General features: G+C 47.8%; 1 protein-coding gene across 1 annotated transcript; it reads right to left on the bottom strand.

Annotated features, from left to right (window-relative positions):
• Positions 1–11751: 11751 nt before the first annotated feature.
• Positions 11752–56898, bottom strand: CLIC6 (chloride intracellular channel 6). Its single transcript, XM_004594193.3, has 6 exons — positions 55441–56898; positions 19162–19271; positions 18500–18625; positions 17808–17914; positions 17138–17319; positions 11752–13668 (listed from the first exon to the last, which is right to left on the bottom strand). Exons 1-6 carry the CDS (start codon positions 56548–56550, stop codon positions 13507–13509), a joined length of 1797 nt encoding a protein of 598 aa, XP_004594250.2. The 5' UTR covers positions 56551–56898; the 3' UTR covers positions 11752–13506.
• Positions 56899–72089: the final 15191 nt, after the last annotated feature.

A 72089-nucleotide genomic window follows, 5' to 3' on the forward strand; every position in this document is an offset into this window, starting at 1 on the left:
TGCCATTTCCAATTTTACCTGTGAGTGTCTTTGTATCTCATAAATGTCTCATCTCAAAATAGAAACGGATTTTCTCAAAAATTCCAATAGAACCTCTTTCACAGAACAGTATCACTAACATCCCTCTGGTGGGTCATCAAACCAGTTCTCTGGCTGCCGGACAGGGACACCCTTTCCCAAGATCTCTGAAATGAGAGGTCAGCCTCTGTATTTGCATCCACTTCAGTGCCAAGTGAAGGGCCTTACCAAGCCAAGTCAAATTCCTGCAGCCTTCACAGAGCACATGGCCCTTGGCATAGGATGGAAATGTGCTCCTCTCTGAAGACACATGAGCAGAGCTCTTGAAGAACATTCCTAGCAGTACATAAAGAATCATTTCATCAGAGAAGGAACATTGTGGTTGAAACTGTGTATTCATTTTTCACCAAGGAAACTGCTACAGGAGACAGCGCCTGAGAACCAAATCAATAAGCCGTGATGATATTTATCTTTCTATAACTAAAAACATGTCCTTTTGTTCCCAGAATAAGAGAAAACATTCTGTAATTACACACACACACACATATATATGTATATATATATACATATATATATAAAGCCAAGTGGCACATCAATATCTCTTACCAGGACATGAGCTCCTACAGAAAACAAGCAAACCAATCCAAACTTGATTCTCACTCAGCTCTTTCCAATAAACAATATCCATGACTTCTTGAAAATGGCTTCTTAGCAAAAATTGTAGACTCATGGCATAGCTCTTCAGGAGATCTGTGTGCTGGGTATTACCTAGACCACAGTCCTCCCTCACCACTAAGAATTCAGAGACCCAGAGTCTAGGTTTCTGTCCATGTAACACATGTTACAGGGACCACCCCCCATTGCATAGCAATGCACCCCTTGGCTCCTGTGACCACACAAGCCTGCAGTTACACGTTCCTGTCTTGCCAGAGGCATCAGTTTCCCATGGCTTCATATCCATGGGCCCATGTTCCATAATCTATCATCCCCAACTTAAGACATGAAAAAACCATGTTTATGAATGGGTATTCCAGGAGCTCCCCCAGCTAAACACCCACAATAGAAGCTTCAGAGAGACGCCAAACTGTCCAATAGGACTGACAAATCATACAGGCTGAATCTTAGAGAGAATAGAGGAAGCACTGGTGTTTTGTGTTGTTTCAAAACTCCATGTCAAGTCTCTCAGACTATTGGTTTCTTTCTAAAGATAATCTTTTCCACCACCGTCGGAGAAACCATTGAACTTATACATTTCTATTATCATTCTGATGATTATTATTCAGAATTTGCTCAGCTGGCTTTGTGGGTACGTACTAGGAAGACCAGAGAGGATAAATCTGTGTACCTTGTACACTTGGCCACCTGTACCACACAGAGGCAATCCTAACAATACCCTGCATTGACCAGCCGCCCAGGAATCCCTCTTGAGCTCCACCCTCTCTCCGCACCCTTTGGCAAAAGCCTGAGTAAATAGGTACATTTCGTGCCAGGACTTGAAGGTCAACAAACTCAGGCTTTGTCAGAGGAACTGGGAAACAAGTCAGTGGACTTCACGGAAACACCGTCTCTTCCCTGCTGCCTGAGCACTGAGAGTAAAAGTGTCCCCAGGAGAATCTTGCCAGGGAGATGTGCTGTGGTGTCACTTGGGGCCACTGAGAAGATTGGCAATGCCACCTGTATTGACTGTAAGACAGGACTGGCATGTTGATGAGGTGGAATTCCCCTGGAATGGCCATCAAGGATCTCCTGGGTCATCTACAGCAGAAATCCAGCACAGCCCTAATGTTCCTAAGCCCTGTGTAACCAAGCCAGGATGTGACCTATGGGTAGGTTGAGTGTAAGTCCTCCTAGGTGGGCTTGGTGTAGTCCAACAAATCCTTTAAAATGTCTAGAGCTCAGAGACAGAAGAAGACAGAGCAGTAGCAGAGACATCCTCCTGTTGCTCTTGGAAAAGTCAATCACTCAATCGTGGAAAGATGATGTGACAAAGTAGCTCTTGGGGGTGTAGACCGCAGTCCTACAATTGTAAGATATCAAATGCTGCCAATAGCCAGCGCCCTAGGAAGAGAACCTTGAACCTCGTCTGGGAGCCACAGCCACGGCCTACACCCTGATTTCAGCCCATATGACCCTCAGCAAAGACCCCAGCTCTGGAACCCCCGGATCTCCAGCCCACAGAACATGGAAGGTGAGAAGCAGAGGTTATGCTAAGCTGCTAAGATTGAACAAAAATATAGAAAAACTAACATGGAGGCACTTTATGGAAAAATGAAATTCAGAAGTAAGTTTATCTGGGTGTCAAAGGCATGTGAAATCCATACAGCCTGTTTTGTCTATGAGCGTTTTGAAGTGTCTATATTTTCTCCATTGTTCTCCTTGCTCCTGTTTCCTGGACCCATTGTCCCCTCTCTGTGTGGATGTTCAGTATCAGGGCTTGTTTTGGCTTAAGAAAATAGTCAATGACATAGGTGAATAGCGGTTAGTGGAGGGTGCTGGGCAGGGATCCTCTGAGCCCTTGGGTCACCAAAAGCCTGCTGGATCCTGTGCAACATGTGTTGACAGAAAGAGCATATTAGATCTAATGTGGTGATCCAGCTTGCCTACATAGAAAATCTTCAGGTGATCTCCCTCGGGGATAGCTAACTTGGCTGCAGACTGAATGGGTGTATGAAATTCAGGGGTACGGCTCTATTAGAAAGCAAATTAGCCACACTGAAAGACTCACTGAAGTAGGTGGCAAAAGATATCTAAACTCAGAATCAGGCCTTGGGACAGGAACTGCAAGGGGTGTGATGCGGTTTTAGTACCCAGGGGACCAGTGCCAAGCATTATCAATAATGTTAACCTGTCTCCCTGGCTCAGCATGACTTTAAGAGGTGCAAACTACACAGCCAGTTGTGCTGTGCCCTTGGTAGAAGAGGAAAGCAAAGTCCAGAGAGGTTTGCTGTTATTCCTGCGGCTACCCAGCCAGCAGTGTTAGAGCCAAGGCCAACCTCAAGTCTGTCAACTCTTTCTCATCTGGTAACCTTTCCCCCAGCATGAAATATTGGCCATTGGTCAAATGGCCAGTACAGGCCATGTCCCTGCCTTCCTCCCAGCCCTCTTTTGCTCTGTCTGGGTGCACAACACATACTCCCCTGAGCCTAATCCTCCTCTCACCTCACCTGTGCAATCAGCTCTAGCGTTTCTTCCTGCTGAGTAATAGTGAAGTGACTCAACCGTTCCGAGACCCAGACAGCACTGGGTGTCTCAGTGTCCTGGGGCTGTGGTAATAAAACACCATCAACCAGTTGGCTTCAAACAACAGACGTTTGTTCAATCTCTCACTGTCCCGGAGGCTGGAAGTCTCAAAAATCAAGTCATCACTAAAATGATGCTCCCCCGAAGGCTCAGAAAAGTTCCTTTCATAGTGTCTCCCAGTTGCTGGCGGCAGCGAGCCAGCCCAGCCCCCACTGTTTCCTGGGCTTGTGCCTGTACACTCCAATCTCCTGCTGTCTTCATGGGGCTGTCTTTACCTCATCTTTCCTTTTATGAAAAGATGAGAGAGAGAGATATCTTCCATCTGCTGATTTACTTCCAACATATCTGCGTCAGCCAGATCTGGGCAGGCTGAAGCCTGGAGCCAAAAATTCCGTTTAAGTCTCCCCACATAGGTGATAGGGACCTGATATTTCCACCATCATCGGCTGTGCCCCATCCCAGGTGCATTTACAGGAAGTTGAATCAGAAGCAGAGTAGCAGGGGTTTGAATCAGCATTCAGATATTGGAGGCCAGTATTGCAAGTGGTGAATCAACCCCCTCATTGCGACACCCACACCTCTCCTCTTCTTAGAAGGGAAGCAATCATAGGATTTGGGGTCCACCTTAATCCCAGTTTTGGTCCCAGTGTTTGCTTGTGGCAAGTGAACCAATGCATGGGAGCTTTCTGTCCTTGTCTGCGTTTCTCAAACCAATTAACTGAATGAAAAATGTGCTTTCCCTTTCAAAACAAACACAAAACACACTAACAACTGATCCCATACTCAAGTATTGATGTCAGGCATGGCTTGAGCCAGAGAAACCCAATGCCTGGTCAAGGCTGAGAGTCCACTGAGCCCAGTTCCTCCACAGTCATAGGCAAGACCTGAGGCATGGTCCTGCCCTCCATTTATTGCCATCTCCAAGCCTTTGAAATGATGCCAATTCTCTTATCCGCTGGCATGTCCTGCTCCCTGGAACTGGAGCAAGCCCCACCCCCAACCCCAGGTTGACAAAATAAAGTCCCAGGGTTGGCCCACACCCTGCATTCATGAGAGAGAAACAAAAAAGATGCCGCTATGAACACACGAAAGACACAGCCACCTCACAGCTGTCACAACATTCTTGTCAGTTTCTGATCCTCACCAGTGACCTCGGGAAAAATGCACTTGGGTAGCTTTGTAAACCGTGAAATGCCACGCAAATGCATATGACCACTTACCATTTCCATTGACTCAGGGAACCCTAACTGACTTCATGAACATCCCATCTGGGAGCAGGCTCCACCCACTCACCCAATGAGTTTCCATCATCCATGTCCTTGGAGGAGGGATCTCTCTGGCCTTGGTTCTATTTTCTGATTGTGACTGCTCATATTTTAAAGCAGGAAGCACTTCTGTTTGCTGCTTAATCATATTCCTGCCTTCCAGTATCATCCTCAATAGAACATTTTCTCTCTTGCCTGAACTGGCAAAGGATGTCAAGTACGCAGCAGAGGGGCCAGCCCAACACCTGTGACAGCACCACCACCACCACCAAATGACTCAGAGATTTTCTTTCGAACAATACTCTCTTTGGGGATCTGTGATTCATCCGTGGGCTGCAAAATACAACTAACCACTGGAAGAGTCTAATGGAAGCAAAGCACACCCCAATGGTTGGGATACCCTTGAGTTTTAAACACACCTGCCTAACCCATTTTCTTTTTCCCCTTGGTTTCAAATGTGAGATAACCCAAACTGCCAGAGAAGGGAAAACATGTGACCTGTACAGGCTTCTACAGATGTCATCAACTTACCCAATTAGCTTTTCTTTCTGCTATTATTTTAGTTCAACCCCCACTTTTTGGAAGATGTGTTCCAATGAGAAGAGGACTGCTACATACATGTTAAATGTGCAATAAAAAGAAAGAAAGAAAAGACAAGCAAGGGCCCCAGCCGGCATGCAAAGGCAGATCTGGAACTTCTGGCCTCTCCCACTCACAACTTCAAACAGCTAAACAGCAGCTTCCCCACCCCACTCTAATGCCTGATGGCTACCGGAGCTGGGGTGCTAACCTTTGCTGTATATCTCCTCTCCCCTTTCAAGACTAAGCATGCATGGTAACTACACAGTTACAAGGAGGTCACAATGCTCACATCACTTTTTCTTGTTAATCAGTGCAATCGCTGAGTCTTGGATCATAGATAGAGCAGCCCAGGGATTGTGACCAGATTATTCACAAAATCAGATGACCAGACCATACACAGGTGCACAGCTGCTCTTTTCTCTTCTTGCAGATTTATTTATGTATTTGAAAATCAGAATAGTAGAGAGGGAGAGGCACACATAACACATACACACACGTGTGCATGCGCACACACACACACACACACACACATTCAAAAGAGAGACAGAGGTATTTGATCCTCTGGTTCACTCCTTAAATGGCAGCAACAGCCATATATGGGCCAGGCCAAACCAAGAACCAGAAACTCCATCTGGGTCTCCCACATAGGTGGGAGGTGCCCAAGCACTTGGGCCATATTCTGTTGCATTCCCAGGTGCATTAGCTGGAAGTTGCATAGCAAGTACAACAGCCAGGACTCTACCTGGCAATCCAATATGGATATTGGAGTCCCAAACAGTAGTTTAACCCTCTGAAATCATAGTGCTGAACCCTCTGCAGCTGCTTTTAATATAGTGTGTAATGGAACCCAATGGATAGATGTACGAATTGTTTTGTAATTGATTCAAGAACAATAGACAGATTAGTTGTAGGGACCTCAGCCCAGACTTGCAGGTATCCAGAGGTGCTCCTGGATTCTTTGGGATAGCAGGAACCTAATTCTTCCACCTGCTGGCCTCGTGGTGTGCAGCTCCTCCACCCCTTGGGCTAGGCAAGGTGTCAAGGAAGACGTCAGAAGGACTCAGCCCTGGGGTGGAGGCAGGAGACTGCCTCTTCTCACTGACTCACTGTGTACTAGTACTCTCAGGCCTTCCTCTGGGTCAGGGGGCCTGCAGGACAAGTTGACCCCGGCAGGTGCTATGACCCTTGAGCCATGACTGATGAGAAGAAGAAACAGTGGTCTTAGGATCCAAAATTTGGTTCTTCCATAAAATCTCTCCCATCTCCAAGTTCATTGGTGCATTCGGCTCCTGGGAGCATTGTGCTCAGTGGCCTGGGGGAGAGAAAGTCATGGAATAGCCCAAGGTTCTTTTCAAATTCTTGGATCTGCAAGATTCAGCCTGTCTATTCCCTTTCCTCTGTTTCTGTTTGTACTGACAAAATGGGTAAAAGCAGATCAACAGCAGTTGTGTTACAGTTGGGTGGGATAAGATTCTACGGTGTCAAGGCAGAAAAACCATAAGACACAAAGAAGTCGCCCTCCCAGTATGACCTGGCTGATTGGGTGTGGCCTTTGTGGAAACAGGGTTGAGACTGGCACAGCTGACCCTGAAGTCACCCTTTGATACATGGGCCATCTGGCTCACACTAAGAGTCCAGGCTGGGATTGGAAGAAGACTCGAAACTGCATCAAGTCAGAGGAGCCAACACAATTGGCATCCATCTCTCAAGTTCATAGCCAGAGCTGGAGGAAGGCCCACCTGGCTCAGCAAGTGGGTGCAAGTGCCACCTGGTAGTGAAAAGGAGAGACTGCCTGGGGAGGGAGTTTTTAGGCTCTGACTTTAGAGAAGCCACTTACAGAGATTGCTCTGCTTTTCCAAATCTCAAGGCCTCAAGAAAATATTGTACAACTGAAAACAGTGTCTCTCAAACGAATGAGAGGTTCCTGGGAGAGCTGTGTATTCACCATGGGCCTGACAGACATCTGCCCCAAGGCTAGACAGCCCACTAGCCTGACGGGGGAGGTCAGCCGAGCCCTGGAGACCCCAACCCCACATGGGCAGGGAGGAGAATGGGATGCTAGCTGTCGGGGAACCAGGAATGTTGGGTTAGCAGAAGTGTCATCAACCTATGAACTTGGGAAGTGTCGGTTGCAGCCACTCATTGGTAGACTTGATTATTTTAACTCCCTTTTTCAGTTACTCCACAAGAGGAGCAAACACCATAAAAACCACTTGCCTGTAGCCAGGGGCAGGGCAGCTTTGTCAGAGACTAGGAGAGCAAGTTCCTGTGTTCCCACTGGGACAAGTGGGGCTGAGACAGTAACTGATACACATGGCAGAGGTATGGGGTGGTGGCAGGCTGAGGCCCCTATATCTTGTCAAGGATTTTGCTACTTGTGGTTGAAAACATCTGTAGGGCCTCTAAAATTCTTCGTGGGAAGGGGCCAGCAATGTGTCCAACTTATTAGTGCCTAATGTCCCAAAGGGAGAGAGAAGGCAAACAAATACCTCAAGCCATCTGTATGCACCCAGGAATCTCCGTGAGGAGTTGGAGATATTACCCTGGGAGAAGTCAAAAGACACAGAGGTCACTTAATGCAATGGTTTCAGGTTATTCGCCACCGGGAGTCCGTGTGCTGAACCCTTAATTCCTGGTCATGGGCACAAAACCCTCTGGAATAGACTGAAACCTTTTTTGCAGGAACAGGTGAGCGCTCTCGGAGTTGGGCCCCCTTCCACTAGGTCACATGTGCCGACGTGGCCTCCTGCTTTCCACTTTGAGCTGGAGCAGCACGAGACCCTCACCAGAAGCAGAGCAGATACCAGCACTCCAGGTACTCCTCAACCTCCAGAAACAGGAGTTAAAACCAATCTCTGCTTTATAGCTCATCCCAGCTCCAGGATTCTGTTGCAGGAAGATTAAGTACCTAAGAGGGCAATATATGCAGAAGGCCAGAGCACAAGGAGCTGACCCCAGGAAAGACAGCTTTGCTGCGAACACAGCCCAGCAAATCAGCTTAGCTGGGGTACTCCTAAGCCAGCCATGACTGGCCAGGGCCCTTGGCACTCACTGTAGGGGGACAGAGCGAGAGATAAGGGAAGCAACATCATCAGGGAAAGCGGCTTGTCCTTAGGAAGGCAGCTAGAACATACCGAACCAATCAAGGGTCTCACTAGAACAGATTGAACAAATTAGGAGTCCCAGGAACCAGAACATTGGGGTGGGATCGATTGCAGATGGTTAACACTAAAACAGACAAAATGAACAGCTCAGTGGGTCTGATGCCCTCGGTGGTCCAACCCTGAGTCCAACCCTAAGTCCTGGCACCTGTGTTCCTCCACACCTCTGGCCACAATCTTTCCTGGACCAAGAATTCCAGTTGTCCTGTTAGGTTTGACAGACAGAAGGAGGCAGCTGTGGTGTCTCCCTAGAAGTCCTACTTCAAGCCAAGGATTGTCACACACTCAGCTAGAATTTTCCACAGTGGAAATAATGACTTCACCAAACCCATGGCTACAATGGCAGGTGTCACTCCTGCCAGGTCACCCAACAGAACCATGGCAGCAGGAGGGGCTCCCTGAAGACACTGTGGCTGTGGAGGCTCAAGTGAAGCAAGTTGTTCATCCTTTGGTGATCAGACGCCACACATGGCCATGATACTCTAGGTAATAAGTTAAACTGAAATTCAAACAGAACATGTAGAACATGTCAGAACTAAACCACCAGGCATGCTAGGTTAGACTCTTGCCTACAATGCTAGCAGGCTATAATGGATGTTGGTTCAAGTCTTGGCGGTTCCCCTTACGATCCAGCTCCCTGCTGATGCTTAGGAAAGCATCAGAGGATGGCCCAAGTGATGGAGCCCTTGCATCCAAGTGGAAGACAAGGAGGAACACCCTGGCTCCTGGCTTCAACCTGGCCCCACCCTGACCACTGTAGCCATCTGGGGAATGAACCAGTGGATGTAAGATCTCTCTCTGTGTGTGTGTGTGTGTGTGTAAGTCTGTCTTTCTAGTAAATAATATAACTCTTAAGAGAACGCAACAACCACGTGGAAATGAAAGGCATTTTGTAATGTAAGTGTCCTCTCCTTTATCCGTTTTATATGATGCATCGCTTGACTCTCCGACTTGTAAAATAAAAGAAGGCTTGACGTTTTCTTGGTTTTGCTTTTTTAAGACACAGTCATTTATTTTTAAAGGTGAAGTTACAGAGAGAGGAAAGAGAGCTAGAGAAACCTTTCATCTGTTGGTTTACTCCCCAGACAGCTGCACTAGTCAGGGCTGGGAAGATGGGGAGCTTAGGCGTGGGAGGGAATCTCTATGCTTCTAAATGTGTATCATGAAAAACGTGATATCTACTCATATTCTATAAATTTTAAAAATAGTAATTTAAAAACTTTTTTCTCATGTGTTGTCTCCTCTGGGACATGGCAGTACAGATAACTCTCTGTTTGCTGATTTCATTTCTTTTGAGTTTATTCCTATAAATGAGATGACTGGATCATATGATGAATCTACTTTCAGATTTCCGAGGAATCTCTCCTTACAGCCTGTTTACATTCTCAACAATAGCTTATTCTAACTTTTCCTCCACATCTTCATCCACATTTTTTAATAATTTTAAATGACAGCCATTCTAACCTGGGCGAGGTGAAAACCTCGGTGTGTTTTTTATTTGCATTTGCCTGATAGCTAGTGATCTTGAACATTTTTACGTGTCTGTTGGCCATTTGTGTTTCATCTCTTGAAAAATGCCTGCTCATGTCCTTTGCCCATGTATTTATTTGAAGGACAAAGTTAGAGAAAGAGCTCTTCCATCCACTGATTACTCTCAAAACGGCTGTAACAACTAGAGCTGCATCAGGTCAAAGCCAGGAGCTTCCTCCAGGTCTCCTGTGGGTCCAAGGACTTGGGTTTTCCCAGGCACATCTGCACAAAGCTGGATCTGAAATGAAGCAGCTGTGGATGTGCATAGGACCCAGAAGGGATGTTAGTGTGCCGAGCAACAGCTTCGCTCACTGTGGCACAGCAGCGGCTTCACTGTCGATTTCTTAACTGAATTGTTTTCTGTTACTGAGTTTCTGGAGCATCTGAAGATCCTGGATATTCATCCTCTAACTGGTGCATCGTGTGCAAACACTTCCTCTCTTCCTGTAGTTGCCTCTTCACTGTTCAGTGTTTCCTTTGTGAAGCAAAAGTTTCTTAGGTTGAAGCAACCCCTTGTGTTTGTTTTTTTAAGCTGTTTGTCTGAAACATTTTCAAACTCAAATCATGAACCACTGAAAGCAGGGAGCAAAGGGTGAGCGGAATTTTTGCTGAGAGTGAGTATGAAGAAACAAAATCCTGAGCCCTACCTGCAGTGGTGCATGTGTGTTTGTGTGTGTGACTGCATGAATGTGTACAAACGTGGGTGCTCGAGACACTGTTATGCGTGGATGTGCACAGGATTTTTTTACTGCTACATCAAGCTTTATGGAAAACAAGAGTTACTTAAATCTTTTGAAGAATTCTTTTTTGGAAAGTTTATGTCAATATTTGTGGCAGTGTTATGAATACATATACATATATATGTGCACATTTATGTGTGAATGTGTGTAAATGTGCTGTTTGTGGCAGTTTGCGTGTGAATGTGTATTAGTGGAAGTGTGTGCATGGCAGTGCTATATGCACTGTAAGCATGTGTCTGAATGTGTATTGGTGGAAGCATGCATGTAGTAGTGTTGTAAGTGCATATGTGTGCATGCGTTGCCATGTGAATGTGCTGCTTGTGGCAGTGCTGTGTCTGTGTGCATGTGTGTATTTGTGTGTGTATCTCAGGGCTTCAGTGAGCCTTCAACTCCCAGAAATAAACCCAAAGACTGGAAGCTGATGAACCCCCTCCCTGAGCCAACCCCATGCTCACACCCCTGCTGGCTGGGCAGAACCCAGAAAAGACAAGTTGGTCATCCTCTCGTGTCCCCTTGTGGCTTGGCGTCTTTCATTTTTCTAATTGTCAAGCTGTCTATTAAACAAACTCTCACACACTCAGCCACTGAAGTCACTCATCATTTGCCCATTTGTGTTCCATATGACATGTCTGAAAGAACAGCTTAGTTATAAAAACCACCACTTTCCCACAAACAGAAAGGTTTTTAGGGGCTACTAAAGAGAATGTGGGGCGAAGTTGGAAGCAGAGCAGGGTGTGGCTAGGACTGGGGACAGGAGCTGAATGAAGGGGCAGGGCTGAAGTTGTGGATTGGGGGCAGGGCTAGGAGCTGGCTAGGCTGAGGCAGGGTTGGGGTGGGTGGGGCCAAAGACGGGTCAATACTGGGGAAGATGAGGAGGCTCTCCAAGTGACCAGGCCTGCACTGCTATTATTTTAGTCACATGACCAAGGACAAGTCACCTGTATCCCCTGGGCCCCACTTCCTTTTCAGGCCTCTCTTAAAGCTCCCTGGAAATGTCTTTGTGGTTTATAATTAAAATACAGTGTAGACTGTCTTCTAATTTAAATACTGACCATCTTTTGATCAAACATGCTGTCACCATAAAGGAGGCATGATCATTCATTTTATTTCTTAAGTGGGGATCGTGGAGTAAAGCCACATACACAGAAAGGACATTGGCTCCACCGAAGTATTTTGCAATCTGTTTAATTTTCAAGGCACACAGAGTTTAGGTAGATCATTTTAATATCTAAGACAAAGTTATTAGCACTAGGAACCTCTGCTAGCCAACTCATTTACCAAATATAAACTAACATTATGAAGCTAGATTTAAAAAATAACAGACATGAAATGATGCAGACGCTGTGCCCATGCTAGACAAGGATTCAAAAAAAAAAGTGACTGACAACGAAAGCAGCCAGTTAGGGCAAAACTGACAGGTGGGAAACAGGGGAAAAAGTTATTCCCGATCTTTCTTCCTTTACTGCCCATTTCCCACTAAATCCCACTGTCTTTCAAGTGACTCACCTGTATCCTGCAGATGTGTACTGGAAAAATAAACATTTTAGTGTCAACCACCAGCCACAGCCCATGCCACAGGCTGTCTGCCAGACACGTGTGAATGTGGAAAAAACACAGGCTGAGGGTCCTCAAGGGTCTGATGGAGGCCCTGGGGTTGGCCTCCATGCTGGGGGAGGGGGACACACCAGTACCACAGGCCCCTGGCAAAGCTGTGAATGAGGGTGGCAAGCTTGGGGGTAAGCCACAAAAAAAAAAGCAGAAATTGTTCTGAGTCAAGCCTTTCCACTTCCTCCCTAACTGTACTGTTTACCAGAACTGCCCATGAGGTTAATCTCCCTGGATTTTCCCTGCCCAACACCAACTGACGCCACCCAGGGCAGAGCAGCCACACCCCTGGGCTTGGCCCCTCATAGCTCCAGCCCTCCTGCAAAACAACATGGCATCCTAACAGGGTATGTGAGGTGTACTCTCCTTGCAGGGCAGGGAGCGTCTCCAGGATACACTAATGTTCAAAGTCCTCCTATAAGCAAAGTCTTCAGCGAGGGAGTGGTACGAGGCGCCCGAGATGGGGCTGAGAAAGATGCTGGGACCAAACACACAGACAAGCATCCTCCTCCACTCCTGGAGTTGAAGGCAGCAGCGTGCTCATGTCCTAGAGGCTGTCTCAGCACAGCATGGGGACCCCGTGCAGTGTTGGGCTCCTTCTGGTCTCTGTGCCCATGAACCCGCTTCTCAGAAAGCAGATGACAGCATTCCCCCCCCTCTCAGGACCCGATCTTCCATGTTCAGTTCCTTGGGGTTGACGATCAAAGCAAAATCCAGAGTTTCCTTAAGTACACACTATACCACACGTCAATGAGATTACACGTGGTGTGGTTGTGTGTGCCTGTGTGTGACTGACATGGAAGATTTGGAAGATGTTTACCATCAATAAGTTATCAAGTGAATTAAATTGCGGGATGACTGTTTTTTTTAACTTATTTATACACCAATGCTATTTTAATATAGGTATGGAGTGTCTTTAAATTCTAAAAAGCAGTATTTCTTTTTGAAAGAAATTAAAGTTGAAATTTAGAAAAGAAGGCTATATATGACAATGAATACTACCAGAGACAGACCCATTTTGTTTCAACATTGGAGGACGTCAAACCCAAACATAATTTGCTTTGACAGAATGGAAAACACGGGTCCTAAATGTAAAGTCAGTGAATGTCACAGATAAAACTCAACATCAACTAGGCGCTCGGTGTGTTTAACAACAGATACCGGTATGTGAAACAATAGATATTGGTATGTGTGTTGACAAATGACCAGACCATGGGTCATGTGGCACTGAATGGAACATAGCATGGGTTGTCAGCTGCAAAAAAATAAGAAATGGTTTGGCGGGGCAGGGCGGATATTAGTGAATACATTCTTTTTGGTGTCAAGCCCACTCAACTTAGAAGTTAGACAGAGAATGCCCCAACTTCACTTCATCCTTTTCGCCACATCTGAATACGCGTGTTCAATTTCCTGGTCGGCTGGACATGTGTTTATGAACTCATCCCTGGCGTAAGCATTGTTCAAGTATCTCCAGAGCCCAGTCATTTCAGAAGGAAATTCGAAATCTCTGTATTTCTTGGTCACAATCTGAAAGTGAAGAGGAAATGATCAGTAAAGGGAAAACCCACCACACAGTTCATCAGATCAGATCATCTGTCCTTTTGAGTCATGCACCATACTCTCTCTGTCAGTGTCTGGGGTCTTACAGTCATTTGGCCATCCCCAGTGGCATGCTGACTTTGCATAGGGACATCCTGGGTATGGGAAACAGATAAAGATCCTAGACTCCATATCCTGCCCATGAGTTATCACAGATGGTACCTGAGATCGCCTTGGCATGAATTTCCTCCATTCTCCACCAGGATCCTCCTCCTATATTTCATGTAATTTCCTTATCCCGCGGCTGCTACCATACCATTCAGTGCATACATTCAGGATACACCTGTTGAGCTCCTCCCCTGGACCTCCCTCCCCCTACCACTGGCAGAGATTCCATTTCTGATCACTTAGAAGGGTTATAATGTGTTTCAACTCTCTCTTATAAACCTTTAAATCACAAGACATCTCTAGTAAGTACTTGACTTATTAACTTCACATGCTCCTGTCCCGATAACAACTGAGAAAACGTGCATTTCCACATGTTTCCATTTCTTCTCTCTCTTGCCCCTTTCAGAGTTGCAACCCAGTCAGGCTTCCTATATTCTGGCTATGTTCTTTCCCTGCAAATCCCACCGATGCTTGGTCTTAAGATAGTCTTGGATTGAAATAAATCCTCTGTTTACAACATGTCTTTGCACATCTCAAAGTTTCTCAGTTCCTGGATTTTCATTGTGATGATCATGTTATTATTGCATCTCAAAGCAATTTTATTTAAGTCTCTGGAGTATTTATTTTACTGAAACCAGAAAGGCGACTATGTAAATATAACTAAAGATTTAAAATCAGACCCAAAAATCCATCACACATCTTTCCCTTCATTCTCTATAACTGTCAGACTACTTCTTTTGGAATGGAGGCAAGCCAGTTGGCTATGGACACCCAAGCACCTGCAGCTATACTCTGCACTACATTAGGGTTAGGGTAAGGACTAAGCTTAGAGTTGAGGCATCCACTGTGATGTCACTATGGTTAAAAATGAAGCTCATCTTTCATAATGATTCCCTTAGATTGCTTCTCATTTCCTTTCAGATGTACTCCAGCCTGGAAGATCATGAAGCTATTTGACAATCTGAGTGCTAAATGACTTTTCAGAGTCTGATGGTAGGCCTTTTATTGGGGCCATGGACTGTTGTATTCAACTCTGAATCTCACCCTTTCTAATCACTTAAAATCTTTTTAGTAAGGTTTATTTGAAAGGCAGAGTTACAGAGAGGGCAGAAAATACAGAGAGAAATCTACTATCCACAGCTTCACTCCGCAAGTAGCTATGATGACCAGGGCTCGGACACACTGAAGCCCTGGATTTCTGGATCCAGGAGCTTCTTTCAGCTTTCCCATGTGCTTACCAGTGTTGTGAGACAGCAGGTAGAGCCATTGCCTGCAGAGCTGGTATACCTTCCAGTCTTGGCTGTTCCACTTCCCATTCAGAGCCCTGTTAATGTGCCAGGGAAAGCAGCAGAGGATGGCCCAAGTACTTGGGCCTCTGCACCACATGGGAGACCCAGATGAATCTCCTGGCTCCTGGCTTTGGTATGGCCCAGTACTGGCCATTGGGACAATTTGGGCAGTGAACCAGTTGATACAAGAGCTCTGTTTCTGGGGGCCTCGCGGCGTGGCCTAGCTGCTAAGGTCCTCGCCTTGAACGCACTGGGATCCCATATGGGCACAGGTTCTAATCCCGGCGGCTCCACTTCCCATCCAGCTCCCTGCTTGTGGCCTGGGAAAGCAGTCCAGGACAGCCCAATTCTTTGGGACCCTGTACCCACATGGGAGACCTGGAAGAGGTTCCAGGTTCCTGGCTTCTGATTGGCACAGCAGCGGCCGTTGCGCTCACTTGGGGAGTGAATCACCGGATTGAAGATCTTCCTCTCTGTCTCTCCTCCTCTCTGTATATCTGACTTTGTAATAAAAATAAATAAATCTTTTTTTAAAAAAAGAGCTCTGTTTCTGGTATGTGGCTATATCCCTAATGCCTTTCAAACAAAATCAGTCTTAAAAAGAAAGGATGATAAGAAACTCTTCTGTCCTTTTCAGAAAGGATTGTGTTTGTCCCTACAATCACTAGCATTTGACTGAGCTCACATTTGAAAGTCACAGTTCCCACACATCATCACCAAAACTCAAGCGTTAGATACCAGGGGAATTTATGAATTTTCTCAAGCTGGCTTCACACCAAAGATCAGTCTGTGAAGGGAAGCAGTGAGGGCAGAAGAATGGTGTAATTCAAATTCATCACTCCATGAATTTAAAACTTGGGAGTTGTCTGCTGCTTTGGCTTAGCTGTGGCTTGAATGGGCCCCTGAAGCTTCAGGTGCTGGATGCTTGGTCCCCATGCAAGTTTGGGAGGTGGTGGAACATCTAAGAAAAGGGGCATGGTGTGAGTTACTGAAGTTTTTAGTGTGCTACCTGGGGAAGGGATGGGCGAGGTTCTCATAGGGTACCAGTTAGCTCCTAAAAGAACACATTGGGGGGATGGGAGTGCTGTGGCTTATCCTGATAAACATCCATCTGCAGAGCCAGCATCCCATATGGGTGCTGGTTCAAGTCCTACCTGTTCCACTTCTGATCCAGCTCCTTGCTAATAAACCCAGGAAAGCAATAGAAGACAGCCCAAATGCTGGACCCCTGCTGTCCATGTAGAACACTTGCAGGAAAAGAAGAGGAGAAGGAGGGGCCAGTACAACGGTCTAGCAAGTATCAGCATCCCATAAAGGCACAAGGTTGTGTCCTGGCTGTACCACTTTTGATCCAGCTCCCTCCTTGTCGCTTATAAATCAAGTCCTTGGGTCCCTGCATCCAAATGAGAGACCTAGAGGAGGTTCCTGGTTCCTGGCTTCAGATCAGCTCTGCTCTGGTCATTGTAGAGTGAACCAATAGATGAAATCTCTCTCTCTGTCTCTCTCTCTCTCTGCCTTTCAAATAAAAATAAATGAAACTTTTTAAAAGAAGTTGAATAGGCTTGAAACCACATCTAGCCCCAAATCCTTCTGTCATCCTTTCTCATCATGTGGGCTCTCTCACATTCCCAAGAATCCTTCTGGCTTCCTGTCTTGCCAAGTGATGTCTTCTGCATGCAACCCTGTCACGGTGACTGCACCTGCTATGCCACCTGACCATGAGGCACTTACCAAAGCAGAACAGATGCCTGATCCTGGACTTTCATTCTCCACAACCATGAGCTCAACAGGCTGTTATGATTTACATATTTCCCAGCCTCTAGTATTTTGTTACAGCAATAGCAAGAGCACAAGAGAAGTGTCTTAAAAAGAAATGAGCTAGAATGTTTCATTCAAGAGCCCTAATTTTTAGATGCTTCGGTGTCTGGCCCATACACAAGTCAAACTAAAACTCAGTTTCATTCCCCTGTTGAGTGCTTGCCCGAGAAGAAAAGACAAACCTTAATGATGTGCAGCTTGGGTAAGAGGTTGCAATCGGCCAACGTGAGCTCATCTCCATCCAGGAACTTCCTTCCAGAAACAGCAGTGTCCTCAGGGCTGTTGGCATCTACTTCATCTGGCAGAGGGCTGTTTAGGTATGTATCCAGCTTCTTCAGGGCCTTTAACAGGTTCTTTTCATAAACTAAAACATGAAGACAAGCAGGCACTAAGATGGACTGTGCAGGTGAAAGTCTCCTTCTCTCCCTCCTTAGCCTCTGTCAACCCACACGGGAGGATGTGGAGTAAGAATAGCCAAAGAACAGATTCACTCCTCCCTGGAAAATTACTGCACTGTCTATGCAACAGTGCTCCTTCTAGAACTCATCCACTGACTCAACAATAATGTTTATGGAAAGCCAACGATGAGGTAGGCACTGGCAGGAGCATCCTTTTACAACACTTCCATGGTCCAGCTAGGAACACCTGGGTGATGAATGTTTTTCCTTAAAAATACCATTTTCTGGGTTATTAGCCAGAATATTCCATCTTTGGAAACCCAGGTACAGAGTCAAGATTGGAGGCACCCTCTGTGACATGAGTCAGAATGGCCCACCTCCAACAAGCGGCCACACCAGCGGCCACGTGGAAGAGCATGCTGCAACAGAAAAGGGGGACATGAGAAGTACTCACTCTCGTTGGCATCCTTCTTGGTGTTCTTGATAAAGGCTGAGAACTTGGCAAAGACATCGTTTCCAGCTGAGTTAGATTCAGGGTGCTGGGGCCCCAGCTTAGGGTACCTTTAAAAAGTTCAAGTTTAGATGTCACTGAGATATGGTATTTTTCAGTTAGGCTATCCAATTAGGAGGCCAGGAGAGGAGTGGACTGTGAAAAATTAAGGCTACCTTATGTTTTTCTACTCTTTCTTCTACTTTAAATTTGGGAAGCAACAGTGAACAAAGGGCTCTGGGCCAAGAATTTCTGTCCCAACAACGACCAATCCTGGGACACAACATCTACCTGACCACCCTGGCCAAATGAAAGCATGGGACGAGAAGGTTCCCTTCCAGTCTCGTGCTCCAAGATGTTTTGTCCTAATCAGCACCCCATTGCTTCCAGAAATCGATGATTGCACAGCATCATCCCAGCTCCTTCTGCACCTCACACTCACCCTGATGCTCAAACTGCAGGAACACAGAGGGGTGCAGCCCGCCCTGATTCCAGCTTTCCCATCTGGCCCTGCATGTCCTGTGTCACCCAATGGGAAAGACCAAGAAAGGAAGCACCAGGACTGCAGAAAACCAAAGACACGCAGCCAAGAGCTTCAGAAGCATTTGGTAAAGGGTCAACCATGACAACCGATAGCATTCATTCACGAGGCCTACCTCGGTGGAGCCAGTTTCTCCTCTAAAAACTCCTCGATCTTGTTCACGTCCGTCTTGACGTCACCATCAAACGTCATAAAGGGAGGGTTGGTGCCAGGAGCTAGGTTCTGCAGGTCTGCGGGTTTCCTGGGAGAAGAGTAATGGCAGCACTGGGAGGCACCCCTGCATATTTGCATTCATTCCCAAAGCTTAGCAATGTCCTCCCCAGCTTAGGAACAACAACCCTTGAGAATCTCCAGGGAGGTGTGGGTTTATGAGCGGTCTTAGTGCAATGGACATCGAAGGGAAGCACTAACAAATGATGGACCAAATTCTCCCTCTGTGGCGCTGGACCTGGACACAGAGGTGGGAAAGCTAACTTTCAGCCTGTTACCAACCTGGTCAGGTACTCAAACAGGTTTCAGGCAAGTGTACCCTTAACCAGAAGCTGGGAGTGTAGGTTTGTTAAGGTTCCAACTATTCCCCTCCTTCTGATTACATCCCAGGCAGTCCTCCTCCAATTACTCTGCTTGGCCCTCACTAGACCCCTGCCTGGGGCGGGATATGTGCCCAGGATGTCCTCAGATCTTCGTGTGTGTGTGTGTGTACCTACATGCACGTGTATGGATGGAGGGGGCAATTAATATTTATTTCAATAATGGAAAAAAAAAACCTTGTCTTACCTCTTCAGGTCCACTGTTGTCACATTAAATATAACACCCTTTAGCCAGAGAATCATAAAGAGACGTTGAGAAAATGGGCAATTTCCAATACTCTCTCCATCATAGCCAGCCTACGAGCAGAAAAAGAGATCTTTAGCTGAGTCAGATTCATAATTATAACTGCCAGAGTTCACACAACACACACATACACACACAAACACACAATCATTATACATTTTTGTGAATGATTAGATAGCTCTAAGTATCCTTCTGAGACCATTTAGTCAATGTCTGCCAAACTGCAGGAGGCTATGACAGGAGAGGAGACATACACATACTTACACACTCCCACATATGTATACACACTCCCACACACGTAAACACATATGCACTCACACAGATGCTTACACTCCCATACATGTATACACACATACACTCACACACTCCCACAGATGGATACACACTCCCACACACATATATACACTTGCACTCACACACATGTTTACACACTCCCACACACATATACACACATGCACTCACACACGTTTACACACTCCCACACACGTATACACACATGCACTCACACACTCCCGCAGATGTATATACACTCCCACATATACACACATGCACTCACACATATGCTCACACACTCCCATACATGTATACACAAATGCACTCACACACATTTACACACTCCCACACATGTATACACACATACACTCTCACAATATACTTACACACTCCCACACACATATACACACATGCACTCACACATATGCTCACACACTCCCACCCACATATACACCATGCACTCACACTCTCACATATGTATACACACTCCCACACATGTATACACATATACACTCTCAGATATGTATACACACTCCCACACATATACACACGTGCACTCACACACATGCTTACACACTCCCACACACATATACACACATGCACTCATACACACTCACACATACTTATATTCACATACACAAACTCACACACACTTACAATCCTACAGGTATACACTCCACTCACACATACTCCTACACACATACATTCACATGCACACTCACACACATACACTCTTGTACATGTTTACTCACACCATTACGCACATGCATACACTCACATTTACACATGCATTCAGACACATACACACTCCCCCACACTTACACATGTACATATAGGCACTCACACACATATATGTACACACATACATACATGACGTACACAGTGTTTTTTCTCTTCTTTCCCCATGAACTCACCACTTCCCGCCATAAGGTGTCTGAGTGGCAATTTGAGAGGAAAAAAATGGCAAAAAAGGAACCCCCTTCATTACCAAAGGCAAAAATAAGACACACTCGCCATCCCACTCCATCTCCACCATCTCTCCCAGTCTCTGCTATGCTTACTTAGAAGACAAATTCAGACTTTTTAAAACTGAACACTCTAAAATTTGGAATTCCCCTTTTTTGATTCATGCAGGTACTAGAGAGAAGAGATGGGGAGCCCTTTACCAAGTTAGTAGATTTCACACAGCTGGCATGAAGGTGGAAGGAGATGAGACAATTCCTTCCCAATGCCCGAAGCAGATCACATTCTCTCTGTCTCTCTGTGTCTCTGTCTCTCTGTGTGTGTCTCTGTCTCTGTCTTTGTCTCTCTTTCTCTCTCATACACACAGAAACCAACTGAATATTTGTCCTCTTTGCCATGGGCTCCAGGCAGAAAGAAAAGGCAAAGAGGTAGGGCAAATGAGGGAGACCCTTGGGCAGGGGGTTGCAGTACATGGAATGATGAAGAGAAGCTGACAAAGTTCTAAAGTCTTCTACCTTTGCTCATCTCTTCCCTACTCTGGACATCTTTGACAAGTTTGCCGAATTCGTCAATCCTGCCCCAAGGCCATGCTTCTGGCATCTCTAGATTTTAAGCTCATACTCGGTCAGCCTTCACTGACAAGCCATAGCCCCATTTCTTCATGTGGCTCATTTTTGCTGCAACTAGTTTGAAAGAAATTTGTTACAGAGGGGAGCAGAAGGACATTAGGCAGAATGTAAGCTGCTTGTGCGGGAATCAGAGTAAGGATGGCTCAAGAAAACCCAACAACTTAATGCATACCCCGGAGTGACTCTCTGACATGAGTGTCACCTACTTGAGTCATCTAGATGGGTTATTAACAATAAGCTCATGGATTAAAGACCATTAACAGACACTCCTATAAATGGCAAGGATAAAAGACTTGATCAACTTCATCACAAAAGAAGCCAATAAGCTCAGAAAAGATTTCTTGCATCATGAGCCACTGAGGCAATGCAAATGCAAACCATGAGATGTCACAATGCAGCAACCCAAATGCCTGGAAGTTAAAAGTCTGGACAACACCAAGTGTGGGCAGGAACACAGAACAATCCATGTCTTCATTCATCACTGGCCAAAGGATAAACTAGTACAGCGACTTGGGAAAATGGTTAGTCCTTTCCCACAGCGAAGCAAAAATTTACCCTGTGACTTGGCAATACCCCACCCAACAGAAATGAGAACTAATGAGCACTCAAAGGCATCCATGCAAACATTTCTAGTGGCTTTATTGCGCCACCAAAAGTCTTGAGACCAACCAGAGACCATCCAATACAGAATGAACTGATGGGTTGTCATATCTTCGTATGACAGGCCATGACATCACAATGAAAGAGTATGAGCTATTATAAAAGCAACTATGTAGATATCTCTCTTAGGCATGATATTAAGAGAAGGAGGCCAGAACGTCAGTGGCAGTGAACTTTGCTCTGGGGATGGACAGTAGATCTGCAGGTGCCTGTGGGAGATGAGCAGGTCTGGAAAGGAAAGAAGGGAGCTTCCTGGCTAGGAAAATTGATCCAGTAAGTTGAACTAACAATGTCTAAAGATTCTGGTACTCTAATGCATATGAGCTTAGCCTCAATACAAAAGAAAAGCAAGCAAGAACAGGAATTTGGAAAAACATAGTCTGATTCAATAGGTCCTGCATGCAGACCAATCTGGATCTAAGTTTGGACATCCCCAAAAATCCACATGTTAGGATCTTGATCCCCAAAGTCTTATGCTCATAGTTACTGGATAAGGGGTGAAGAGGAATCTGTGATAGCTGGAGGCTGGGACTTCGGCAAGTGATAAATTGGACCAAGTTGGCACAGCCCTGTGATTGAATCATGATGACAGTGACTAATGGCGTTTCCTGTCTCTTGGGTATCTTTCTTTCACATTCATTACGCTGTCACCCCCATCAGATGTTAATGGGCTGGACTGTAAACTCCCAAACCATAAGCCACAAGGAGCCATATTCCTTTATAAGTAGCTTCTCTCAAGCATCTCAGAGCAAAGAACTTCTGATGAACATGCCGCTCTGCCCAAGTGATACAGTGCCTGCAAAGACCTCATTATCAGAAGCACAACCTTGGGCAACAGACAAGTTTGGTGATCATCAACAGAGGATGGAACAGACTCAGTGAACTTGGGTGATCCACCTGTAAGAAGGCCTGACTTTCAGGCTAATAACAAATGTGAAGATAATGGCTGGACTTTGTACGAGGTCTTCATGTTCATGAGAATGTGTAATATGAAAGGAAAAAAACTAAGCCTGGATTTCAAAAGTTTTACATCAAAATAAATTCATTGTTCATTCTATTTTTTCCTGAACTTTTTGAAGTTCCTTCGTACAAAGAAAATGTATCAAGAGATCCAAATCACAGAATCCATAAAGTCTTCTGACTTTGGGTTCCACACTCTTTCACCCTTCTGAGCCCTCCTTCTTCAAACACCCACTTGTCTCTGCTCAGTAGAGGGAAGAGCCTGGGAACTTGGCCCAGTGGGGTATGAAGCTGTCAGGAGCCCGAGGTTGGGCAGCAAGCAGTTACAAGCCAGGAATTCAACCAAGCCTCTGTGGATGGGCCCTAACACAGGGCCCTTCACTCACCTAAGACCCTTTCCCCGCTCAGGGTAGCACCTGGCCACGATGAAGACTGCTCCCCCAACCCCCTGCTCCTTGCTGTCTGCTCTGGGACAAGGGTCAGCATGGCACTCAGGGACACAACCCTCAGCCCTGGCTGCATAAGAGGTTTGGGCACAGTCAGGGCAAGAAAGGTGACAAAGAGGTGCAGGGAAGGGCAGGGACACAAAGCCACCAAGCTACTGGGCCCATCCTGATTCCCTCGACATTTTCTATACCAGTAATTTTTCTGGCATCTTCCATAAAGCTCAGTAAAGCTTAAACTATGAAGTGGGACAGTTGTTTTCTGTCTCCTCTTTCCTTGTCTCATGAGCTTTGGGAATCCTATTGGAATGCATCCCTGGAGGCAGCAAGATCTCTTGCTGAGCTCAACTGGATCCCACTCCAGGGCAGGTGTCCTGTCAGCGATAACTCTGACAACAATCTGGCTGTCTGAGAGTGGCCCCACCTTGCAGCCGTGACATGGAAACAGTAAGATCCCAGCTCTTCCAGCCTGCTTCCTGCATTCCTCTTCATGCTGTCCACCTCAAGGCCTTGTTCCCAATATTCCCTGAATCCTGGCAGCTACTGGAATACAGCAAGAGCAACAACTTAAAAACACAGAACAAGGAACAAATGCTGTCTCTGACATCTACCTTCACACACAAGCTTCTGAAAGGACCCACCCTGGGGTCTACAACTAAGATACAGCACCTCAGGCTGGAGGAGGGTCCACGGGCTACAGACCCAGTGCCTACAGCCAAGAAGCCGGTGGCAAAGCCACAGTGGTACATTTCCCTGCCACATGCCTTGCAACTGAGCTGTCCCAGCCCAGCATGGTGCCTGCTGAATTAGAAAGGCTGTTAGGCATTTGGGGAGAATTAGCTGCTGTGACTGCCAATAAAACAAGATTTACAAATCCATGGTTGCTTCATCTTCAATTACTCTAGAATTTTTTTTCTGTCTCAGTCTGTTGTAAATGAGGGGGTTCTGGGAACACAGTGGGAGTGACGAGGACGCCTTGCTGCCCAATGTTATGACATTAATGAGCTTCAGTGCTAGGATGTGCCAGGAAAAGTAAAAGCCATGAAATACCATCTCCACGGTCCATTATTGAGCAAGAACAGGTGAGGAGGATCCCAGCCGTGTTCGCAAACCCAACACAACGCTAGGAGAAAGAACTCATGCTGCTGTCACAGACGCTCAGACGCTTGCTCCAATGAGTGTTAGTGTCCAATGCTGCCAGTTCCCTCCAGCTGATGGATGCCCTGGGCTAATACTCCTCAGCAGGATTGTCCGCCATCAGGGGCCATTTTTGGATGCAGATGTTGCTGATAAGATCCAAGGAAGCAGTTGCAGGGATCAGATGGGCTTTTGTTTCCAGCCAAGACGTACCTGGGCACTCAGAGGAGCCACAATTGTGTGTCTGTCACAGGTCACAGTGACAGGAATTCTCCAACACATTCCAAGACAGCCCCTTTTGCAACTAGTACCGATTCTAGCTTCCAGAACGCCATGATTCTGTGCCATCCCAGCCTGTGCCCACTCCCCTCTTAGGGACTTCAAGGTACAAAGTGTAAGAGATCCAGCGGTGCTGGAAAATGGATTGCTCCTTTATCCACAGCTCCTCTTTCAATCAGCTCCAGGGCTACTCCCTTCCTCCTCCATCTGGAATTTGCAGGGAAGATGTTGTGCTCTCTTCTGGCAACCATTCTCTGATCAAATACATGGCCTCTCCCATGGTCTGGAACTCCACTGAGGGGCACACACATCGGACCCTATCACTGAAGGGACCCCAGCTCCCCCATGGTTACTTACAAAATACCAGGTGATCCCAACATCGCCCTGTGCAGAACTGACGAGCAAAGACACCCCACCCCCACACACACAAACACATAGCTATGCTTGGCAACTCCTTGGCACCGTTCTCCTTCCCCCAGGGCCACATGCCCACCACCTTGATTCCACCTTTTTCTAGAAAATTCTTTGTGAGCCTAAATGGTAAACAGAGTCTACACAGTAAGCACCTTCCTCTTTGCCCAGCGTGCAGATGGTGGAGGGAAGCTAAAGGAGAAGGCAGCACCAGTGATGTTCTAGATGATGCCCTCTGGCAGCAGGTTCTTCCTATCCAGGAAGTACAGTGCACATCCCAGGTATGCGGAGGTGTTCCACTCTCTGCAGAGGAGACCTGGGGGCTACTGCAAGGATTCAGGGTCAACAGCTCCTCGGGCTTCATTGCACACATATGGAGGCTGCTGCTCTGCACCTGGCATTCCAGGGAACTGAGGCTGAAGGAAAACTGGACTCAGAGGAAGCTTCAGGACCCTCTTGGTGCTGCCATGGACAGAACACCACAAACCGCTTAATTCAGAAAGGAAGGATTCTGTCCCAGGGCAGGCAGAGAAAGCAAGTCCAACACCAGGGGGCAGCTTGCTATCTCAGCCATGGCTAGAAAAGGCAGAGCAGAGCTGGATTTTCTAGCAAAGGCACTCTGGGAATAGTTCTCCCATTCCCAGGAAAACCACATTAAACCATTCTGACCTAATACCCCACCGCCCAGCACCGCCTGACGGCAATCCCTACAGTAGCAGCCGACCCAAGGGCAGGCTAAGAGCAGAACAGGCAGAGAGTTCAAGCAGGGCAGATGGAAGGTGACCACCTCCTTCTAAGCCCACTTATCAACTTCCCCCAAATCCTCCGGCGTCCACTGCTGAGTGCAGCAGCTTCACACGCTTTAAGAATCGGTAATCAAACATACACTTCATGGCCAAATGCATGGATCTTGGCCCTCCAGTGAAACAGACATCCCTTCTCAAGGCCCCTTGCTTCTGCCCTGGCTGGGGCTCCATGCCCTCAGCCTATGCAATTGTATTGCACATGCACCTGACTCTAGAGTTTTCTGAACATCAAGGTTGGCCACTCCAGCTACAAGCTCAACCCAGCCATTGACATGGGGCATTAGAAAGCACCGTCTCTCTGTCCCCAAGCTCCAGCCTGCCCCCCACTGCATGTGACTAGCAAGGCCTGCCACTGGAGAGATCTGCCCCTTCCTGGGAAAAGATCTTCCAACACAGACTGGTTTTGCTTCCAAGTGGAAGCAAGTGGGATACTTCAATTGCAAGTCCTGTATGGGGGTGTTGTCTAGTGCCAAGGGGTCCATTTCATTCATCTAAGGCAGGGGTGGGAAATCTTTCCTGCCAAGGCCCATCTGGGTGTTTATAACCTCATTCACAGGCCATACAAAGTGATCAACTTAAAAATCAGCCTGCCTGTGATGGATCCTATTTCAAGGCCTGCCTGTGATGGTCTTGGCAGGACCAGATCAAGTGATCTCATGGGCCTTAGACAAGCCCCAGGGGCCAGACGTTCCCCACCACTGATCTGGAGTGGTGGGAGGAGGGTGGCAAAAAGGGTCGGACAACACAAGCAGAGAGAAAGTTAAAGCAAGTCCCACAGGCCCTAGCCGTTCCTGGCAGGAAAGAAATGCACAAGAGCTAGAAATCCAGTTGTTCTCCTGCGCCTTGGACCTGGTCCACACCAGAGAGTGCTGCCCAGCCCTTTCCTGGGCCAACACTTGTGAATCTCACCATCGAGCAGCTCACACATTCTCCCTCCCAGGATATTGCCCCCTAAGAGTCACAACTAATGGCAGGGGGGAGACCAGCAGTCGGGAGAGACAGCTGGATCAAAACCCACATCTTGGCAGCTATGCTAAGCCACCTCTATTCCCAGATGACTGGTCTATAGAGGTGTGACTTGGCTTGCAGTATTTAAACCTCGTCACAACTTCTTGATCTGGAGGAATTCTGTTCAGAATAACCCTATTAACAACAACAAATAAAAAATGACAGTCCTCTCCCTGTGTTGAAGTTCTTGCCTGTAAGCACCAGCAGGTCTCTCCAGGGCCAAACATCAAAGGCACAAGGTGTTGAGAGCCAGGGGGGGCCAAGGGGAGCCAGGGAGAGCCAGGTGGCCTGTGGCCTTACTGTTCACCAATTGTGTGGCAGTGGACAAACCATTTTCTCCCTGGTCTTCAATGTCTCTATTTGCAGCCACAGGGATAAAAATACTCCATTTAAGCTCTTGGAGTGATGCATCCTTAGCTCTGCTGGGCATCCAATAAAGGTAGCTATTATTGTTATTATCATCATCAGCATCATCATCATTACTCTCCCAAACATGAGCCCAGCCGAACAGACAATTACAGAACCCTGGGTACTTTTTAACAAGCCTCAATTAGTGTGATCTCCATGCCAAACGCTATAGCCCTTAAAGAACCACTGATTTCCCCCTCCCCTCTCTTAAAGAATAACATAACTGCAAACTGGCTCCAGGTGTACCTGAAGAATGGAAGTCCCTTTCTTAATTGCAAAGCAAACAGATCCTCAGCCAGGAGACAAACAGACCGGCCCTGCGCCTGGTACTTCTGTCTGGGAGCTGCACACACAGACCTCTGAGTCAAGGGCCCAGGTTAGTTAGACTACATCTATACCCATATCTACTTCTATGTCTATATCTATATCCATTATATCCCTATCCATACCGAGAGAGAGAGAGAGGGAAGGAGGGAGGGAGAGGGAGAGAGAGAGACAGAGAGAGAGGGAGAGAGAGAGTTGTGCCCATGCGGACTGCAGACAGGGTTGATGGAATCCAAAGGAAGTATTTCCTCTTCAAGAAACACCACCCATCCAGCCGTGCTGCTGCAGAAACTGCCCAAATCAAAGACCTTAATTGCATTTCATGGCACAAAGTTCTTTTTTAGTTTTTCCCAAAGTTTTGTTTATTTACTGCTTCCTGCCAAGATCCATCTCGGTATTTATAACCAGGAAAAGGCTGGTTATTCCACAGAGAGAAGGACAGAAAAAGAAAACCTTCCATCCGCTGGTTCACTCCCCAAATGGCTGTAACAGTCAAATCGGAGCCTCTTCCGAGTCTCCCATATGGGTGCAGGGACCCAAGGCCTGGATCTATCCTCCACTGCTTTTCCAGGCCATAAGCAAGAAGTAATATCAGAAGTGGGGCATCTGGGATATGAACCAACACCCACATGGGATGCCAGCACTGCAAGGAGGAGGATTAACCAGTTGAGCTATCGTGCCACCCCAGAACTGGTATTCTAAGGCAAGCAAGAAAAGCGAGGGACTTGAGTGGATTACAGAGAGACCAACAGATAATGAAGAGACAAGGGTGTTAGCAGCCCAGCAGTGGCCCCAAAACCACAGTCCAAGCAACTATTGGAAGGGATTGTGGAGCACACAGAGATGAGTTTCTTACCAGGAAACCAAGGTTGAAACCAACTGGCCACTTCCTCTTTGTAGAACAGTGACTTTTAAGGCTGATTTCACAATCCAGTAATGGCTCACCCTTCTCAACCACCTGGCTGTCAATCATTATGGACACTTTAAGATGCAATCCTCTCCAAGTCCCATTTCACAGATGAAGAAACTAAGTCAACTGCCCAAAGACCCAAACAGGATTAGCTGAGCCTAGCTCCCTCTTGTGCTCCCCAGCTGGATTCAGTTGCTGTCCCCCCATTTCCCTGCAGCTGCTCTGAATGGGAAATGTGGAAGCAGATCTTCCCTCTCCCAGCATGTCAGGGTCTCACTCCATACAGCGCCTCTGCCTCTGAAACCACTCTTGGCTCACACTCAAGTTCTCAAGGCAGGTGCTGCTGGGGCCTGTGGCCTGTGGGTCGCCAGCCCCTCTGACGTCCCCAGCCCCTCTGACGTCCCCCTTACCTGGACAAGGTAAACCCAGAAAAGATGCTACCTGGCTTACGGCCTTACATCATCACAGGCTGGAGGTTGTTTGAGGCAGTGAGCCCAGGGGGAGCCACCCCGACTACTAACCTACGCTTCCCTTCCCTCACCTTCTGATAGTACCTACCGCCTAGTGTTGGGTGCAAAATAACCCAGATGTTACACAGAAAACAGGGATCCATGCTCCTCTCTCTGACTCTCTGATCAGCACCTGCTGTCCCTCCTGTCTGAATTCTGCTCACAGGGTTGTCTGGCGTAGCACGCAGATGTCCCCGTACCGCGTGCTGTGGTCTTCTTCCTTGAGGACAGAACCATGCTCTCTGCGCAGGACAAGCACCCGGCGCCTCCTTGCAGTGCCTGCCGCATTTTAGTTTTCTTCCTCCCCCCATGCTGGCACATGCACACGGGGCCAGGCCCAGGCAGGCCCTCCACAAAAGTCCTGCAGCTCCCCAAAATGATTCCTCTCCTGGAGCTCCCTGAGCAGTGGGACCGCACCCATTCTCTCCATGGAGGACAGCGAGGGGCCAACGGTCCTTCCACCTTCTCTGTCCCCAGACAGCTAGCTCCACAGCTGCCTGTCAAGGGCTCCTTATTTCTGCCCAGGTGACAACAATCAGCCAGGACTGTCCCAGTTGTTTGTTTTTGTTTTTTTTTTTTTTTTTAAGATGTATTTATTTCTGGGCCCAGTGCAGTAGCCTAGTGGCTAAAGTCCTTGTTTAGAACTCACCGGGATCCCAGATGGGCGCCAGTTCTAATCACAGCAGCCCCACTTCCCATCCAGCTCCCTGCTTGTGGCCTGGGAAAGCAGTCGAGGACAGTTCAAAGCCTTGGGACCCTGCACCCGCGTGGGAGATCTGGAAGAGCTCTGGGCTCCTGGCTTCAGATTGGCTCAACTCCAGCCATTGCAGCCGCTTGGGGAGTGAATCAATAAATAGAAGATCTTGGGCTCGGCGGAGTGGCCTAGTGGCTAAGGTCCTCGCCTTGATCCCATATGGCCGCTGGTTCTAATCCTGGCAGCTCTACTTCCTCTCTATCTCTCCTCCTCTCAGTATATCTGACTTTGTAATAAAAATACATACATCCATTTATTTCTATTTGAAAGATGGATCACAGACAGAGACAGAGTCCTCCCATCTTCTGGTTCACTCCCCAAATGACCACAATAGCTGGAGCTGGGTCCATCTGAAGCCAGGAGCCAGGAGCTTCCTGCTGGTCTCCCACGTGACTGTAAGGGCCCAAAGATCTGAGCCAGCTGTGCTTCCTCAGGCCATCTTCAGGGAGCTGAATGGGAAGCAGAGTAAGTAGAACTTGAACCGACATTCACATGGGACTTCAATGCCAAAGATAGAGGTTTAGCTCACTACGCCACAGTGCCAGCCCCAGGACAGTCCTGGTTTAAAACTAGAATTCCTATATCCCCAGCCCAAGTCCCAGACAAGCAGAGGCAGCGACCAGCTCACTGCCTGCCTCACTTTTATTAAAATCCTGCTGAGTCCACTTAATGGCAGGTCTCAGGCCTTGCCTAACAAGATGACCTGTTGGGATGCCACCGGCAGTACCTCAAGGCCTGGGGACAGAAACCCAGCAGGAGCTCACTGCGACAACTCACAGGGAGGGGCTGATGCCATGGAGATTGCGGGAAGCAGGCAGAATTTCAGACTGGGCTGGCCAACTCCCCAAGGTCAAGTCCAAACACAGAGATGCCTGACACGTGGACCGCTGCCAGCGTGCCAGCCAGCTGTAAGGCCACCTGCAGGAAGGTGCGCGACTCAGAGAGCAGCGGCAAAGTTGGCTGTGATGAGTTCACAGGGTCATCTCAGTGCCACGGCCACTCCAGACACACGGGCTGGAAACCAAGCCCGCTCCGTTTTGAAAGCCCCCCAATTGCCTTCCATAAAAACTCCAATTTTCCTTTGATCGTCTCGATGACTTCTTGCACCAAAAAGAAAAACATGTACCTTGGCCAGGGTGGCAGGGGAAATGCCTGTGGGCATGCCCCAAGCCACTGGGAGGATGTGGGAGGATCCAGCTCAGCTCCTGGGAGAAGAGCCCCAGAAGTGCATTCCCCACTTCTCCTTCAGAAAGGAAGATGTGTAATTAGATGCAACTCCTCCAAATAACTCAACGGAGGCCTCCAGGAGATCACAGCTAGTCCAGGCCCAGATTCTACAAATGTGATTACCAGCAACGGCTAGGTTGTGAAATAAGAGCAATAATGATGATAATGATAATGAGAGCAGCTACCCGGCGCACTTACCCTGTTCGGAGGCGTCCACTCCTACTAACTTAATGAACGAACAACAACACTGCTACTGCGTTAGGTATCACTGCCGACTCTGTTTACAACAAGAGGCTTGGGGAGGGAGGCACAGAGAATTAGATCAACTCAGCTGACATCACCCAGCAGAGTTCCATCCCAGGCAGCCAGCTCGAACCCATCTCTACATCCCACCCTGCCTGCCACGGCCGGCTCTGGCAGGTGCCTCCTCGTCTGTGTGTGGACTCCAGCTCTGCTCAGGCAGGCTGCAGGAGGCTTGCAAAACTCCATGTGCCAATGGGACATGGACTCAGGAACAGCACAAACAACAAACAGTGGTTGGGACAGGAACGGGAGCAGGGCTGAGGCTCCTGGAAATGCAGGCCCTGTGTGCTGGGGGGCAGTAAGGCCAGGGAGCTGCAAGGGAAGTGGAGCAGCCAGAACTTGAACCGGCGCCCATATGGGATCTTGGGCATGCAAGGCAAGGACTTCAGCCACTAGGCTATTGCACCAATCCCCTGTGACTGTTTTTGAAGGACTATATCATTGTAATAAAACTGGGCAAATCAGTGGGGGGGAGGGGAAACCCAGAGCCTTTGGAATTGCATTGTAAAATGAATTGATTAATTAATTAAAATAATAGTGATGATAAAGTTACTTTCAAAAAAAGTATTTTCTGAAAAAAAAAAAAACAGAAATGGGGGAGTCCTGCAAGGTCCTGAGCCTGGGCCCATGGCCACAACTTCTGCACTAATAGGACAGGCAGGGCCAGCGGTTCCCGGGGAAGATGCCGTGGGTCTGCTCTCCTCTAGGCCGTAACAGTCCCATGTGACCAGAACAGTGTGGGTCTGGGATTGTTTCAAGGCAGGTGAAGCCAGTGTCTGCTCTGGCTATGAATAACCTTCAATGAAAACACCCAGAAAGGGCCAGGCACTAACATAGGCCACTTCCTGGGGCCAGCAGAGCAGGCACAGAAGCAGCCAGGAAAATAACCACCTGTCAACCTTTGAAGCGGTCCACCCTTAACCACAGCTCTCCTTGGCCATGGCCTGGGACAATGACAGTCTGAGAGGGGACCAGCTCTGAGGCTAGGCGCTAGCACAAACAGCAAAACACGTCTATGCCCTCACACAGATCACCTGTAAACGTCACACCATGCATGGCATAGAGGACCTAGCAGATGACATCATGGCTGTCCAGTTTGAAGGTGGGGACTCTCCTGGAGGTTCAGGTGGAACCCATCTAAATCCATGAGGCCTGAGAAGGGAGACCCTCCGCAGGAAAGACCAGAGTTGAAAGGAGTGGTCAGGAGATGAAGGGGACCACGAACCAAAGGATGCAGGTGGCTCCCAGAAGGTAGGAGAGCAAGGATGTGGATTCTCCTCTAGAGCTTCTGGAAGAGTGTGGCCTTAGTTGGGGTCCACTGAAGCACAAGTCAAACCTTCGGCCTGCAGATCTGACAACACCTTGGAGTTGCTTGAAGCCACCCAAATCTACAGTAACTCGGGACAGCAGCAATAGCACACCAGCACAAATGGGAGCCCCAGCACTCCACAGGGGAGTCCTAGAACTTTCCTCAAGACAGGTCAGCGAGTCAATTGCCAGTCAGTCATGCAGAGGGTCAATCTTGAAGCAGGTTGCACACAGCCTGTTTCTAGCAATTTCCAGCACTAGCAATCAAGCCATGACCACAATTCTCCTAAGTGAAATAGTAATCTGGCAAGACACATGGCTCCAGATCACCACCTCAGGAGGAAGCCGGCTCCACTGGCAACACTTGGCTCTTCTTAACCTTGGTGCCTTCGTGGTTATGGGGAATTTACCTGAAAAAAAAGTCAAAATATGAAAACAACAGGCCATTGGTGCCCCCTGGTGGTCATGAGTTGCACTTGCAGACCTAACCGCTTTTCATTCTGACCATTTGCATCTCTAACTAGGTTCCAATTTTGGAAACTGTTGCAAGTTTTTAGCCCCTTTCAAGTTTCATTGAAGAGTGGAGTGGAGGGGCAGAGCTGGGAAAGCATGTCTGCAAAGGGCAGAGAAGGACCACCCGTATGTTGGGCAAAGCAACTCTAAATAAAGAAATTTTGATATCTAAAAAGGTTCAAATTCAGCTTTCTGCACTTGTTCAAAATGTTGCAGACTTTCGGCAAAGTTCTTTAGAAATCTGCAGCTTCTTTGTTAAAAATGAAAGGAAGGAAAGAAGGAAGGAAAAGACAGAGTGAGGAAGGAAGGAAGGAAGGCAGGAAGGCAGGCAGGTAGGTAGACATTGTTTCTCGCGGCAGGTGTCTTGCAGGGAGAACAGCCAAGGAACAGCTCCTACAACAGGCACAATTGCTTACAAAGAAGAAAGGTTAGTACAAACCCCACAATGGAGCCACATACCTGGCCAGTGGTGGGACTGTGTTTTATTTAAAAGCAAATTGAGTAAACTTGTCCTACACCTTCAGGTCTCAAGAACCTGAGCCACATCAACCTGCTCACTTTTCTGGGCTTGTTTTCTTCTTCCTGGCCGTAGATTTGAAGGTAAGTCCGCCTTACTGAACCAAAAACCTCAGGCGCTACAGCCTTTTGACTCACACCAACCTGTCACTTTGCACGAGTGCAAAGGGACAAAAGAACGAACCAGCAGTGCGTAAAATCGGCTTACAGACAAAACGAGGCAAGGTTGGTGTTCGACTTCAAACGCAGGAACATCACAGTCAGAATCTAGAAGTGTAGTCCAAAAACCAGAGAGTGATGCTAGAACCGCAGGGGCAGGGATGAGCGCTCCACTTCCAACAATTACATTTCACTGTGTGTCCTTGTGTCCGGAAGCTAACAAGTTCTAGGACTCCTGGACCATGGGCGATTAACTCGCTAAACTTGAAAGAGCTTTTTGTCAGTGAGCTGAGACGTACGGTACCGCCCTGTAGTTCAATGTCAGCAGTATAAAAGGAGAAATTCCAGGAGACGTCAGACATGACAGAATTGCGTGGAAGTTTTACCACTCCCCTCTTTCCACTGATAGCACCCACGAGACATTCTCTGACCTGGCTTAACCCCTCCAAAAGGAAGAGCCCAGGCCCAGGGCCAAAGGGGGATCAACTGCTCCCCGAAAAGGTGAAACACAACTGGTTGGTTAAGGCTAACTCCCTGGCCTTTTCTGCACCAGGAGCTTTGTTCTTTGGCAACTCCTGTGCCTCCCTCCCCACTCTCCCTGCTGATCCTCTCTCTCCTGATCCAGCCTGACAGCCGCTGCCTTCATTGCACACCATCCGGATGAGCAGCAAAGCATCTAAAGGACCACGGCTTCCACAGGGGCTGCTAGGGGCCAGCGGTTGTGGCACAGCAGGTTAAGCCACTGCTTACAGTGTCAGTTTCTCTTAAGGGTATGCATTGCAGTTGCAGCTGCTCCACTTTCCATCCAGTTCCCTGCTAATGTGCCTGGGAGATGGTTCACGCGCTTAGGACCCTGCACCCACGTGGGAGGCCCAGGTGGAGTTCTAGCCAGCTGGTGTCAGCCCAGCCCAGCCCTGGCTGCTGCAGTTGATTAGGGAATGAATGAGCCAGCAGGTGGAAGACATGATGGAGATCAGGAGAGAGATCTCTCTCGCTCCCTATAAATTTGCCTTTCAAATACCTAAATGAATCTTAACACACACACAAAGCGGGGGAGTAGTTACACTAAACAGCAGGGAAACCAGTGTCCCCAATCTGTGGTGATTTGCACAGCGGCCAGAGCAATCGAAGCTGAGGGTGCGGAGCCACCTTGTCTGCCCCACACAGACAGATGCAGACACTACCCATGGAGAGGCTGAGATCTCCCACAACGGCTCATTTTCCATCTGAAACCCAATTTGGGCGAGTCCAGGTGCTTATGGAACTGCCTTAGTTCCGTTCCGTGTTAGGATGCAAAAGAAAGATAAGCAAAGTAAGGTTACACGTACTATTTTCCATATTCCATATCTATACTCTATCACACACGGCTGACACAAGGGTGCAAGGAGGTCCTGAAACAGGGATAGACATGTAGGACATAGGGATAATCTTGGCTGTCACTTGGGACAATGCCACCAGTCCCTGCAGGCCAGTCCTGCACCTGTGAAAGCTGGGTCAGAAAAGGAATCCTAGCCACCCGCCATTAACCCCAGGAGGCGTGTCCTGAGAACTTGGAAGGGGTCTGCAGCTCCTGTGGGAACCAACACACGCTCCCCTGTCTGTCGGCAACAGAGTCATAACAGAGCAGTGTTCTCCAGGTATAAGGAAGTAAAAACTCCATTCATCCAAGGAGAGAACACATTTGCATGCTATGATACACAGCAAGGTGTACAGCCTCATGGGAATCATCTTTCCTTCCTGAAAATGCCAGCGCGGACAAAGGCACAGAATCCTGTGAAAGTCTTGGCCAAACCAAAGAAAGAATTCAAGATAGAAGTCTCCGGCAGCTGCTGTGCCCAGAGAAACACCCTGATTGTCCCAAGGCACACGGGCCGCATCTGTAAGTCAGACTGTGCTGGGAACAATGCTCTGGCATTGTTCTGAGCAATACAGAGATCCAGCTTGCCCCAGATGGTTCTCAGAAAAAGGAAGAACTTCAAATCCCTAAACACACCAAGTGATGTGTTAGCTAGAGGACCTTCACGTAGGAGCAAGAGTTAGTAGCAGACATTCATAAAAGGAAACACAGAGTGGGTGGTACAATGAGTAGTGAGGGCTCCTTGGAAGGAGTTCTGGTTTTCATGGCACTCATCCCCCAATCCACAGCCACGGCTTCGCGCAGCAGCCAGGTGTGTCTCCTAGCACCAACTGCCCCGGCAGCCTGCAAACACAGGTGCTGCTGTTGGGTTGTGTAGAGGGCTGACAGCTGCCTCCAAGCGCACCACAGCCATGCCATCAGAGGTACGGAGAATCAGAGGGGCAGCTGGGCAGCCCAGACTCACACCTGCCTCTCAGCCCCGCCCCATCCCTGCACCTGACGCACAGCTCTCACAGAGGACCCACACGCACAGGCCCTGAGGATGGAATGCAGGACGGCTGTTCCACTGGCCAAGGAAGAATGACAAGGGAGTCCTTTGCTTTCTCTCTGCACCTCATGGGAGCTGCCCACCTCACTCCCACTCCCAGGCACCTTAGGAACATGCCTTACATTATTAAAATAAATAAACAAAATACCTACGGGAATGAAAGCAAATAACTTGCTTTTGTGCCTGTTGTTAACTTACTGCTAAAATAAAGGCAACCACCCAGCTAAAAAGATAAGAGCGTTCAGGGCCCTGGGAAGGTCAGACAAGCCTGCTGCGTCTCAAGCTTTTCTCATGCACACCCTCTGTTCTGCCCAGCCGCTCTTGCCCTTGCTCCCTGGACTCTGTCCCTGTGCAAATCCACACTGACCACACCACCTACAGAATGCTGGGGCGGAGAACCCCTGAAAGAACAGTGGGCCTAGGGTTGGCACAGTGGTAGAGTAGGCTAATGTTCCGCTTACAAGCATCAGCACTGCCTATGGGCATCAACTCCTGTCCTGACTGTTCCACTTCCCGTCCAGCTCCCTGCTTCTAACCTGGGAAGGCAACACAAGATGGCCCAAGTACCTCCACATGGAAGACTCAAAGAAGCTACTGGTCTGGGATCAACTCAGCTGTGCCCACTGAGGCCTTTGGGGAGTAAAGCAGTGGATAGAAGATCTCTCTCTCTCTCTCCTTCTTTCTCCATAAAATCTACCTTTCAAATAAAAACAAATACACCTTTAAAAAAAAAAAAAAAAAACAGAAGGGCCCGGCGGCGTGGCCTAGCGGCTAAAGTCCTCGCCTTGAAAGCCCCGGGATCCCAGATGGGCGCCGGTTCTAATCCCGGCAGCTCCACTTCCCATCCAGCTCCCTGCTTGTGGCCTGGGAAAGCAGTCGAGGACGGCCCAATGCATTAGGGACACTGTACCCGCGTGGGAGACCTGGAAGAGGTTCCAGGTTCCTGGCTTCGGATCGGTGCGCATCGGCCCATTGCGCTCACTTGGGGAGTGAATCATCGGACGGAAGATCTTCCTCTCTGTCTCTCTTCCTCTCTGTATATCTGACTTTGCAATAAAAAAATAAATAAATCTTTAAAAAAAAAAAAAAAACAGAAGAGGGGAGCTTAGGTTGCGCTTGGTTTGCCACTGCCTCATTAGTGACTGCCCATAAAGGAAAGTTCCCCCAGAAAAAATAGGCACCAAACATTGGATGCCCCAGACCAGGAAACCCAATGCCTCATTCCAAAATCTGAAAACTGGGCACAAGTAAAAAAAAAAGTTTTGATAGAATTTGGAATCCTAAATATTTCTCAATGAATTCACAGATGAAGTCACAAATCAATAAACCATCAGTGAGCTTCAAAACATGGTGGTTAGTACTCTGGTGCTCTGTGGACAGACACACGACAGCCCAAAGTCAAGGGGACGGGGAGCAGGCTGGAGGAGAGGCTCCACCCAAACAGGAGTCAGATTCCGCAATTTCACACGCTTTACCCTCCTCTGATTTCAGGTGCTTCTGGTGTTGTTGAGGACAATGCGCGATTTCCCCTTCCGTTGACAGTACGGGTGGACCAGAGAGCCACACTCACTTCCTAAATCTCTCCTTGTGAGTTGAGTAGTTGTAGAGGGTCTGTCACTGCTTCCATCGGTATGTTGGCGCCGTTGGTGCAGCAAGGACTTAGAAGACACGTGACCACCCGGGAGAGCTGATTCACCAGCGAGAGGGATGCAGCGAAGTCGGGTTTCAGGTTGTAAGACAAATTCAGGCACTGAAGCATCGCCGTTGACACCTCCACCAGGGAGGGCATGCTCACTGGGCAGTCCGCTCTTTTGAGAAAGACAGTAGCAGTCAGCTGGGTTTCCCAAAGACCCAACAACACAGCATCAGGAGCTGATGGAAGGATTTTTATGGAAATGGCCAATCAATCATAAAGTTGGCAGAGGCATGTCCAGCACAACACAGAGCATCGTAAAGGAGCTGTAAGCCGCTTACGAGGGTCCCAGAGGTAACCGGAATTAAACCAACGGCCACTCAACAGAGAGCACCAATCCAGACTAAGTTCTCGTCCAGGTTCACCACCGCCGTAGACACGAACAGAGATGCTGGAGTACAGACAGGCTTCTCTCTTGGGGAGACAATGACACTGCAGCCAGCAGAGAGGCCCTGACTCGGACTCTACAGTTCCCAACTGTGGTCTCCCCCTGAACTACCCATGGAAACAGCCTGCCTGCATCACAGTCATAGGGCAGCCACCGAGGCCCGACCATCTTTCTGCACCTGCAGCCCAAGCTTTGCTCAGCCCAGGGTCACCTTGCTCATCTTTCTCCTCCTCCTTCCTGTACAGTTTGTACCAGCAAACCAGGAATGCGTATGTCTTCCCCTCCTCCTCCATTCAGCTCTCTTTCTCTGGCCCCCACCTCTTGGTTAGGCACAGAATGAAAGCATCGGAAGGGCCCTGAGCAGGCCTGCCTGTGCAGCCCAAGAGGATGAGGGCTCCCAGTTGGCCCAGTATCCTCCAACCCCTTGTCTTCTCTAGTGGGCGACAGAGCAACCTGCAAGAGCAGCAAAAACCAATAAAATCCAGAAACAGAAATAAGGCTCCCAACCAGGGGTAACTCCCACCCGGAGGCAACGCCCACCCCGGGGGTAACTCTGAGGCTTCCACATTTAAGAATGAAACAGAAAGCTGTGTGTGCCTCCTTTTCCCGGTGTTGTCTGTTCCTGATCTATCAGCTAGTCCATGAAACAGAATGTACGCATCACACGTAGGTCTACCAAGAGAAAATGCAAGGGTAGTAGGGCCCATTTTAAAGTATAGAAAAAAAAGGAGGGGGAGGAATATTTTTTCTTAAATACATCACAGTCTGCAGAGTGGCTCATCCAACCACTGCTGTGAGCCATGCATTCCCAGGGGCCTTTAGAGTCAAACTCTTTATGGACCACGCTTGTAACTGTATCAGCAGGTTGTTCCTACATACCAGGCTGCCCAGCAGAATACACTGCACCTTGAAGCATGCCTCTCACAGTTCCCCTGTGCTTGGAGCATAGGATTTCATGTGTCACCACCCTTGGATCCTAAGAAATAAATCTTAGATCTTAAACATTGAAAAAGCCTATAATTCCACACATATTCCCTAGTGCGCATCATGTTTATTCTCAGCAATTGCCATAGCAATTAATTTATCATTAGATGGATGAAGTGGTTGACCCGCACAGCTTTTAGCTTTAAATGCTAGCAAAATGTTCAGTAACTTCAGTGTTCACTGCCACAGCAGGTGGAATACAGCAGACGAATAACCGAATAAACAATATGGTCCTTGACATATACAAACTGAGCTTTTAAAACTCTAGAGCTCTTTTTAATCCTTTTTTAATAATATGGCCTAACACCAACGGAAGCTTTTACATGGAGATGAAAAGCTTATTTCCTTGTAAAATTCTCACGAGGAGTTACTACAACAAAGGAACAGCTTGTTCTGGAAACCCTGCTTAATAACGCAGCCTGTTTTCATATACCCTGGTGGTTAATGTTCTCAAATGACGAGGTATCCCAGTCCCCATGGAGACTCAGAGTCGGGAAATGCCAGCCTCAAGTGCAAGTGCTGGCTCCGGAGGCCTCCTGACCTCTGCTGCCAGCCCACCTCGGGTTAAGGCATTAGCCCACTGTCCACCACACACCTTGCCCTGTTTTCCCACCCCCTCAGATTAGCCATCAGCCATAGGATCCAGGCACCAGTAACCACAGAACACACCATCCCAGCTTGCACAGGCCAGTGCATGGGGCCTGTCACATCCCATGAGGCTGTGAATGACACTTTGGAGTCAGACTTGCCCAAGCCATCCTTCTGTCCTGTCTGGCTCTGACACACGTCACCCTGTGGTGTTTAGCAGGATGATGGAGCAGTCAGGGGAGGCCAAGACAGCTTCACACAGGTGTCCAAGGTCTTTCAGAGTAAGGCTGGGTTCTCCAGGGGGAAGACAGCCCCTCTGTCACAGTAACCTCAGGACAGCCCGGGAGGAAGCTACGCAGTCCTTTGTGACCCAAGTCACCTGGCATTACTGCTGCCGCTGATACTTGGTACCTGGCTTCCAAGCAGTCAGCAAGCCTAGGCCGGATTCTGAGGGAAGAGAATCAGACCCTGCTGCTCAGTGAGACAAGAGTCAGAGTTGGCTGCCATCTTTAACCCACCGCACGATGAGATTCCTCGGGGTGCCAAAATGCTCTCATCATTTATTCACAGATCCAGTTCCTTTTCCAACTTGACCTGTTTCCAGAAAACCTTGGCAGGGCCTAAGAGCAGCACACCTGCAGAACTTTCTTTTCCACACCTTGGTATCTGGGGCCATCTTGCCCTGTGCTGCTCTGTATGACTCAAGGGGTCAGCAGACTTTGGTTACAAAGGCTGTTCGTGAACAATGTCCCTTTTGTATCTGATGAGTCAGCACCTCTGGGCTTTCTCAGCGTGGAGACATAAAAGACACCAAGAGGCCACTGTGGGGTAAGCCGAGCCATCACCTAGCCCCATCGATGACGGAGGCGAGGCTAAAATAAAGAGAGCAGAGCTGATTGGAGCAATTACATCGCTGATTTCCTCTGTAAACGCCAAGACCCTGATACCAGTGGCACCAAAGTGCCACGTATCCTCACTGAGAGAGGAAGCCTGGGATCCCAGGACCCCCAAACCCATCACACCTTCCTTCCAGGATTCATTCATATCCAAGTCCCCACGTCCCACTGTGGCTGGACAAGAGCTGGGGGCGAGTGAGCTGCTGGACAACTCTGGGTGGAGGGTGCCCCAGGGAACTACTCCACGTTGGTCTCCAGCTGTGTTCCTTCCTACAGTTGCCTCCCATAGACACAGAGGGAAAGCAATGGGCTGTGGCACCTTAGTAGCTGTTCTGCTACTACACTCACACAGAAGCAGAACCTGTAGATAGAAGCCACCCGCCGAGACACTGCTGGTTTAGTCTGCACACTACCCAGTGAAAGCCCCACCACTTAGCGTTCTTGCCTGGAAGCTGTGGTCACACTCCATAGGCAATCACCCACACATGCTCCCCAAGAGAAGGGAGCACCTGTGGCACAGCCCCACAGGGTCTGGATTTAAATTTCTCCTTGGGACCTGTGCGATGGCTCAGCAGGCTAATCTTCCACCTAACAGCACCAACATCCCTTATAGGGCCAATTTGCATCCCGGCTGCTCCACTTCCCATTCAGCTCCCTTCCTGTGGCCTGGGAAAGCAGTTGAAGACAGCCCAAACCTTGGGACCCTGCACCCACACGGGAGAGCCAGAAGCAGCTCCCAGCTCCTGGCTTTGGATTGGCCCAGTTTCAGCCGTTGTAGCCATTTGGGGAGATGGAAGATCTTTCCCTCTGTCTCTCCTTCTTTTTGTAAATCTACCTCTCCAATAAAAATTTTTAAAAGAAGCTTCTCCTTGGCAGGAGTCGCTGCCTAGTGCCCTGCTTGCTCTTTCCATTAGTCCCAGAGGTCCCTGCCATCCTCCTCACTGGACCTGCTTCTTTATGGAACACTCTCTAGATTGAAGGATCCAGCAAGCAGGGTGTGTCTGTCCTCATCACTCCAGCCCAAAGCATTATGTCAGATACTTGGCAAGGAATCCATAGATGCTTGCCTTAAATGTACGCACAGGGGTCACAGCACCATGGGGGAACTTTGGAAAAATGGGAGATAGCCAACTGCTTCCTCATCAAAAGACACAACTCTGATATGAACAACCAATACAGAAGGAAAAAGAAGCAGGAAGCAGGGGGCAGGCTCCACAGCCAAAGGAAAATGTAGAATCATGGAATATTTTTAATCTGATGGTTTCTTTTTATCTGAGAGGCAGGGGGAGAGGGTGAGGGGTGTTGGGAGTAAGGCGACCACCTGTCTACTGATTCACTCCCCAGATGTCCAAGAGCCAGGACCTCAACCCGGGTCTCCCATGTGGGTTGCGGGGACTCGATGACTCAGGCCGTCACTGCTGCATCCCACAGTGCACAAGAGCAGGAAGAAGGAATTGGAAGAACAGGTAGAATGCAAATTCAGGCAACCCGACACAGGATGTGAGCATCCCAGGCAGTGCTGTCACCACTGCACCAAACACTGAACCCCAATCAGATGACTTCTCCCGCAGACTGAGCAGGTCTCGATCAAAACAGCCAGTGCCTCTCAATGGGGCTACCTCTTAGGAAGCTTTGAGGTGAATGACTTGGGAGTTGATTTCTCTCTCCCACTCATGAAACATAAGCTATGAGGACCACATAACCCTACTATCTGCAAGAGAAACCGCCATCAAATTTTGGTCAATTCTTTTTTTTTTTTTTAAAGATTTATTCATTTTATTGCAGCCAGATATACACAGAGGAGGAGAGACAGAGAGGAAGATCTTCCGTCCGATGATTCACTCCCCAAGTGAGCCGCAACGGGCGGATGCGCGCTGATCCGAAGCCGGGAACCAGGAACCTTTTCCGGGTCTCCCACGTGGGTGCAGTTTCCCAATGCATTGGGCCGTCCTTGACTGCTTTCCCAGGCCACAATCAGGGAGCTGAATGGGAAGTGGAGCTGCCGGGATTAGAACCGGCGCCCATATGGGATCCCGGGGCTTTCATTGCGAGGACTTTAGCCGCTAGGCCACGCCGCCGGGCCCGATTTTGGTCAATTCTGTCAACAGATGGAGGCATAATGAGAACATCTGGTTAGAAGATACAGCCTTGGGACAACGTCTTGGGGTGACAGCATTATGATGACATTGTCACGATGGTCTTTGGGGGATTGAATTCACTTCAGCAGATGTCACACCAAGATCAAACTGGTCGGCCTTACATTTTCATCTGGAGCAACACGAGTCTAAAATGATTCCATTATCTCCATAGCTGAGACTTTGGTTCCAAAAGGGCATGTGTTTGATCCCATGTGCCGGCTAACTCAAGGGAAGGTGAGAGGAGTGGGTGTTGTGGTGCAGCCGGTGAGGTTGCCACTGGCACTGGGCATGAGCACTAGTTTGAGTTCCAGCTGCGCCAATTCCAAACCATATCTCTACTAATGTACCTGGGAAAGCTGCAGAAGATGGCCCAATGCTTGTACTCCAGCCACTCATGTGGTCTGGCCCAGCCCTAGCTGTTACAACCATTTAAGAGTAAACCAGCAGGAGAAAGATCCCTCTCTCTCTCTCTCTCTCTTTGAGATAAATAAGTACATATTTTAAAAAGAGAAAGGGGGAAAGGCAAGGTGTGAAAAACTTTATTCTTCAATGATTTCAGAAGTTCTAGAATACAGCATAAAATGAAACACCTGAAGTTTCCAATGAATGAAATCAAAGGTCCTAAGAGTTCAGTGAATGAAATCAAAGGCTATAAGTGTTCAATGAATGAAATCAAAGGTTCTTTTTTTTTTTTTTAAAGAGTAAGACAACCTTCACAAGTATCCCCCATTGGGGCTAGAACTTAGAGTTTTGGGGCGAGGGGAACACAATTCTATCTAATACAGCAGTATAACAGGGCAGCGAATTATAGTTTAGGTGAGCTACAAGGTTTGTTGTATTACTGCCTCTTCTTTTTTTTTTAAAGATTTATTATTGATTTTATTACAGTCAGATATACAGAGAGGAGGAGAGACAGAGAGGAAGATCTTCCGTCCGATGATTCACTCCCCAAGCGAGCCGCAACGGGCTGTGCCGATCTGAAGCCAGGAACCTGGAACCTCTTCCGGGTCTCCCCCGCGGGTGCAGTGTCCCAAGGCTTTGGGCCGTCCTCGACTGCTTTCCCAGGCCACAAGCAGGGAGCTGGATGGGAAGTGGAGCTGCTGGGATTAGAACCGGCGCCCATATGGGATCCCGGGGCATTCAAGGCGAGGACTTAAGCCGCTAGGCCACGCCGCCGGGCCCAAAGGTTCTTTTTTAATACATATTAATATTCACTTATTAAACTAATATTTTTAATATTCATTTATAAATAAAATATATAAACATGTTTATATACATATATATGCAATAGGAAAGCCATGTGCTTTCTGAGAATGCACATTGGCTTATAGCTTTCCATATCCTTCCCTGATGAGTACTATCTTTCTCCAGTTTTCTTTTTTTTTTTAACATATTTTTATTGCATTTCATTTTTTAAAATTAATTACATTGCATTATGTGATACATTTTTTATGCACTGGGATTCCCCCCGCCCCTCCCCCACGGCGGATTGCTCCACCTTGTTGCATTTCCGTAGTTCAAATTCAGTTGACATTCTTTCATTGGAGGTATTTACCAAGCATAAAGTCCAGCATCTTATTGTCCTGGTAAGTTCAATGGTTTCTTGGTGAGACCATCTCTGGTCTGAAGGTAGAGCCGGCAGAGTATCATCCCAATCAGTTAAAAGCCCCAACATAATATTTCCAACCATTTACAACATTATGGCATTAATTGACATGGCATTGATTAACCAATATGTTAATAGGAAAATCAAAGGTTCTAAGAGTGTCACCACAGACTACGCTTTGCTTTCCCACATACCAAGTGCAGGAATTGAATGAATCAAGAGGATGAATTACTCCAGGGCAAAGAGTCAGCACACTTCCATGAAATCATGAGTGCCAGACAGAAGCTCTGAAGTCCTGAACTCAAAAATCAAGAAAACTAAGGCCAAGAGCTCATATGAAAAACAAAGATCTACACAACCAACTCTCAGAGAAGTAGTTGTCAGTCATCTTTATATACTGGGAAGCAAATTCAGCTTCACACATAATAACAGAAATGCGAATTAAATGCAACGGACATCATGGACTGCCTCAAATTCAAAAAGCTGGATAAAGCACTGAGATGGAATTGGGCAAATAATCATTAGTGGTAATACGGTGCCAGTGGAGTGTTGCTTGCTATTTGGAAGGGAATACTTGGTTTGCTTCTTACTTGGAAGAGGAAGTTCAGTAAAGGTTATCAACATTTTAAATATAAGTACCCTCTTCCCTAGCAACAGCATGTCTGAGAATGGAGCCTCCACATAAGCATGTACATCCGGGGACAGACTCACTACACCCCTGCTTAACACATCAAGTGGAGGAAACTGGCTGCCCATGTGTACAGGGCACTGATCACAGACGCTACCTAGCAATAGAACACTATAAATATTTTTAAAATAACATGAGAGAACCACGGGCACCAATAAGGAATAATTCCGAGAGCCACTGTTAAAGGAAAACAAGCAAGATGTAAACCATTGTCTTCCCAATGCACTCTGGGAAACGGCAGGGATAGTGGCCGTGTTTTCAGATTAGGCTCACAAACACCATGACCTTGCCTTAGACGGGTGAGTCTAACTCAACTCTGCTTGCAGACAAGCCAACACAACTCTTTTGCATTGAATGAAATGAGGCTTAAGTAACAGTAGCATGTGACTTCTGAGACTAACACAAAAGCTCCACGGCTTCTTCCTTGGCCTCTTTTGGACCCCTGCTCTGAATAAAACAAACACCTTGTCAAGAAGATCCATCAGTCCCAACCTCTGTTTGAAGCTATTTCTTTTGAAGAGTCCCCCTCCATTTGCTCCCCCCACCGCCTTTTTTTAAATAATTTGAAAGGCAAAGAAACAGACAGAGGGAAACACACACACACACACACACACACACACACAGTAATCTTCTGTCTGCTAGTTCACTCCCCAATGGCCACAACAGCTAAGACTCAGACTGAAGCCAGAGAGCAAGGAATTCCATTCCGGTCTTCCATGTGGGTGGCATAAACCCAAGTATTTGGGCAGTCCTCTGCTGCTTTCCTAGGCACATTAACTGGGAGCCTTTTCACAAGTGGAATAGCCAGGACTTGAACCAACATTCTAACATGGGATGCTGAACACACTCCTAATATAAGATTCTTCCTAACATTACATACCTCAGTCTAGCAGTACCTGCAGAAGAAATACCTTCTGTAATCAGCACCATATTAAAACATTAACCCATTTTACCACCTAAGCTGAGAGATGAGTATTGAAAGCTTAGCAGAGAGAGAATCAAGATGGCAGAATAGGGTAAGGACACGCTTAAATGGACGGAAAAACATTTAATCAGGATGAAGCAGAGAGGACATATTCCAGGAAATAGGAAAGGACAGAACAGCAGCAGAGGGGTACCTGGAGACTGACAGACACAGCAAAGCAGCGGACACAACGGTGTGGTGTTGCAGTGACTGATACTCCAGCAGCATTTAGCTAATGGCGATCTGTACTCCACCAGCAGCCGGAACTCCACCAGCAACCAGGTGGGAAGGGACTTTCACTGGGAGCTTGGGAGATGAACCCAGACAAAGAACTGTCCGTCCGGCTGGTCCGTTGGATTTGACCAGGAGCAGAGACAGAGCAGCAGATCCCAGATGGACAGTGCGAGAACAGGGTGGATTTTATAGCCCAGTCAGCCCCCTAGAGCCAAATTGGGCTCCATTTTGCGTAAGGAGGCAAAGGCAAGGGAAAGGACTGAGCATACACTGAGCTGGGAGTGAACTCATTTCTGACTCAGTGAACTGCAGCGACGTGGCATTTTACAGGTTCCACCCAAGACAGGTCTGGGTAGCCCTCAGACCTGACAGCCAGCAGATCAAGAACTATAGTCGTGGTACGTCAGATGCCATTTTGCACACTGTGGCAATAGCTTTAGGACTGCAGGGGACAACAGTGAACTGCGCATGTGCTGAGCTCACGAGAACTCACTGAGGTCCATGGATTGCACTGGTCCCGCAGGAAAATAATACCGACTTTGGCATCCTACCCGTCAAAATAGGTCCGTGTGGCACCCAGACCTAACGTCCAACAGATTCCAGCAAGATCAGCGCCAAAAACAACCTAATTATATAGGACACCTGGTGTCTCCCTAATCCTGGGACCTGCTCCAACCAGAAGTGGGAGAAAGGTTGCAGAGACAACGGTGCAGCCTCAGCATGGTATCACAAGAAGTGAAGAGTGGTGAGCCAGGAGCTGGGGCTGTGGAGACCACGGTGGAAATCTGACATAAGAACCCAGACCTGGAACTCGCTGGAGGTTGTGGCACAAGTGGCTGCAAGCAAGAATTTGTGCACCAATTGCAATAAGTAAAATCGCACCGTAGACCTGTTGGTAACAAAGCTTAAAAACCTGCCCCAAGGAGAAGACTCTGCTAACCAGAAGTGCAATGACCAAGAGCAAAAGAAGAGACAAAAGCACAATGAATATTACTAAAAACTCCCCTGGAAAGGAGAAAAACCCTATACCAACCTCAGAGTTAACTAAGGAAGACATCGAGAAAATGGGGCACACAGAATTCATAAAACTCATTTTAAAGCTTCTGATCAACAATGAGAAGCACATACAAGAGTTCAAAGAATTTAAAGAAGCAATAAAGCAAATCAAGGCTGATATATCAGAAATTAAGAACACAGTAGAGCAAATTAAAAGTACAATGGAGAGTCTCCAAAATAGAATGAAGCAAGCAGAAGAAAGAATCTCAGAATTGGAAGATATTTCCTGTCATCAGGGGGAAGCAAACAAAAAGCTGGAAGCAGAGCTGGATCAGGCCAAAAAAACGATTCAAGAACTGAAAGACACTATTAAGAGGCCAAATATAAGAGTTATGGGAGTCCCAGAAGGTGCAGAAAGAGAAGCTGAGTTTGCAAATGTATTTAATGAAATAATAAGGGAAATTTTCCCTAATCTGGAGAAAGAATTGGGAAACAAGATCCAGGAGGGGCACAGAACTCCCAACAGGCTTGATTAAAAGTGATCTTCACCAAGACACATGATCATCAAGCTCTCTTCAGTTGAACATAAGGAAAAGATCCTTAGATGTGCACGTGAAAAAAATCAACTGACATATAAAGCAATGACAATTAAGCTCACAGGAGACCTCTCACAGGAAACTCTACAGGTCAGAAGAGAATGGAGTGACATATTCCAGATTCTAAAAGAAAAAAACTGTCAGCCTAGGATAACATGTCCAGCAAAGCTTTCTTTTGTCTTTGAAAATGAAATAAAATTCTTCCACAGTAAAGACAAGTTAAAAGAATGCCTCTTCCAAACCTGCCATACAAATGATACTTCAAGATGTTCTCTTAACAAAGCAAAGGAATAGTGCCCACCAAAACCAAAGGCAAATGCAAAGAACATTCCAGTAAAATGACAACAGAAGACTAAACCAATGAACAACCCATTCCTAAAATGACAGGACCAAAGTACCATCCATACATATTAACTCTGAATGTAAATGGCTTAAGCTCAATCAAACATCATAGATTAGTAGACTGGATTAAAAAACAAAACCCATCTGTTTATTGTCTGGAGGAGACACACTTCACCAACAAAAATCAGCAGAAACTATATCGCATGGGTTTTGCTGTTTTCTGTTGGTTTCATCTCTTCAAAACACTTCCTTCAGATTAAATCATTCAATGAATCGTAGATCATGCAGTGATATCATTTTCTTCAAGAAGGTTCTTGATTCTCATTTCTTCAGCTACACGTTAGTCATTTAATAGCAGGTTATTTAACTTCATGGTGTTGTTAATTTCTTTTTTCTCCCTGATGTTGATTTTGTTTTGTGGCTTTTCATTTAAGGGGATGCATAGTAACTGTGTAATGGAGACTGTCAAATCTAGTAACATGTCATTTAACTTCATGGCTTTATAAATTTCTATTTCTCTTTCTATTGTTGATTTTGTATTATGACTTTTCATTAGAGGGGATGTACAGTAGCTGTGAAATGAAGACTAACATTCAGATGTGAGGATACAATGTGGTATGCATTTCTGCTTCCAGACAAAGATGAACTTACAATGAAACTGTTCACTGTATCTTGACAATAGGATACTGGACTCTCTGCCATTGTCCATGCCCACAATGATGGACATATGACTGTGTATGAAGAACTATATTTTAGTAATGATATAGAGGAACTAGGTGGGGGGGAGGCAATTGGGGCGGGGATAAAGGAAATGTCAGGAGCCTATGAAATTGTATCATAAAATGATAATAATAAAAATAAAATGTTAACAAAAATGAAAAAAAAAAAAAGAAAGCTTAGCGGAGCAACTGGTGCTGATGTAATAGCAGGAGAAGGAAAAAAAAATCCAGTAAGCAGTAAGTATCCTAAACTCAAGATTGGGAAGATTTCATAGCACCATTAAGTGAAATAGACTCTGAACACAAACACAACCATGGCCAGCTTCCAGTGCTGCTTTGAGGAGAAGCGGACAGCACTAGCGGTGTAAGCAAGGATGTCAGGTGAAGAAGGACGTGGGTGGTCTCTCTGCACAGTGGAGCCCGGGCCAGCAGCAAGCAGGGTGGTGTCTCTCAGAAGCTGTCGGGGTTGCTGCAGCATGGACGCCTCACGTGCTGGGCTGAGGCCTGAGCGTACACGGATGGCCAAATACCTTCATGGTCACTGCACCCCAGGCCTCCAGCCTGACCTGGCATTTGGCTCAGTGTCTGTTGTGCACACTAGATGGTAAGCTCTGAGCAGGCCGAAGTCTTCTTAGTCTCCCTTGTAGCTGTGATGTGAACATACGCCCCCAAAGTTCTTGTGTTGGGAACTTCATTACGGTAGATCTTTTGGGAGGTCATTAAGGCGAGATGGGGTCATGAGGAGAGTCCCAGGACAGCATGAAGGCCTTTATAAGCAGAAGAGGAAGGAGTTCAGCTACATCAGCCTGCTCTGCCTTGCCATGGAATGCCTCCTCCACGCCACGGTGCAGCAGGGCCGCTCACCAGAGGCCGAGCAGATGCCAGCACCATGCTACGGCTGCCCGGCCTCCAGAGCCATAAGGCATATGAAATTCTACTCTTCACAAAGTCTATGGCCTCAGCTACAGAAAAGGGACTAAGACACCTACCTGCCGATGCTTCCTCTAACTTTAGAGCCCAATACCCAGGGAGTGACAGATCCTTAAACACTCAACGCATTAGCCCAGGACACAAGGACCCATCTGCCTCTCAAAGCATGGACCGGAGCTCTGGATTTCAGACTTTCCTTCCAATCACACATTTGCTCTGCTCTCTGCATTCCAGACTTAGACGACCAGGGTCATATTTCTGAAAGTGCCGTGTAGGTCCTTAGGTACTCAGGGAGACAGGAGACCTGAGTGGCCCTCCGGGAGACAGGCTGCCTGTGAGAAACAAGGGAATAAACCCAATCCCTCCAAATGGTGAAGTCCTCACTCCACTCTCCCGCCCCTCCACTCAGTGTGAGTATTTTACTGTGTTTCCATGGAGCTGCCTTGTGCTGTTAGGAATAAGGAAAACCAAAACTTACGAAATATAATACAGGGTTATGCTAAAACTGGATGGCCAGTCATTAGCACTTCTGCAAGAAAGAAAGACGTACATCAGTGTGATCAGGAGTTGATTCACCCACACATGACCTCAGGGAGGTGTCTCAGGACTTGTTTGCATAGTCCTTGCTCTCTGACAACAAGACATCCTGGCAGACTTATCAAGGCAAATAAACTGACAGTCCATAGTAGCTCCCAGGAGACCAGAGCACACGGCCTTCCCAGGCCCGAGACAGGGAGGGGAGCTGTGGCCCGTGTGCACACGTAGCAGGACTGTGCTACAGCCTCTCAAAGCCTCCTGCATCAGTGGCCCTGCTGCCAATACGTCCTTGGCAGGGAGGGGGCTCTGTCTCTGTTGCACAAGGACCCCCGAAGAGGACACTGCAGGATGAGGCTTCTCAGGAGCAGGTTCGCCTTGGCATCATCAGCTGTGGCCACCTACCTACCAACACCTAAAAACACGCAGGGTCTGCCACAAACCCACTGCAGGAGCAGGTGGTGAGGACAGAGGTGAATGTCATGTGGCCTTACTCTGGGGTTCGGGGTAAACACTTCCTGGGCCATGTGTGCACACACAGGTACTAGCTCAACATCACGAACTATCTATTTTCACCCTGAGTAACCCTGCACTGATTTCACATATGAAACTTATCCGCTGATTTCTTAAGGCAATCCAGAAAAGAGATCTTTTTGAATGTGAGCTTTAGAGCCAGCGGTATGGCATTGTGAGTAAAGCTTCTGCCCGTGGTGTGGGCATCCCTATGGGCACAAGTTCAAGTCCTGGCTGCTCCATTTCTGACCCAGTCCCCTGCTACTGGCCTGAGAAAAGCATCACAAGATGGCCCAAGCATTTGGACCCCTGTAGCCCATGTGGGAGACCAGGAGGAATAGCTCCTAGCTTTGCCTGGCTCAGCACCAGCCTTCACAGTCATCCGGAGTGAGCCAGCAGGTAGGACCTCTCTGTCTCTCGTTCTTTCTGCGACTCTTTCAAATAAGCAAATAAAACTTTAAAAGACAAAGACACAGAAATACATATTTTCCCATTTTCTTTCAGAGCACACAACGCAGATGTAATTAAAAAAATTACACACAAACACACACACACTATCGCCCCCAAGTTTCTCGGGGAGCAAGCCCTAGATGCAGATCTCAGCGAGTTCTGCTCAGTTTTTTTCCCTTGAAGGAACCGCACTGGGATGGCAAACTGAAATCGTGGCCCAGGGTGAGCCACTGGTCACACTGAGGTTATTTGCATGTCCTGTGAAATTCAGCAGGGAACTGCGTCTCGGACTGCCTACCCTGGACCCTTGCCGCAAGCATCCACACTGGATGAGGGCGCCCAAAGCTGCAAGTCCCCTCCTTGGCGACCAAATTCCCACAACTCCTGAAGCCCTTATCTTCCCCCAACGCAGTGTGAATATTCTGCTGTTGTTGTGTTATTAGGAATAAAGAAAACAAGAACTTTTCTCACGAAATACATTCCAGGGTTTACCCTAAAATTCACTGATCAGTAACCAACACTTCTAGGAGAAAGGGAAACTACAGTCCGGTGTGATCAGCGACCGATCTACCGCACACCAGCTGGGGACGATGGTCTGTGTTGCCGCACACCAGCTGGGGACGATGGTCTGTGGCCTGTTCCTGTAATCCTGGCTCCCTGGCACACTTATCAAATCACAGAAAATGACAGACCAATAGCAAGACAATCCTCAGTGTGATGGGCCACATAATCTATCAGGTGGTTAAAACTGGAAGTGGATTTGATGCAGTCATTGTTACAGAATACTGGGGACATATCATGACTTCCTGGCACACTTGTAAGCAATCTGCTTATTTTTAAAAATAGGGAAAAAAGCATAAGCTGCACATTCACCGATGGAAGATGGGCCAATCTATCAAAGATGTGGTTTTTTGGGGGGAGGGGGCTCCATGGGAAACCATCATAGTTCTCTCCACTGAGAACAACTCTGCAAATATGTCCCCCAGCAGCACCCTAGCAAGCCCCACACATACTTGCTGTGACATGATGACCACGCCCAGATGACCAGATGTTCACTACGGGATACAGGAGCCAAATGAACAGAGCCCAAAGAAGGAACCGGGCCAAGGCTAACTCCAGCAACCAAAATCCCATCCCAACGTGCACCAACTAGGACAGCCTAAAGCAGCTTCGTTTGTTTTTTGCTTTGAGCACTTCTGTTCTCTTCCAAAGGAATCAGCAGTGACACAGAAACATCCAGAGGCCGTAGCAGTCCTACCAGGCACATCCTAAGTGCCCTTCCCCGGAAGCCAGCCTCACTATGGAGCTGGGAGACCACTGAGCATCATGTCAATTATCAGAACGAAACAAGGCGTATCAGTTGTCTGCGACCTGTCCTTTAACTGTTCCCCATCACCATGTGGGAACACCCGTGGTTTCACTTCTCATCCCATGATATCCAAATAGAGGTGAAGAAGTGACCCTGAGGAACTAGCCCTTCAAAAAGAGAGAGAGAAAGAAAGAGAGAGAAAGAGAGAGAAAGAGAGAGAGAAAGAGAGAGAAAAAAAGAAGAAAGAAAGAAAGAAAGAAAGAAAGAAAGAAAGAAAGAAAGAAAGAAAGAAAGAAAGAAAGAAAGAAAGAGGGATGAAACCAATGAAATGTTGCAGGAGCTGAGCAACTGTAACAACCCGAGCTCGCGTTTCTGCTATGCTTACTGTAAGCACTATTCTAGATACTCTTAGCATCCCCATTTATGAATGAGACAACAAAGCCACAGCAAGGTTAAGGAACTTGCCCAAGGTCACACAGCGAGAAAGCAGCAGGGCAGCATTTGATTCCAGTTTCCCCCTCACTATACCAGCCACACTGCCCGGGCAGCCAGCCACCCGCTCAAACCCCCATCACATCCCACACGTGGGGTCCGCACTGGAGACAGGGCTGGGAACCTCACAGAAGAGGGATGAGGCAGAGTATCAACAGCCATCCCTGCGTGTGAAAGCACAGCGTCAACATAAGGACCCTCCGCTTAGTCTGGGGTTATAGCGGTCATTCTGGAGGAAAAGCAATGTCTGTGATGAACCCGGAAATGTGTCGGATAGCCAAACAGGGAGCAGGCATAGGAGTGTGGGAGGGCGTGGTAAAACTGCATTGAAGCAAAATTTCAAGTCAAGAAACAATGTAGTTCTCCCAGGCTACAGCTAAGGTAGCAGTCCCCTGAGTCACCAAGAGAGGGCGCTGGCAGCAATACCAAGGGAAGACTGGGGAGAAAAGTGGCTGGACGTCATCGCCCAGGGCCTTGTAATGTGAGGGATCCTGGATTTATCTGGAGTGTGGGCTTATCTCAAAGTCTGCATTGAACAACTGGAGAACGTTACACTAAGAGAAAAATGCTCAGACCTCTATCCCAGCTCCCTGGACATTAAGAAGTAGCTAGACTGGAGTGGGTTAAAAATGGAAGCAGGAGGGCCAGCGCGATAGCCTAGTGGTTAAAGTCCTCGCCTTGCATGCCTGGGATCCCATATGGGTGCCTGTTCTAATCCTGGCAGCCCTGCTTCCCATCCAGCTCCCTGCTTGTGGCCTGGGAAAGCAGTCAAGGACGGCCCAAAGCCTTGGGAACCCTGCACCCGTGTGGGAGATCCGGAAGAGGCTCCTGGCTCCTGGCTTTGGATTGGCTCAGCTCCAGCCATTGCAGCCACTTGGGGAGTGAAACATCGGATGGAGGATCTTCCTCTCTGTCTCTCCTCCTCTCTGTATATCTGACTCTGTAATAAAAATAAATAAATATTAAAAAAAAAATGGAAGGGCCCGGCATGGTGACTTAGGGGTCTTGCAGCTGCCGGGATCCCATATGGGCACCAATGCATGTCCCAGCTGCTCCGCTTCCCATCCAGCTCCCTGCTTGTGGCCTGGGAAAGCAGTCGAGGACGGCCCCAAACCTTGGGACCCTGCACCCACGTGTGAGACCCGGAAGAAGCTCCTAGCTTCAGATAGGCTCAGACCTGGCCATTGTGGCCACTTGGGGAGTGAAACCAATACAAAATAACTCTAAAAAAGCAGACAATGGAAGCAGGGGACTAAGTAGGAAGTCAAAAGTAAAATAAGAACTGTGGAAATTGCTCAGGCAGAGGTGGCACCCGGGAGCAGGCCTGGGGCCACCCGTGGCAGGTGTACCAGCCCCTCGGGTGGCCTGTAGAGGGTTATGCACTCACTGAGTCTTTCAGGAGCCTGGGAAGGGCATCTTTCCTTTGTCCCCAAGTCCCTTGCCACCCACCTGCTTCTCAAAATTCCGATGTTAATCACCAGGGCAGCACTTCCCTTCACTTAGTAGATTCAGCTTATCTCCCCACAAGGAGGGTTAGGCCATACCTGGCATCTATAAGCCTGGAAGTATTTCTGCAGGATTAAGGTTCCCCTGCAACGCACATTCTTAGCCTGATTAGCTGCAGCTTTCCTGGATCTGGCCAAAGGCCTTCAAGAAGGGGCTTTCTTTCCTTTCATTTTAGACAAAGCTCTTGGTGTGCACGTCTGTTGGACTTTCTCCCTGTATTTCTGATGCCTTGTCAAAAAACAAATATTTCTCTAAATTCAAACTTCCTCAACTGTGTCTCCTACAGAACAAACCGATGAGCTACAAGCTGGTGATGTTCAGGACACCAGCACCTTAAATTCTTCCAACATCAATTCTTGTACGTTCAATAAACACGCAGCAGCTTCCGCCTTCCCCCAAGCGAGCCTGTTCTGTTCCACCAGGGTGGCGTGTGTTTTTGGAGCTGAAAACGCTGCGCAGGTCTGGGCCTTTGGGATTTCCATCCTGGGGACATTTTCCATGAAGAACCCACCTGGGCCCTTTTGCCACGTCTAGCCTTTTCAACACTAGCAGGGGTGTCACTTTCTAAAACTATTTCCTAGATTAATTCTTTCATAGTCTACCCCCCTGTTCCGTCAACCGATGGTGGAACGCTAGCTCCTCCCCCTAAACTCCATCCAGCCTCCTGCCCACCGCCTGACCCAACCTGTGAAATGTCCGGGTTAAGGATGGATAGAAGGCAGCGTCATCAAAGCTGTGAAGCGGGATTTACCTTCACGAAGAGGGTGATGTCGTGCTCCTGGCCCGGGTGCCCCTGCTCCAAGGCCTCGCCGTCCTCCCCACGGCCGTTCACTGGCGCTGGACCCTCGTCGCGCTCGCCGCCCCACTCCTCCAAGTGATTGCTGAACCCCGCCTGCTGCACGTCCTGCGCGGACGCGGCCGCCTCTCCATCCAGGCTGCCGTTCAGGGTCCCTTCCTGGTCCCCGACGGCCGCTTCGGCGCTCTGCCCCTCCGGGCCCGGGTCCTGCCCCTCCACCTGTTGCTCCGTCCCTCCCTCGGGTCTGTCCGGGTCACCATCCTCGCGAGCTTCTGCCCCGGCAACCTCATGAGCAAACTCCTCTGACCCCTCTGGCTCCCCGGGACCCGCCTCTGCCTTCTCCACCGCGTCCGCCTCTGCGCCCGCCACACATTCCCCTGGGCTGTTGCCCTCGCTCTCCACCCCTGCGACTTCAGTCGCCTCGGCCTGGGATTGGGGCCTGCAACCCCCCAGGTCCTGTGGCTCACCCTCGGCCCCCTGCGTGCCTGCCGCAGGCCCCTCTGCGTCCATGCTGTCTCCCAGGTCTACACCGTTCCCCGGCGCCCCGGGGGCGCTGTCTCCTGCCTCCGGCTCGGGCTCGGCCTCCTGCTGCGCCTCTGGGGTCGCAGGGTCCACCACCTGCCGCTCAGCCCCCTCGGCAGCATCGCTCTGCATTGCGCGCCCGGGACTCTCCTCCTCCACCTGCTGGGTGTCGTTCGCCTCCTCGCCTAGCTGGGGCCCCTCGGTACCCTCCTGCGCCCGCTCCTTGACCTCCGCCTCGCCTTGCGCTCCCTTCGCGTCTGGCGTCTCTATCTCCGGTTCCGTGCCCGCTCCCGGCACCTGCTCGTCCGCGCCCACTACCTGCTCTTGCGCGCCGGCTGCGTCTGGCCCCCCGCCTTCTTCCTCCGTCGCCGCGGCCGTCGCGGCTGCACCCGCCCCCTCGCCCGTTGGCGTCTCCGCAGCGCCCTCGCTCGCCTCCCGGCCGGCGGCCGCCGCGTCTCCTGGTCTCTCTTCCGTAACTGCTGAGTCCTCAGGCTGCACCTGAGGACCCGGAGCGCCTCCCTCCGCTTCCGCGGCCTCGGCCATGGTCGCGGATCCCTGCCCTTTACCGGAGACCCCTCCTAGACGCTGTCGAGGGGGCTGGTGGAGTTTGGCGAAGGACCCGGAGCCAAGGTCCAGGGTCCCGCTCCGGGCCTCGGACGCTAAAGTTTAGCCCAGTGGGTGCACCGTATGCGCGGGGCCAAGTCCGCGGACCCCCTGATCGCCGTGCGCCTTCACCAGCTTCAGTTGTCTCTGCGCGTAGTTCACCCCCACTGCGTATCGCTGGAGCCTGTCTCGACGCGCCAGCCGCAGAGGTGGAGCGCAGGGCTCGGGAGGCTTGCTTGGCTCCTCACCCTTCGAAGTGCTCCAGACCCTGTGTTGCTCTGGGCTTGAGAAGTCTTTGGTGCCAACTCCATCCTGAGGCGGTGTAGGCGGGGTTTGCCTTTCCTCCTATCTATGTTTAGTCGCCTGGAGTGTAACCAATGACTGCCCAGCTTGCGCCCTTGGGGATTTTAAGGGAAAGATCTTGGCTTAACTTCAAGTTCCAGAACCATTTAAACCACCACCACCACCGCCCCCAAACACACACCCGGTGCGCAAACACCTACGTCCCAGTTTACCCCGGAAGTGAAGCTTCAGCCTTCCCCAGGACCCACCAGTAGATGCCCCGGTTGTATCTGGACCTCCACAAGCAAGGACAGAAACCTGAGGGGAAAGGAACTCGGGGAGTCACCTCGGGGGAGTTTCTGACAGTGTCTCCCTCAGAGACCCTGAACACAGAAGCCAAAAGAACCAGTTGAGTGGCTCTGCAGGCAGACACAGCCTGTGTTGAGCCCAAACGGGCCTGCCTTTCCAGGCATGACCAAGTACCGGCTGTCCTGCCCTGGAGCGGGTGGTGGTGAAGATCAGCTCCCAGGTCGTTGAAGCCTGCCCCCGTGTTTGTCTTGTGCATCCGCCCCGAGCCTCTAGTGCTGTGGTGCTAAGGACTGGGAGAGCTCCCCAGTTGAGAAGAAAATCCCAGCTGTGAAAAAGAGGGAGGCTATGGATTTGGGTGAATTAGCGATCAGTCCGGATGGCAGAGCTGAGCCATTGCCCTTGCAGAACATGAAGCGATGGTGAAAGGATGAGAAAGCTTTCTGGGAGCTGTAAGGAAAGACTGGTTACCCGCCAAGACACAGTCGATGTTTTGGAGCAGGCCTCTCGATTTGAGATTGATTTGTGTCAGGCTTCTGTTGGCTCCATACTGTTCCAATGTCCACAGGTGCGCACAGAGGCTTTTGCTGCTGTTGACAGAGCAGAGGGTATCTCAGTTTGACCTCACATGTTGAACCATTGCTGGGGGTCTCCTTTGAATCCCCCATTGCCTGTCACGGATGGGATGATAGGTACCATGATTTGAACATGCGTGTTAGAGACCTATACCCAAACTGTGTGTTGGTGGTACTCGGAGGAAGACATTTTGTGGGGTACTTAGGATTAGATGCTGTCGTGGAGGCGGGGACTCCGATGGTGGCTTTATGAGAAGCCAGGTGGGTGCACCTGCTGTCTTCCTATGGGGTATGTGTCCTGTGCTATGATGTTGCCTTCTCATGGGATCCTCTACATCCTTATGATACATCAAGAAGGCTTCTGTTAGATCCAACACCTTGATCCTGTGCATTCTAACCTCCAGGGAGAAATCGATTTCTCCTGCCTGTACATCACCCAGCCTGGGCATTCTGCTGTAGAAGCGTGAAACCAAGTAAGACAACAGGGCAACAGTGGCCCATCTGTCTCCCAGATATGCCCTACCTGGGAAGGAAGACTCAGGAGCCGTTGCCACAAAGCAACACCTACACAATGCACAGGTGAACTAGTGGGACATGTCCAAACAGCCAGCTTGGCACAGGCTCCAGGCACCCAGAGAGGGAGCCCAGTGACACCGACTGGGACAGGCAGGCGGCTACCACCTTCACTCTTAAGGAAGGCTGAAGCCAGCGCACGTAGCCTCTAGCAGCCACCACAGTCCAAACTCCCAGTGCTTAAGCGAGGCTCACGAAACCACGTGTGTTCTCAGGAAGTTGGCTGGATGCCTGTTCTATGTGTTTGGTAACATGTCACAGCACCGTGCCATCAGAGATGGGAAGACTTCAGCAGCACAACAGGTGGGAAGTGACACCGAGAAAACCATGAGGAGTTCTGGAGCCCTTCCCTTCCTTCCAACTGTGAGTCACCAGCAGCTGAGTTTGGGGCAGACTGCCGTTGCTTCTGCATGAACTTCCAAAGGAGCTCACAGCGACCAGCACTCGTTGGTAAATTTCAGAGTGCATGTAAAGGATTGTAAACCCCGGAAGCATGAAACACTGTAAAGCTATGGGGTTTTATTCACATTTGGGAAAACATGAGTTACCGATATCACTTTGTTTTCAGCACCAAGCCCATAGTCCCCATTGCTCTGCTCTCATAAGGAGCCAAATACAGAGCACATATAATGTGTGAGGAGTAATATGCCATATACTTTAACTCAAGAACATCGGACAGAAATGCCTTGGCTTTGTGGAAGGGCTAGCCCTTCTAGAATCAACTTTTTCATTGAGCCAAGAAGGACTTATAGACTTGGCATAGGATAAGACGGGTTGACAGGTGGTCCTGGGTAGTGTCTTCATAGAAGAACAATGGGAACCAAGTGTATTGTGTCCAGTCACCTGATTCCATACATCACCCAAGGGTGCTTTATCTTACGCATTTCACATTCATTACTCCATAGGATCTCTTTTTTAAAGATTTATTTATTTTTATTATTGCAAAGTCAGATATACAGAGAGGAGAGACAGAGAAGATCTTCCGTCCGATGATTCACTCCCCAAGTGAGTGCAATGACCGGTGCTGCGCTGATCTGAAGCCAGGAACCTGGAACCTCTTCCAGGTCTCCCACACGGGTGCAGGGTCCCAAGGCTTTGGGCTGTCCTCGACTGCTTTCCCAGGCCACAAGCAGGGGGCTGGATGGGAAGTGGAGATGCCTGGGTTAGAACCGGCGCCCATATGGGATCCCGGGGCATTCAAGGTGAGGACTTTAGCCGCTAGGCCACGCTGCCGGGTCCTACTCCATAGGATCTTAACATTAGCTCTCAAAAGCCACATCCTCCTGACTGTAGAATCTTTCCCTTTTAAAATGATATGCTTCCTGTGCATTTTAAAAAGTTAGTATCGTTTAATTTTGCAAAATTCATTTAGCTTTTGTGATAAACTTTTTTTCAAAAATGAATGCAGACCCAATGCTGAAAATATGAAAGAGGATACTAACACAGCTCTTAATATGTTTTCCATAGCCCCATAACTCATATTAAACATTTTCTTCTTTGGAGATAAATTGTCCTGGGTGCTGTATCTATGGCAACAGAGAGTACTGATGAGGTCCCTACCCTCTCCACATTGAGTGAGTAGAGCAAATGTTTATCAACATGGAAGCCAGTTCACTGTGGGCAGTGCTAAGCTTTCTGCAGACACCCACTGCCAGTTCGTGTGCCCAGACATGTGTACTTACTACCCTGAGTCTTCTTACCATGTCCAACCTGCCAGTAAACTCCATTATCTCCACTTTTCCAAACACCCTAGAAACCAATCTGTTCCCTCCCTGTCCCTTGCCACCACGCTGATCCCAGCCACTGTGACGTCCTGTTGAGGGATTATTGCTGTCACCTCTTAATCTGGCTCCTGCTTCTCTGTGCAGTCTCCACTCCACCCCACAGCCGGCGGAGCCTCCACTGGCCTCCCAGGTCTGACTATGCCAGCTTTGTGCCTCGACTTCTTTCAGAATTACACCATGAAAATGTCACCAAGTCTTACTCTAAGATGGACGGGGTCCTAAAGATTAAGCAACCCCAGTGTCTTTCTGGCCCTGTCTTCTAGTACCATAGTTCCACCTAATCTGAAGTTTTAAATCTCTCAGTTTCAGTCATCCACGATCAACTACAGGTGAAGATATTCAAGGACTAATTCCTAAGATAAGCAGCCTCTTTCAATGCCCGCCTTTGAGAATCACACGAGCAAATCTTGTGCCATCTCACTCCGCCCTGTCCAGAGTGTGAATCATCCCTTTGTCTGGCACATCCACGCTGCGCACCCTGCCTGTCCACTTGGGGCTGTCTCTTACACGTTGACTGCCCGGGCCATCACAGCGCTTGTATTCAGACAGCCCTGCTTTTACTAAGTACCGGCCCTAAGAGGCAAGAGTGAGGCCACCCGTGATGGTCCAGCAGCATGCATACTGTTAGCAGTAACTATTCTTTTGTTTTCAAAGATTTATTTTGTTTTTATTGGAAAGTCAGATATACAGAGAGAAGGAGAGACAGAGAGGAAGATCTTCCATCTGTTGATTCACTCCCCAAGCGGCCTCAACATCCGGAGATGCACCAATCTGAAGCCAGGAACCCAGAGCTTTTTCCGGGTCTTCCACGTGAGTGCAAGGTCCTAAGGCTTTGGGCCTTCCTCCACTGCTTTCCCAGACCACAAGCAGGGAGCTAGATCAGAAGCAGTACCACCGGGATTAGAACTGGTGCCCTTATGGGATCCCGGCGCATGCAAGGCAAGGACTTTAGCCACTAGGGTACTGCGCCGGTCCCAGCAGTAACTCTTCCATGATCTTATTAATGGTTGTGATTCTCACTGTGCCTAATTTATAAATTATGAATGTAGACTTTGTTGCAGAAGTGTATACGCAGAAGAAAAAGTCTATGTAGAGCTTGGTACCATCGGCAGGTTCAGGCATCTACTGGAGGTCTCGGTCTCCTTCAAATGAGGGGGACAGCTACACACGTCCCTGGCTCCTCACACATCAGCATCTGTGCTGGCCCTGTCCCTCCCTGGGCGTCCTATGCCTGGAATGTCCCTTGCATCCTACTGACTTGCTTCCTTACCTCACTGAGGTCTCTGCTTGGCCTCTTTTCTCCCAAGCACCGTGTTTTAAACATAGCATCCACTCACTGGCACCCTTTTGACTTTGTTTGTCACTTAGCAATTTTCTCCATGGGACATGTAGTAAGTTCTAGTTACTGTTTATCTGACCCATACCTCCTCCTTCTCCAGGTTGGTCTCGTGAAGGCACACGTCTTTGCCAATGCCTAGAACAGGGCCAGACACATACTGATATGATAGCTCAGTAAATCATGAATGAGTGAGTGAGCACACACAACCTGCCCCCATGTGCATATGTATGTGTCCATCTGAATCGATGCTAAGGATGCTTTTCTCACTTGGTTTGTATGCATTGGAATCAAGCTAATGTCACAAGACACAAGCCTTCTTACCCACCGACTTTGGTGAGTACTTTTAGCAAATGCTTTTAATCATTAGCAAGGGTCAAGTCAGTGCCAATAAAAGGACACAAAGGGAAATATCAAGCAGGGAAATATGAAGGTTGCTATGAAGTCACACAGAGATTTACGCATTGTTAGCAGGAGATTAGCTGTTTAAATATCAAATGGTTTAAACAGAGGTGACAGCTTCAGAGTGGGCAACCAGAGGTAAAAGCATTGATCCTTAAGTAACCTTTAGTCACTATAGCATTCTCCTTCCATATGCAGGATCTTCAAAGAGTTCATGGAAAGGCCCAGCTCAACAGCTCAGTTAGCTAACCCTCTGCCTTGCAAGCACTGGCATCTCATATGGGCCCTGGTTCCTGTCCTGGTTGCTCCACTTCCCATCCAACTCCCTGCTTGTGGCCTGGGAAAGTAGCAGAGGCTGGCACAAAGCCTTGATACCCTGCATCCACAGGGGAGACCCAGAAGAGGCTCCTGGCTTTGAATTGGCTCAGCTTCGGCCATTGCAGTCATTTAGGGAGTAGATGGAAGATCTTCCTGTCTCTCCTCTCTGTAAATCTGACTTTCTAGTCAAAAAATAAATCTTAAAAAACCTCAGCAGAATTCATTAAAAATAAATATGAAGAAGCTATGCATGGATTCCAAAAATGTTTACGCTAGAATAAAATTATGTTTGAGTTCTATTCCCACAAACTTTTAGATTATGAAGCAGAGTAGCTGGGATGACAAAGAAAGCTTTAGGGTCTTAAAAGCAACCTAAAGGTTGTTTTTCCAGGAAAAATGAACTCATGTCCAGAAGGATCTCACCTTTCTCTAGCAGGTGTCGTTTCAGAGGGTATTATAACAGATCTACTATAACACTCGATTCATAGGACACACTTGTGGCTGAACAAAAGTTCTATTTGCACTGACTTGGCTTCAAGCGCCTGACCTGCCTGTTTTACTTAGCTGCACAATTTCAGTTCAAAGAAGGACGGACGTCACTGAAGAATTGGCCTAAACCAGAGGTGGGGAGTGTCCAGCCCATGGACCATGTACTGCCCATGATACCGACTAGTCCAGTCCTACCGAGGCAACCACAGTAACACTCAAAATTCAATAAATCTATAGCAGGCTAGTTTTTAAGTTAACAACTTTGTGTGAGCTATGAATGATGATATAAAGATCCAAATGGCTCTTGGCATAAAAAAAAAAAAAAAGGTTTCCCACCCCTGCCCCAAACCATGAGATGGGGATGGCACATCCACCAAGCAGAAGATTCTGAGGCAGACACACGGACCTTGAAAGTCAAGAAGAACACGGCATGGAACTGACACAAGTGACCATCACAGTGAAATGGGGAGGCTTCTCATTTAACTACCTGTCCTACCCTGCAGCAATGTGTGATCCTCTGGAATAGCAAGGGTTGCCAAGACAAATCTTGAATCAGATAATGCATGCATCACACAGAGCATTGCACTTGTTGTCAACAGCAGGATCTCATCACTGGTATCATCCCAGAGCACAGAACCCTCACGTCTTGGCAGCCCTGGAAGAGTCACAGAGAACAAGAGAGACCCCTTGTCCCACAGAGCCATGGTGGCCCTAGAAATGCTGGGTGGTGGTTACAGCACACTTGGCACTCTCCTAAGTACCCTGATTGAGTCACAGGCTATAGGCTCATCCCATTCTGAACATGTCTAGCTAAGAAGCTTATTCAGTATTCTATGTGTTCCACTTGATCTTGCATTGCCGTCTAAACAAGCTATTTCTCAAACACTGCAGTCTCCTATGCTTGCTTCCTGCCTGTTTCAGAGTCTTGAACTTCCTATAATACTTTTAAACCCCACAGTCCTGATGTCTCCCCTCAGCTCCCCAGAACCCGAAAGTCTGCAATGTCAATTATGGATCTGACAAAGCAGTTTTGTGTCACATGTGTGAGCAGTGACTCCCAACATTGCCCTCCCTGAGACAGCTGGCCACATCTGGACACATTTGGGGGTTGTCCTGTTTGTCAGGTGAATATCCTGCCTGCCTCATGATGCTGTGGGATAGAAACACTCACTCAACCACTGAGTTTCTGTCAAGGTCAGGCAGGTGCTCCCTGTCCCGCTCCATCAATAACTTCAATTGTACATATATTATAACAGCCTTAAGTATCCTTTACAAGCTCAGCTATGTCCAGGCTACACTTGGCAGATTTTTTTCTCTTTTATTTAGTGAAGTTCAATCCAGGTGAGCCAGGCAGACAAAAGCTGGGAAGGGTGGTCTCCCTGCACTGAGAGTACCAGCTTGGTTGCACATCCCCCTGGGTGTGTGCTTGGTCATGGGATTTCTGGGATATTGGGAGTTCCCTATCCCTGGCAAATATATATATATATATATATATATATATATATATATATATATATATCACATTGGATGAGGACCTTGGGTCCGTTGGTCTTAGGGTTCCTTCATCCCTGAATTCTGCATCCTAATCTGTCATCTTCTGTGTTTGAGAGTCACTAATCAGAGTAGAGCAAAGCTCAGAATTAAAGGAACAAAGATGAGCAACAAAGATCACCCAGACAAAAAAAGAAAATTGAGTCTGCCTCCAAGTTTGCTTTCCTCAAATACAATCAACTTGGATATACACTCAGAGCCCAGTACTTTATTCTCACTTCATTCTAACCTTCTGTCTAATTCCCTAGTCTTGGAGACCACAGATAAAGCTTAAATAGAAACGCAATCCAGTATCTTAATAGAAACAACAAGTTTAAATCCAAAGGAAAAAAGTTATTCAAGGTAGGTGGCTGGCACCTTAACATAGCAAGCTTATCCTCCACCTGCTGTGCTGGCACCCCCATATGGGTGCCAGTTCATGTCCTAGCTGCTCTACTTCTGATCCAGCTCCCTGCTAATGTCCTGAGAAGACAACAAAGGGTGTCCCAAGGCCTTGGCCCCTGCACCCACGTGGGAGACCTAAAAGAAGCTCCTAACTCCTCACTTGGAACCAACGCAGCTCTGGCCATTGAGGCCATTTGGGGAATTAGCTATAAGATGAAAGATTCTTTTTCTCTCTCTCTGTAACTCAACTAAAATAAGTAAAAAAAAAATTTTAAGTTCTTTAAGTCTTAAGTTTCCATTATGGATAAAGTTAATATCCTCAATTCAGATGAACAAGAACATGACATTATTTGAAAGTATTTTTTAAAGAGAACAAAAAACAGGAGAAATGAGGATGGGGGAAGGGTAGAAAATAAAGAATTTTTCTTGCCTGCCAAGGAAGGAAAATTTCAGAAACAAACTGAAGACTACAAATGTTGGAAGAAAGACAACATAGGTATTTGCTTTTATTTTATGTTATTAATAAACTGGTGTAATATCATTGGGACAAACCTTCAGAAGGCATAATTTTTAAATAATTTAATTTAAATAAATGTATATGACTACTGTATTTTAAATTAGCTAACCTGCTATTAATTAGAAATTTACAGAGCACAACAATTTATACTCCACTTGCCACAGTTTAAACTAAGTTTTAGTTATTTTTCTATGATTCCACTACAGGTCTTTTTGTCAAAAACAAGACCAAAATTCTTCATTTTATGTTGGTTTCCAGGGAAAAGGCAGGTCGCAGAAGCCCGACCAATGGACTCAAGCAAATGAAAAGGCAATGAACATGAGGGTATCTCAAAAACTTCATGAAACAGAATTAAAAATTCAGTTTACTTTAATTGATATCCATGCATGAAATTTCTTTTCCAGGAACTTTTTGAAGACCTCTCTTATGGGTGTATTTCTTCTTTTTTTTTTTTTTTTTTTTTTTTTTTTTGCACCAAAATAAGCACCTGTTACTTCTGTTTTACCACAAATTCGTTAATGCTCCTTCATGTATCCAAATGCTAAGTACAGAAACTGGGGGCAGCCAGCTGCTGTGACTCTCCTAAGACCTTCTGTGCCCAGGTAGGACTTGAACGTGTACCTGTCACCAGCCAGTCAGCTGTGGCATGCCAGACAGATGCTTGCTGTCTATAGTGCAGGTTCCCAAAAAACATCTCCCAGTCTCTTCCAACATCAACATAGGAAAGGACCTCAAAGATGATGTCAGATAGCTCCCTCTGACCAAGTAGGCTGTGCTTCTCCTCTGTACACAGCATCTCTTCTTTTAAACGATTTAACACTCACAGCCACTCTGGGATGCGAATGTTGTCTTGGCATAATAGCGAAGGAAGCCACCAAGTGAAATGATGTGGCACTGAACAGGATCAAATCCCAAGTAAGCTGTGGAAAAGCTGATCACTTTAGTGTGATTTTTTTTTTTCCAAACTATTTCTCATGAGGACAACTTGAGCCCTCTGGGTCCTTCAGTAAAACAATTATCCAAGTAATAATCCCTTAGGGTCATGAACTAGGATTAGGTATTCCACTTTCCCTCTATTTAGGGAAATAGTGTTCTATTCAGGGAGGCCCCTCCCTCTTGCAGCAAGGACTTAACTTCTGCCATTGTTCCCCCCCCCACCACCACCACCACCACAGATCACTACCGGTGCTGCATCTTGCTCTCTGTCAACCTTCCAAACACTCTACTAAATCTTGCTCTGTTGAGAGGTTTTCCTTTTGTTGTTGCTGATTTATTTCCTCTAAAAGACAGAACCAACTGGTAGCCTCAAGCTCTGCCTTTCTGTTCATTTATTAAAGATTTATTTCTTTGTATATTTGAAAGGCAGAATACTAGAGCAAAATTTTCTACCCACTAAGTTATTCCCCAGCTTCAACAGCCAGGTCTAGACCACACCAAAGCCTGGAGTGAGGGATTCCTTCTGACTCATCCCTTTGGCTGGCAGGGAATCAAGCATTTGGATGGTGCCTTCTCAGGCACTTCAACTGGAAGCTGGACTGGAAGTAGAACAGCCAGGACTTGAACCAGCACTCTTATATGGGATTCCAATGTCGCTGGCCGTGCCTTACTCAGCTGTGCCACGAGCCAAACTCCATGCAGTTCTGTCCCTAGGTGTGTTAACAATTGCCTCACGGGATAATTGCAATAAGAGGAACTAGTGTCTTTCTTAAACTCTTCACTGTGGCTCTGAAGGCAATGAAAACTTTGTGGAAAAATCCCAGTGCCCAAGGGAATTCAAAAACCCCAGAAAAACGTGGAGTTCTCCATGCTGCCCAGCACCCACGACACCGCAGAAAGGCAGTTTAAGGATGCTCACAGGTCCTGTACAAATGCTGTGGCACTGCAGGTAAGGCACATCTGCACCAACGGATCTATGCAGGTACTCTGGAAGCAGCCCGTCACAGGCACCGAGGAATAACCATGTCTGTTAAACTAGAAGACTCCTCTGTCATTTATGTCCAGTGGGGGTAAATGAGCAACTCAGATCCTGAACTGTCTGCAAAGCCAAGATTTAAATGCAGCCACCTCATTCTTCTTTCTAAAGAATCATTTGCGTATCTTCCTCTTGAGGTTTCCCCCTCGCCTGATTTGCCCAGGAACACCAAGAGCTCCTTCAGAGGAAAACTCCTAAATTTTCCACCTGATATCAATGCCCATGATCTGATCCCAGTCTCACAGAGTGGTGGTCTCACATTCCCTGATGCTGTGCTTCCCACATCACAACTCTCCATGAGTCCTTCTGTGGATTTCTACACTTAACCTCACCTGGGACCCTGGCTGGTCTCGAGGGCCAGAGACTAGGACAACAACACACTATCCTGGCTCCTCCACACCTGGTGCAGCTTCCCCTTCCATGTGTTGAACAAAGACTCTCCCACACCTGTGCCTGTCCGTCATCATCCTTTCTCTGCTAGATGGTAGAAGGTACCTTCTCTCATCAAATGAAAAATAAATATATATCACATTTTACATGCAGCATGACATCTCTCTAGTAAATGAAAAACAGCTTTGAAAAAGCTCCACCTCTTCCTTAAGTCCCTGAAGTTCACAGATGACAGGACATGTAGTAACATAACAATTGCCTGGACTCAAAACCTCAAAATAAGCTAAGGGCTTCCTTATGTTTCATCTGCTTGTAGTTAGTGTCTGGAAGTATTCATGCCAGTCTCTGAATGCCTCCAGTCCCTTCAGTTTCCCAGCCTGCACTATTGGGAATTCTACTGATATCATATGTTTTTTTTTTTTGGGGGGGGGGACAGGTGAACATCTGTAGGAACAAAACCCATACACTGGGAATATACCAAAAGGAAGACATTCTTTATAAGACTTTCAGTACTCAAAAGCAGTGGTACTCAAATCTAGTTGTGTGCCGGAATCAACAGGAAAGTATGTTAGAATAAAAACTGCCTAGGCTTTATTTCCAGAATCGTTTATTCACTCAGGCAACTCAGAATGTCTGTGTCTGTCCACAGGATCTGTATGAATGGCTCACGCTCTATCATGTTTGCATCAAACATCTACACCCCTTGATGACTCAGGTCAGTGAGCAACCACCCAAGGAGTACTTGCACGTAAAGTTCTATCTTGAGTGATTAAAGCTGTGCATGCATTAAAACCTTTAAGGTGTCGATGGCCAGACTTTAAAAAAGCATTTGGTGCAGCACCTAAGCTGCCATTTTAGATGCCCCATACCCCATAACCGAGTGCCTAGACCACCATGCGTATTCTCAACTCCAGCTCCCTGCTAATTACCACTCTGAGGGGCAGCAGATCATGACTCAAGAAGTTGAGTCCTGGCCACTGATGTGGGTGACCTGGCTTCAGTTCTGGGCTCCTGGCTTTGGGTTGGCTCAGCTCTGGCTGCTGCAGGCAGTTGTGGAGTGAACCAGAGAACGAAAGATCTCTGACTACCTCTCCTTCGCTTACACACACGCACGTGCGCACGCGCATGCTTTCTCCCATCCCTTTGCAGGCGTCTCTTGTAAGTCACCTAAGATAAAGTGAGATCTGATATTTAGCCTTTGAGACTTCTCTGGAATTACCCTGGGAACCTTTTGAGTCTTGCATGGAACGTTGGAGGACAGAATGTCATTAAGGCACATATAATCTTACCACATGGATTTTTACAGTAAAGGAGTGGAGAAGGAACTTAGTAAGTCTAAAAGCGACTTGGGTACACAGTAGCAAGTGAGGAATGTTCTAGATGTTTTGGAGAAGTAACAAAATAGAGAAAAAGATAAACTGTACTTCAAAATAACCCTGTTGGGTAGGGGTTTGCTGGAAGAGGGCCTGTTTAACCTCCTCGGTTGTGTAAATGGCTCTCAAGCCATTGCTGGTCTGTGTGTGCTGCACTCACATTCATTAGCTCTGAGAAAGAAAACCCCGCTGGGTGAGTGCACAGGCATTTGATATCCCTAAAACTCGAAAGTTGATGTATAAACCTAGCTTCAAACCAGGAAGTTACATTTTCCCAGACTCAGTTTGGCTCATATTTCAATAGAAACTCAGAGCTCTCAAAACACAGGTTGTGTTTCTCTACCACCGGTTACAGCCTCCTTGCTTCTCATGTGTTTTGGTTTTGCTTTAAATGTGTGCACATGACTACAAATCGCAGTTCCCTTGGTACAGACCAAAGTGGGTGTCTCCCCTTTCACAGCACTTTGGGGCTTTGTTCAAATTCTCTTTTATCAGGGTTGAAGGCACAATTGCCAGACTGTTGTTAACTGAGCAGTTTCTGGAATCCCCAGATTGATTAGAGAGTGTATGCCTGCTGGAAGTAACTGGGTTATACACAGATGAAGGTCTGGTTCTCTCTCTGTGGTGTATGGGAATAAGCATGAAGGAGCCAGTCCCCAAACCATTTTCAAGATTATAGAAACATTGGCTCTACAAGTCCAGGGGAAGAGCCCCAAGAAACCCTTTTCTCCAAGATGGTACCAGAGGCAAAGAACAAAGTTTCTGCCCCTCCCCAAACTGAAGCCAAAGCACAGACTCTGAAGGCCGAGTAGGCGGTGCTGAAAGGCGTCCACAGCCACGGGAAAGAGGATCCACATGTCACCCACCTTCCAGCGGCCCAAGATGCAGCACCTGTGGTGGCAGCCCAAATACTTTCACTCCCAGGAACAGCAAGCTTGACCACTATGCCATCATCAAGTTCCCCCGACCACAGCGTCTGCTATGAAGAAGACAGAAGACAATAATACATTGGTGTTCTTTGTGGATACCAAGGCCAACAAGCACCGGATCAAATGAGCCATGAAGCTCTAGGACATTGATGTGGCCACGGTCAATGCCTTGATCAGACCTGACAGAGAACACAAGGCGTATGTGCGGCTGGCTCCTGATTATGGATCTGTGGATGCTGCCAACAAAACTGAGATCTTCTAGACTGCATCCAGCTTTCTAATTCTAAACAAACATTTTTCAGCGTAAAAAAAAATGAAGATTATAGAAACAAAAGGGGCTGAATCAGCATGCTGCAACAATGAAAGTTCCGAACAGCTCCATAGAGAGAATTCAGGAGATTCATGGGGGAAAATCACATTTTCTATAATCACAAGCCTCAAACTGAAATTAGTATTTTCCTCCGTTACAAATATAGAAACATGATGGTGATGATTGTACCTATGGCTTTGCCTTCAAAAACAATCGCAGATATTTGTATAACTCGATGGAGACATGAGTGCCCCAAAATATCATGTCCAGCCATCCCAGCTTAGAAACTTCAGTGGTTATCAGACATGCTTCTTGCTTTTGTTTCACATGGTCATAAGCCTGCACTGCTGCCTCATACTCTTAACACTTGGTAGCTGCTTTTCAGATCTGATGAAGTTTGTTTCATGCAAGGAACATTATTCAGAGAATTCACCAGGCCCACAAAGGACCCATAACTCAGAAGAGGGTAAAAACTCCTGACCTGGAACCTGTTTCCTGGTAGTATTTGAGATGAAACTTACATGTGTAACATGAGAGAGATGTGAGTAACACAGCGAAACTGGCTTGTCAAAAATAACACAGTAAATGACAACTACCTTAGTGCCCTGACACTAAGGAGTTAATAATGGTGCTATACCTTTATGGTGGGATGTCCTTTCAGCAATAAGCAGCACTATGACCCTGACATGCACATACCCAGGGTGGGTCTCAGGGGCATGGCGAAAAATGAACTACATCCACTGGCTTCCCGCCATGGAATCCCATTTATATGACAGTATTTCCAGGTCAAACCCAGTGTCAGAGAGACAAATGGGGCTGGTGTGATAGCATTGCAACCTAATCCTTCACCTGTGGTGCTGGGCTCCCATATGGGGGCCAGCTCGTGTTCCAGTTGCTCCACTTCTGATCCAGCTCCCTGCTAGCAGCTAAAGCAATGGAAGATAGCCCTAACCCTTAGGTTCCTGCACCCACATGGGAGACCTGGAAGAGCTCCAGGCTTTAGACCATTCCTGCTCTGGCCATTTGGGGAGTGAACCAGCAGACAGAAGATCTCTCTCACTTTCTATTTCTCCCTCTTTTTTTAGCTATTGTTTTCAAGTAAAAGAAAATAAGCATTGAAAAGAAGAGCATTGGTTGGCTGAGACCAGGAGCAAGGATTGCTGACAAAGCGGACACTGGAGGTTTGGTGTGAGGCAGGAACTAATAGAATTCTGTATTTCCCTAAAATGCTGTGAATATAACCCTTACTAGTTTCATAAATATTTCCTGTCTTCCAGCTCTCCCTAAAGAAGAAACTGGTTGAAGCCCTGAGCCTAAGAACAAGGGAAACTCAGTCTTTTCTGTCACTGCCCCAGCTCTGTCATTTCTGGTCCCCTCCGCTCTGATCACGTGTGCCCACCCATGCCATGCCAGCCCCATCACCATCTTCTGCTCTCCCCTCTGCTTCTCATCTCAGCCCAGGTGCAGCCCAGCCTCTCTTCTGTGGTTTTTCAAACATTCCACCCCACAGAAAGTAAGTGGACACCATCAGGGCATACTTGATCGCTATTTCTGTGAGGGCTACAGATGAAATACTGACCATCCCTTCTCTGGGCATTGTTGTCATTTGGGGAGTGAACCGACAGACTGATCAGGTAGTACACATTGTCTCCAAGGCCTGGGAGACATTAACTAAAGATGTAGGACTAATCCTGGGCAGTGGGCTGAGTGTGGGTGACATCTGAGGTCTCCAAGATGACAATTAGATATGGGGATTCTTAAAGGCTTTGGGCCATTCCTGCGTCTTATGAAGCATCCCACCTCACTTCTCTCATGCTCGATCTGCTCCCCTTAGATTGTTCACACTCACTAACCCCTCATCCATGTTTATTATGCAAAGCAATTTAGTAGCCCTCTTAGGTTTGCCTTATCCACTCGCCCTGAGAATTCTCACTCCAAAACCTGACAGGCTATCAAGGAGACTTTTACCAATCATCTCTCCTCATCTG

The sequence above is a fragment of the Ochotona princeps genome, chromosome 3 (genome assembly GCF_030435755.1).
Source record: "Ochotona princeps isolate mOchPri1 chromosome 3, mOchPri1.hap1, whole genome shotgun sequence".
NCBI classification, from domain to species: Eukaryota; Metazoa; Chordata; class Mammalia; order Lagomorpha; family Ochotonidae; genus Ochotona; species Ochotona princeps.

Bases quoted from the DNA above. Each gene is read 5' to 3' on its own strand.
- CLIC6 (XM_004594193.3), bottom strand. From the start codon at position 56,550: ATGGCCGAGGCCGCGGAAGCGGAGGGAGGCGCTCCGGGTCCTCAGGTG. The intron at 18,626-19,161 runs GTAAGACAAGGT...CTCTTCTCCCAG, and splicing joins ACAACAGTGGACCTGAAGAG to GAAACCCGCAGACCTGCAGA. The intron at 13,669-17,137 runs GTTTGTCTTTTC...CTTCACTTTCAG, and splicing joins CCAAGCTGCACATCATTAAG to ATTGTGACCAAGAAATACAG.